This window comes from Solanum stenotomum, chromosome 7 (assembly GCF_019186545.1).
Source record: "Solanum stenotomum isolate F172 chromosome 7, ASM1918654v1, whole genome shotgun sequence".
NCBI classification, from domain to species: domain Eukaryota; kingdom Viridiplantae; phylum Streptophyta; class Magnoliopsida; order Solanales; family Solanaceae; genus Solanum; species Solanum stenotomum.
The window spans coordinates 45,089,082-45,157,109 of NC_064288.1; the positions used below are offsets into that span (position 1 = coordinate 45,089,082).

Genomic DNA, 68,028 nt, shown 5'->3' on the forward strand with positions numbered 1-68,028 from the left:
ACGTGCATTAAGAAACTAAATAAGTTTACTATTCTATCATTATTTACTGTTTTTCTGAAGTCAAGTTTTCAATCAATGAACATGAATTTATTTATTTTTATTATTTAATTTGACCAATGGAGATGAAATATTTACTTAATTTTTCTATGTTAGTCAAATATATATTTTCAAGACCAATGACTCACAAGGGTAAAATAGGAGCAATAGTGTTATTTATGCATTGATTTTGTGAAATGACAAATATTAAATATTATCTATTTTTAATAAGAATAACATATAAATAAAACGGAAGAAATATATATATCTAAATCGGTCCCGCATAAAATGACTTGTCTCAAGAAGATGTCTTTAATTTCTCCACGTAACACATGGTTGATAATATAAGCATAGCCGCACAGGGGCAGTTCTGACAAGGAGTACAAATATTTATATTGTAGACTCTTATTAATAAGTAGTAAAATATATTATTGAATAATCATTGTAAATGATATCAACACTTGTCCTCTACAATTTTTTTTAGTGTCACTACATCTTTTTATTTCTAAGTCTTTAGTAAAATGGATCTAAAATCTGTATTGTGTGTCAAGATAGAAATAAAGGCCAACAAGGATGTGTTTCATGATGTTTTTACAAATAAACCACATCACGTCTCTACTATGTCTCCTTTGCATGTACAAGGTTTTGATCTTCTTGAAGGTGACATTGGAACTGTTGGATCCAAAATTTGTTGGACATATACCCTTGGTAAGCTGAATATTTAAAAATGTCCTAATAAGCCCCACCCCACCCTTGCCCTCCCCTTCCCTACTCATTTCATCCTCATAATTTTGTTTTAGATATATACAGATGTTTTTAAAATAATATTATTTTACTTTCATATCTAACACAAAAAATAGATAAGAAATCACTATCAAACGGAGTAGCAGGTGCAGTCTATAAGTGTAGTGCGTTTATAGAGATTTATCATCCACAACCTACTTGAAATTTTTGGTTCTTTTTATGAACTTGATGTCAATAAATCTGAGAATCTAAAAATTCATTTCGGCCAATTGAATCTTCTCGAACACTCTTCGCTCCTAACTCATTTACGCTTTTGGTATATATTGACTAAAAATGTCATCCGGCTCCTCATCTAATTTCAACGGATAAGAGAATGTCTTTAACCTGCCTTTTTTCTGAAATTTTCTACGATAGTTTTTTCAACTATTTTAGCGATTATGATTGAGATAAATCTCTTTAGATGGTCTTTTAACATGTCAACTCTATGTTGTTTCTCATTTCCAACTCTTTTTTTTGTATGGCAGATGGGGAAAAGAAGATTTCTAAACAAATACTTGAAGCTATAGATCATGAAAAAAAGGTGCTCGTACTCAGAGAATTTGAAGGAGATGTAACAGATAAATATAATAGTTTTAAAGCAACTCTTCATATAGAAACAAAAGACGAAATCGATTTGGTTAGCTGGACATTGGAGTATGAAAGGCCAAATGAGAATGTCCCTGAACTTATAAGTTTGTTGGACTTCGTTGTTGGTATGACAAAAGCTATTGATGATCACCATGCCAATTGATGGGATCTATGTTGCTCGGACTATTAAAAAATGTCATCAGGTGTGTGTCGAATCCTTTAAAAATAGTGCATTTTTTAAGGATCTGACACAAGTATGACAATATTTTTGAAGAATCCGAGCAACTTAGGATGGGATCATATATATTCATGTGAGCTTTACATAAATACCATATGCTTTGTTTGTTGTTTGTCCATGTTGATTGTGTACTTTTTTTTATGTTTGTTGTGTCTTTCTCATGTAAGTGATATGTTGGCAACTATGTTAACCTGTGTGTTGTGTAATAAGACATAGGTATGAAGTTTATATATATTGATCTTCGCCTCCTCCTAATTTATATAGTGGTTTTTTTTTTTAATTTTCTTTAAAAGATCAAGTATATTTTTTAACCATCGGAAATAGTTTAAATATACTTCTTCTATTGTAATTTGATATTTATATTTATTTTTATTTAAATACAAAAACATGTGTAAACGCTTAAAATCAAATGACCTAACGTCACTTAGAAATAGTCAATTCCTTTAGGACCCACTTTGTTTAACCTGACCTGATCTATTTGTCATGTAGTTTCATGTAGTACCATTTTTCGGTCTCTTTTAAAAAGGTCTTTTTATGAAATAATTTAATTTTAAATTTTTTTAATAATAAAATGATTTATAACTATACTAATATTTAAAAATTATTTTAGACCACAAGCTTTAAAAAGATTTTTTTTTTCAAAATAAAACAGTACTTATTTAACTTATTAGCCATGTAGAAAAAAAACGAATCTTACTTTTAAATTTTTTTTTAGATGTCATGTTGTCAATTCATAAGCGTCCGTGAATTTGAAAAATTGATATTGTAAAACATTTTTTTAAAAGTAAATTATATTTAAATCTTTTTTTCTCATCCGTCTTTTTAATTATAAAATTCAGATTTATGAACGCTTGTAAGTTGACAACACAACTTTAATTTATTTAATTTTTTAAAGAAAAACTGTATTATTAATTTTCATAAAAACAATTACAAATTAATCACGTTTACCTTTCTATCTATTCTTTTATTATCTACACAAAATGTAATTCAAAGGAATTAAGGAATGGTAATTCAAAGGAATTAGAAACAATGCACAAAAAAAAGGAAGAATTTTAGTTTTTTTAGTATATTCAATGCATGAATCTGAGGCAAGACTCACTTTATTAATTTTATACTAGACAAATGTGTTCGTGCTAGTACGGATTCAATAGCTATTTTTTTTAATTTTAATTTATCTGATATAGATAGAATTAGAAAGTTGATTAAATTTTAATAATATTTTTAGATATTTTAAATTGTTAATTACTTTTTGTTTGCACAAATTTAATGTGAAGAGGTCCATTAAGATGTCCATAATTAAGGTATTTTTCATTATCGATTGTTGATTTTGACTCAAAGTAGTTACAAGATATAAACAAATATTACCGACATTCAAAATAATAAAACTATAACTAAAGAATATGAATTTAAACTAAAAGTCATAGCTAAAACGGATCCCATAATTTTAAAAAAATTATACACTAATTAAATTACATTCATTTTTAGAACGAACTAAATAAAATAAAATAGGACAAACAAATTGAAATTAATAAAGGGAGTATAATTTATACATATTTATTTAGTATTTATTTAGAATTGAACATTGTTAAGAGTAGTTCCTTATCATAAAAGTATAATAGAAAACAATTACTAGTTTTTGTCCTAAATTTCTAAAAATATATTTATTTTGAAACGGTCTATTTTTTAGCCAAAATAATACTTATTTTAGAAAGAAAGATAATATAGTACTCCCTCTAGTTCATAATGAAATTTTCTTTTATAATCCAAATGAGTGAATTGTTCAAAGTTTAAAAGAATTGTTAAGATTTTTTTTTAAATATATTTATCTTTCATTTAGTGATATTACTAATTATTTTATGTTTTCTAAGAGAATAGTTCAGAAATAATCCAAAGGATAGTAATTGAAAATAGCCTTTATTATTTATATCCTTGAATATTTTTGTCAAAAAATATATTATTCCTCAACAATTCACTTAATATAAACTGAAGAGAGAATATATATTTGTTAGATGACAGAGAGAGAATTTATAAAATTTTTATTATTTTTTATTAAATAACTACATGAACTACGATCAAGTTTACTAGTCGAAAAATGATATTATTTAAAATGACCAAATTGACCTCATTCAAATTAAATTTACTTCAGGCACACATGTTGACCACCTCGTGTGTGCTTACTGTATGTTGTAGACTCTTATTAATAAGTAGTAAAGTAATAAGTAAAATTAACCAGAAAAAAAAGCAATACTTTTATTTGGATTTGTTTTTTGTTTAATTTTTTTTTATGTATATTTCCTATTAAATTTGTTTACTAATTTTTCTTCTTCAGTATGTCTCACAATATATTTGTCTTTAATTTTTTATACTATAAAATATTTTACATTTTTATAATTAAATTTATATAAGAAAAGATATATGTGACCGCATAAAATACGAATAGATTGACTTGTTAAAGAATGAATTGGAGAAGATTGAGGAAATATGATATCTTCTCAGGATCTAAGATAAATAAAAATATAGATTTGCCTAATTGACAAAAAGATAATAATTTTATATTACTTTTTTTGGCTATGAAAGTCAGCATAAATAAGATTTATTACTCTAATTCATATTTTTGAACAAGCAATATTCTTTTAGTCTACTCTTGGTGTTTCCACTTTAAGCATGGATAATGAGAACTCATAATATATTACTTTAATAAATAATTAAATATGTAAAATTGTCTCCCAACCTTNGTTAAATATGTAAAATTCTCCCAACCTTAGCTTATAAAATCATGATATGGCACTAGATTAGAAGCAATGTCAAAGGTATGATAATATAAGGCGATCAATTGAACACTACATTAAAAAAAATAGATTACATATAATAAACATTATTTTTACATATTTCTTAAATATTGAACACTAAAAAAATCTTAAGGATGCTCAAGGGATAATTACATACACATTCTTTTGGTACCTGCCTTTTCGCGTAAGATATGCTAATTTTTAATTTATTAATGACATGATATCGTAAATAAATCTAAATTTTGAATGAATGAAAATCTTAATTTAAATAAATAAATAAATTGTAAAATCATAAATACAAAATTGAGTCAATATACCTATATATCAAAAACAAATTATTTATTTTTTAAAATTTAAATATTAACTTAACAAAAATTTTAATCTTGTCACTGACTAGAAGTAAACTAAAAATCTTGAAAGTTATCTCCCATATGATAAATCAAACTAGAAACTTATTTAAGATATCATGCTCAATTATTTGATAAATAAATTATGAAAATGTAACGACCTGTTTCCATCGATATATAAAAGTCAATGGGGAAATAATTGGGGCCAAGTAACTTGGAATTTCTCAACCTAGTCCAGATTTGGACGAAATCAGAGTCGTTAAGGTGTAGGAAAATTTGGTAACAATCAAGTGACTTATTTATGATTTTGATTACATGAGTGGTTAGATAAATCGTTAAGGAATTTGTACGACTTTACAGAATTGAATTCGGGTGAGTAGAACTCTCGGAATCGGTCTTAGCGTGAACGGTATTTTCTGAGCATCGTTGGTTAAAGGTGTGTTGTGAAATGAGTGTTTTGGAATTATTAAAATAGCTTGCTGGTTCCGTGCAAGCCGCTGGGGCGGGATTTCTGCCACTGTAGCGGGGTGAGGACCATTGTGGCGGGTTCAACGCGACTTAAGGTCGTAAATAAACCCCAAAACGTCTTTATTCTGCACTTTTTGGTTTTTAGAGCTAAGGAACGAACCCCATGCGATTCATGACAGGTTTCCACCATTTTTGAGGCTAAAGGTAAAGTTTTTACTTCCTGAATCCATTTTTCGATCCGTAGAACTTAGTTTCTTGGGTAATTATCGATGGGGAAGGGTTTTGATCTGTGATTTATGGTGGAAGAAACCCTAATATGGGTATGGAGATCAAGGGTTTGGCCTAGGGTTGATGATGTTGATTATAATCCGGGTAATTATGTCTCGTTTATTGATCCTTGCGTTAATTGTATGTTTTTAGACCACGAACAAGCGTGAAGAATCCGAAAAGGGAAGATTCAAGTGCCTTTGGGGATTCAAGCTTGGATTCGAGGTAGGTGATGATTGTGATTTCATTTGGTGTGATATATGTTTGTAATTGGTCATTATAATGCATGTATGTATGCGAATGTTGCATTATTGATCACCCTAATTGTAAATGAGGATAATTGAATAATTGTATGCCATGAATCACCTCTTGTTATATGATTGTGAGAATATACATTATGATTGTGGTTTGTTGATTGATCGGTTGCCACGTTCCGGCATAAATATTGGATCGATTGCCACGTTTCGACATAAACATTGGATCGGTTGCCACGTTCCGACATAAATATGGGATCGATTGCCACGTTCTGACATAAACATTGGATCGAGTACCACGTTCCGGTATGCTAACAGTTTGGGTGTGGGTTCCATGAGAGGACCATTGAATTGGGTTCCGTGAGAGGACCATTGAATTGTGTTCCGTGAGAGGACTATTGAATTGTGTTGTGTATCTACTTGTGATGATTACGTTCATATCTAATGATGATTGATATTGGAAGAGTGTATGTTTCTCTAAATTGATAACCAATATGTATTATTGAGAACGTGGAATGCTACATTGATCCTGAAAAGATGACTAATATTGTATATGTTTGGTATATGCCTGTTTTATAATGTTGTGGTTACTTGCATGTGTTTCACTTATTGGGATAACCGAGTGATCCTACTAGTACACTGTGGTTGTGTATTGATACTGCACTTGCTTGTTCTTTGTTGAGTACAGGGCATCTTTAGGCGGCTATTGATAGACCTCAGCTAAGTGACTATTAAGTGTGGCCGGATTCAATGGTGAATCAGTTCTTTCAGGCTGCCATGGATCTTTCTTGTTTAAGTCCACTCTTTTTGGACTCAAACTATTTGTTTAAAGTGTTGTTTAGTTTCAGGGTTGTACCCTTTGTTCTTAGACTTGTCATTAGTAGAGTTTTGGTACAATGATTTTCAGGTTCTATGGATTGTTCTTCCGTATTAGTTTGGTTAGTTGTTTGTTAAAACCTTGGAGTTTATGAGGACTCCATTTTTATTGTCATTTAAACTTGTTTCCGTATCTTTAAATGCCTTAGTTTTCATAAATTTTTTAGTTTGGGTTATAGTAATAGTTCTTCCACTGGAGGGTTAGCGTGGGTGTCAATCACGACGGTCTGGGTCGTGACAAAATTGGTATCAGAGCCCTAGATTCGTTGATCTAATTGTACCAAAAGGAGTCTAGTAGATTCTTGCGGAACGGTACAATGACATCCACACTTTTCTTCGAGAGGCTATATGACTTTAAAAAAAACTCACTTCTTTCTATTCATTGGTGCTATGACTTGAATCCAATTGGTATTTGGGTGATACAAATTGGTATCTTTCCTTCTTCACTCTATGGTCCGAACTAGAGTAACAAAATTGGTAACATCACCACTAGCAAGAGAGGATGCGTATAGACTAACGTCAGTTGAATAGGATCACCATTCAGAACAAGTATCTATTGCCTCGGATAGATGACCTTTTTGACCAATTGCACGGTGCATTGGTTTTCTCTAAAATTGATTTAAGGTCTGGTTATCATCAGTTAAAAAATTGTGGCGGTTAAGAATTGGGTTCGACTAAGTTCTATGATTGAAATTAACAGTTTTGTGGGGCTCGTTAGCTGCTATTGTCGCTTGTGATATGAGTTGAGTCCAATTGATATCTTAACGAAGTGAACTAGACGTCGTAGTCCCGGCTGAAGGGACACAAGCAAGTTAATTGGAACTGAGAAAGTTCCAATTGGTATCTGGCCTTAGGAGCCATATAAGGCATAAATGATCAGCAACGGTCGTCTATGGAATGAACTAATTAAAGAATGTGGACTTGTCTGCAAGTTGTAACTGCTTGAGTGTCGTGAAACTTGTTGTGAAAAGAAAGTCATCACGAGATTAGGTGCAAGGTCTAGATAAATTACGATGTGGTTCGTAAGCGAGAAATCTAGACGTGCGTTGCGACCAACTGATAACCATGTGAGAGTCTGGGTGTATCCTGGGGATATGTGTGTGGTAGTGTTAAAACGATATAAAAGAATTCTAAAGTACGTACTTCATTGGGTTGACCGGGGGTAAACAATGATTGTCCTAGCTAAAGGGGTTTTCTTAAATGCCTAGTTATAGCTGAGGAACCTATGGCAAATATAAAAAAGAGAGGAACTCCATAAATTGTTGGCAGAGGTTCTGTTTCCGTCAGGATAGCTGGGGCGGGATTTTCCCCGCCACGGCGAAATCGCCAGTGTGGGATTTTTCCCACCAGAGCGGGACAGGACGAGACAAAATCTCAGCCTTGTCTCCTCTGTTTTCCCCTAGTTACAATTATGGACCCCGAAGGGTACCTGAACTAACCCCTGCAATCTAATTAGTGTTCATCAATCAAATATAAGTTATAAAGTATGTTAAAATTATGGAGAACCTGGCATATGAAAAGGAATTCAACGAGGCCGTGGAGGTCGGGGAAATAGTAATGCAGGTAGAGGAGTAGTGCAACCAGTTGAGGAGGTTGCCCGATAAGACAGGGCTCAATTATATGCTTTTCCAAGCAAGATCGAGTTTGAGGTGTGTGATGTAGTGGTCATAAGAGCTATTATTGTCTGTGCCCGGATGGCTATGTTTTGTTTCATCTGGGTTCTACTTATTCGTATATGTTAGTTCAATTGTCTTGGGATTTGATGTGGTTTGTGATATACTTGATGCCCATATCTATGTTTCTACCCCAGTTGAAGAGTCAGTCATAGTCACCCATGTGTATCGTGTTGTCTTGTTGTGGTTATGGATTTTCAGATTTGGGTTGATTTGGTTATGCTGGATATGACTAACGTGATATCATCTTAGGCATGGCTTGGTTGTCCCCCTATTATATCGGGCTTAATTGTAATACTAAGTCGGTAACTCTAGAGATCTCTGGTAGAGAAAGACTAGAGTGGGAAGGGGTGTTCAAGCCTAAGTCAGCTAAGTTGATATCTTTCGTATGGGGTAGGAAACTGGTGGGGCGGGATTGTTTGGTGTAATTGGCTCATATTCGGGATATTGAGGTCGAATCCCCCTCTATTGAGTCTATTTCTGTGGTGTCAGAATTGAGAGAACTTAAAACTCAAATCCAAGGGTTTCTTGATAAAGGTTTCATCCGTCCTAGTGCTTTCCCATGGGGTGCTCTTGTCTTGTTTGTTAAGAAGAAGAAGAAGGGTGGTATGAGGACTGGTGATTTTATCTTAAGCCATAAAAGAATGGATTGATACCGAAATGACAAACTTATTTATAACAAAGTTCCATTGAGTATACTTGGGCGAAGGAAATTGAAGATGTTAGAAAGAATGTGCGTATAAAAATTGGGTTAGTCCTTTGAATTTGATGAGTATACCTGAGTTTGAAGTGTCGTGTTAATGAAAGGTTGGCTTTGTAGTGATAGTCAGGGCAGACTGAGCATAATGGTAATAAGAGTTCATGGTGGATTGTGATGGGATGTGATGGGATGCAAATATATAATGAGATTATTGATTAAGCGAATTTTGTATAGTAATTACAACCTGCGAGTACCTAAGGTTGTAGTTTTCTAATATTTGGTAAGTAACGTGGTTGTAAGGAAAGTTTTAAGAGATGGTGGGACACCTCTCGAATAGAATTTAAAAAAGCTAAGGTCATGATGAAGAAAAATAATGGGATGTAGTACAGCCTTTAGAGAGAGGAGAGAGCAAGAATATTTTACTTCATTCTTAAGGCTAAAGAGGTACCTTCAGAGGGGTAGATAATTGGGTTCAGAGATGCATGATTTCATTCGTTTTGTTGTGGCTATGGTAATAGTGTCACGAATCCATCAGGTTGGTCAAAAACTATCGAAAAAGACTTGAGTAAGAAGTGTGCGGACATTAGCTTGAGTGTGATGACAAGTGCTTGGGTTTGTTTTTGAGTCTAGTAATGAGTATGATTGAAATTTTAGCGAAATATATAGTAAGATCAATGGAGATGCGATCAATGATAAACAGAGATCCATGAATTCATAAAAATCTTCAAGGTACAAGCTAATGTCGATAGAGAAAGGGATTGTGTTATATGGTGGAAATTACAATTCAGATTTTTCATTGTGAGTCTACATTCGTGGTGATGTATTTTGTCAAGGTATGAATTGGCAAGTTGAGAAATGATCAATTGTATCCAGTATTAAGCATTTGAAATGACTTACACCTAGGGTGAATCGTAAGTTTACTACTATTAATTGTTAAGTACCTAAGAAAGGTTTCATTTTTTTAAAGTGTTGGTTTCTAATAAGGTAAAAAGTCAGAGTGTTTATGATGGTTGTTAGTGTTGTGAGTATGATTCACTAGCTATGCTCTAGTGTGTTTTCACTTTTATGGGTGAATTCGTAGTGGTGGATCAAGGGTACCAAATCTTGCGATGTTCTCTTGGTTGAGTGGGAAAATTGGAAAGATTTGGTTATTTCAAATGACATAATTGGTGTTGTCTTGGAGTTGTTAAAGTATTTTAGTGGTTATACATGTACCACCTTGCTTATGAGAATTTATAGAAAAGCTACCATGTGTATTTGTGGTTGTCCGGTAATCTTAATATTCCTCTAGTCGTCGAGGTCATGTATCAATTATGTGTGGTTGAATGTGGGGATCATTGGGTCCAATTCTATTGCTCTTAAAAGGTAATCTACAATTACTAAATCTAGCATTTCGATAGTGTTGTTGGAGGGGTTGTATGTTTGGACATATCCCTCGATGAGTACTTGATTTCTAAGGATCAAATTTGTTATAACTTAAGCTCATGGGAATTTATGTTGTGGGATGGAGATATTGTTAAGAACTGTGATTGTTTGGGTATTATGAGTATGTGTTGGTTGATTTAGGTTCACTTCTATTTGTAGCGAGTGTTGACTTGGAATTTTATCATGCTAAATGATTCGTCTGAATGATTGTGTCAAGGTCCTTGATAACATGTTGTAGACGTATGTACGATCCACTTTTGGTGGTTGTTGGGAATCACTTTTGTTGTAGTTAAATTTACATACAACAATATTTATCACTCGAATATTGAGATGACTTCATTGAGGCATTGTATGGGAGGATGTGTAGGTGTGAAACCTTTGAGAGTTGATTTGGTGAAAAATGTTTAGGGTAAGGTAAGAAGTATTCAATCTAAGCTTCTAGCAGCCCATAGTCGACAGAAAAAGTATGTGGGACAAATATCTCCAGTTATTCGACGATTCAGATACTACTTTATTCTTGCTTTAGCCCTTTTCTCCTAGTTTGTCACTCAGAGACGAGTGATAAGTAAATTGGTATCTATTGTAATGACATGTTTTCGTCGTTATAGAAAAGTCAATGGGGAAAGAATTGGGGCCAGAAAACTTTTGAGTAGTAACTTGGAATTTCCCAACCTAGTCCAAATTTAGACGAAATCAGAGTCGTTAAGGTGTTGGGAAATCTGGTAACAATCGTGTGACTTATTTATGATTTTGATTACATGAGTGGTTAGATAAGTCGATAAGGAATCTGTACGACTTTACGGAATTGAATTCGGGTGAATAGAACTCCCAGAATCGATCTAAGCGTGAACGGTATTTTTTTAGCGTCGTTGGTTAAAAGTGTGTTGTGAAATGGGGGTTTTGAAAATATTAAAATAGCTCACTAGTTCCAGGCAAGCCGCTGGGGCGGGATTTCTGCCGCCAAGGCGGGGCCGTTGTAGCGGGGTGAGGACCGTTGTGGCGGGTCTGACGCGACTTAAGGTCGTAAATAAACCCCAAAACGTCTTTATTCTGCACTTTTCGGTTTTTAGAACTAAGGAACGAACCCCAGGTGATTCTTGACGGTTTTCCACCATTCTTAAGGCTAAAGGTAAGGTTTTTACTCCCCGAATCCATTTTTCGATCCGTAGAACTTAGTTTCTTGGGTAATTATCGATTGAGGGAGGGTTTTGATCTGTGATTTATGGTGGAAGAAACCCTAATATGGGTATGGGGATCAAGGGTTTGGCCTAGGGTTGATGATATTGATTATAATCCGAGTAATTAGGCCTCGTTTATTGATCCTTGCGTTAATTGTATGATTTTAGACCACAAACAAGTGAAAAGAATTCGAAAAGGGAAGATTCAAGTGCCTTGGGGGATTCAAGCTTGGATTCGAGGTAGGTGATGGTTGTGATTTCATTTGGTGTGATATATGTTTGTAATTGGTCATTATAATGCATGTATCTATGTGAATGTTGCATTATTGATCACCCTAATCATAAATGAGAATAATAGAATAATTGTATGTCATGAATCACCTTTTGTTGTATGATTGTGAGAATATACATTGTGATTGTAATTGTGGTTTGTTGATTGGATCGATTGTCACGTTCCGGCATAAATATTGAATCGGTTGCCATGTTCCGGCATAATCATGGGAGCAGTTGCCATGTTTCGGTATAAATATGGGATCAGTTGCCACGTTTCAACATAAACATTGGATCGGGTACCACGTTCTGATATGCTAACAGTTTGGGTGTGGGTTCCATGAGAGGACCATTGAATTGGGTTCCGTGAGAGGACCATTGAATTGTGTTGTGTATCTACTTGTGATGATTACGTTCATATCTAATGATGATTGATATTGGAAGATTGTATGTTGCTCTAATTTGATAACCAATGTGTATTATTGAGAACGTAGAATGCTACATTGATCTTGAAAAGATGACTAATATTGTATATGTTTGGTATATGCCTGCTTTATAATGTTGTGGTTACTTGCATGTGTTTCACTTATTGGGATAGCCACGTGATCCTACCAGTATATTGTGCAACTGTACTGATATTGCACTTGCTTGTTCTTTGTTGAGTACATGGCATCTTTAGGCGGCTATTGATAGACCTCAGCTAAGTGATTATTGAGCGTGACTGGATTCAAGGGTGAGCCAGTTCTTTCAGGTTGTCATGGATCTCCGTTGTTTAAGTCCACTCTTTTCAGACTCAGACTATTTATTTAAGGTGTTGTTTAGTTTCGGGGTTGTACTCCTTGTTCTTAGACTTGTCGTTAGTAGAGTTTTGGTACAATGACTTTCAGGTTCTAGGGATTCTTCCGCATTAGTTTGGTTAGTTGTTTGTTCAAATAGAGTTTATGGGACTCCATTTTTATTGTCATTTAAACCTGCTTCCGTATCTTTAAATGTCTTAGTTTTCATAAAATTTGTTAGTTTGGGTAGTAGTAATGGTTCTCGCACTGGAGGGTTAGATCACAACGGTCTGGATCGTGACAGAAAAAGTATTTTCGAAAAATGTTAAAAGTATAGTTACCGGGTCACCCCTTCGTTTGCGTGTCAAAATAAATATAGAGTGGAGAAAAAAATGTCATTATCACCCCATATAATATCTGCATCCTCAAGTATAGTTTTGTATGGTTTCATTGTCATCGAGATCCTGCACTCCGTGTATTTTAATTTGTTTATCTGATTTTGATTTGATACTCACGGGATATGTTGCGTTGTTGATTTTGATTTAGCATAAATTTTAAGAATATAGAGAATATTTTTAAATCTTGTGATCTTAAACTAAAGATATGTGGAATGTATTAAAATGTTTTTTAATCTTTTGATATTAACATATTCTGTGAAGGGTTTGAATTAAAAAATTGTCAAAAGAAAAAGATAATCTTTTTAAAACAAACTACAAAAAGTAAGACGAAAAAATTAAAATAGATGCGTAATGAAGTTGCTAATTAATTGATTATTCTTAATCACACATGACAACTTCTTCTTACTTCTGATATTAACATTTCCTTTGAAGAGTTAGAATTAAAAAATTATCAAAAGAAAAAGATAATCTTCTTAAAACAGACTACAAAATGCAAGACAAAAAATATAAAATGGATGTGACGAAGTAAAATGTGATTTTTTTTAGCTAATCAAATATTAGACGGGACTAAGTAAAATGTGAGTTTTTTTTCAAACTGCTCCAATCTATTAGATCAAACAAAAACAAGTTTGGGAAAAGACTTATATATGTCATTGAATTTTGAGAAAATGTTTATCTATGTCATTCATTTAAAGTTTGGGTCATCTATGCCATTTCAGTTAATAAATGACATGGATGAGTATTTTTTCAAACAAAAATGACATATATGAGTTAAACTTTTAACGGATGGTATAAATGAGTCTTTTCTCAAAGTTCGATTATATATTTGAGCCTTTTCTCTGAAAAAAGTATGTAGATTTTTATGTCCGAGAACAAGTGTAAGCTTCAATTATATACATTTAGTTTGTTTGCAAAATTCTTTTGGAGTAATAAGGAAGATAGCAAAAGTAAACACTGGTTGAAATGGGTGGATGTGTGTCTTCCTAAAAGTGAAGGGGGTCTAGGATTCAGGTCCATGTTTGATGTATCAAAAGCTATGTGTGCAAAGCTTTGGTGGAAGTTTAGAACATAGAATACAATGTGGTCTAATTTCATGTGGACTAAGTATTGTAGAAAGCAAATTCTGGCACTTATTCAATCGAAAGGACGATCCCAAATATGGAAGCACATGCTGGAAAATAGAGACATACTGGAAAAACACATGTGGTGGGAACCTAGAGGAGGCAACTCTACATGCATGCTATCCAATGAAAGATACTGTGGAATTTTTGAAGGAGGGAGGATGGGATTATGCGTTAATGAGAGATTTTGTTCCTGAATATGTAGTGGATCATGTTCAAGCCAATTTAAATTCTGCTTATCTCAGTAATCATAATGACAAAGTGTGGTGGACAAAAACCAGTAAAGGTATTTTCACAATTAAATCGGCATGGGGACTTTTAAGGCACAAGAAAGACATAAATGAAGACTTGATAAAGTTGTGGATAAAAGGAATTCCTTTCAAAATCTCATTCCTGGTTTGGAGAATTTGGTTTAGAAAGATTCATGTGGCATCTCTAATGCATAGATGGAATTCAGATATTTCAAAAGAGTGTAGATGTTGTGCTATTCCTGTAGAAGAGACTGTAGAGCATCTCTTTCTTGATGGAGAAGTTGCTACAAGAATATGGAATTACTTTAGATCTGCATCTGGAATTTTGGATCCTGTGTTACATTTGAAACAATCTATAAGGTTGTGGTGGGATGTAGAAGGAAATTATAGAGTGAAATTGGTGTGTCAGGCTATCCCTATGGTTTTTTTGTGGAAAAGAAGGATTATTATCTTGCATAGAGGTGTATTTTCAGAAGCTAGAGTTATTTGGGGCATAACAGATACAGTTTTAAAATTTATTCATGCTAGATTTAATGTGAACTGTAGCAGCAATTCATGGAGCCTTTGAAAGGTTATTATTACTATGGTGAAATGGAGAAGAGGCTCAAATACTTTACTGCTATTTCATAAAGTTCTATTCTGCAATGTTTAAATGAGATTTATGTGGAATAGCAACTCAAAATAAGTGTATGAATTGGATCAATTAATCAGATCTCAAATTACCTGCAAGCTTGTTGGATTCTGAACTTGAAGCTCGTCCATTGGGGGAAGTGCTTGGATTGTGTCTCCATTCATAGGATTGAATCGACATTCTTGGAGTTTCGATCGATAATGAAGTGATGGAAGGCTTCTTGAAGTTTCCTTTTTTCCTGATGAATGAGTTTTTGTCCATTTGTCTTTGATGCAATTTTTTTTTTTTTTCAATAAATCTAAGTTGTCACTATAACATAAATCCACAACTTATTGGAGAAAATAATTGTAATAATCTATGTTTGGCACAAAATTGTAGAGGGGTTGACCATCCCCCAAAATGCAACTATATAAGGACTTTTATTTCTGATTCTTTATCCATCAAATATTTCCAACAATACTACTATTTCTATCAAATAAATATAATAAGTGAAAAAAAATGGATTTGAAAGGAAAATTGATATCACAAACAGAGATCAAAGGTTGTAAGGATTTGTTTCATGAAATGTTTAAGAACAAACCACACCATTTACCAAATGTTGTACCACAAATTATTCAAGCTATCAATTGCAATTTTACTGTCGGTAATATTTTATAATCACTTCTTTTAATTGATCAGAAAATAATTTTATTGTCGATAATATTTTATAATCACTTCTTTTAATTGTTCAGAGAAAATATTCACGCTTTTTGTCACATCATTATCGAAGGGTTCAAGGCTATGATCAAACGGCATGTTTAGAGGGGAACTAAGATAGAAAATAACAAAGGCATATATTAAATATATAGAAATCGTATTATGTTTAGGATGATCTAGAGATAATCTTTGTGTGAGGTACGTACTTGTTTGCAATAAATTTTAAATATTTGAAAATAAATTAATCATAAATAAAATATGAAGAAATGAGAATAGTATTGAAGTACAATTTTGTTCCTCCATAGATTATTCTCTCTCTTAAGATTTCTTGAATCAAGGGTCGTTAGTTTTAATAATATTTTTAAACTTTGAACAATTCACTTATTTGGATTATAAAAAAAAATAATATGGACTAGAGGGAGTACTATACCACTATCTTTTTTTCTAAAATAAGTATTATTTTGACGAAAAAATAGACCATTTCAAAATAAGTGTTATTTTAAAAATTTAGGACAAAAAGTAGTAATTGTTTTCCATTATACTTTTTTGTAACTTTTTAATTCTAATTTTTCACATGACATGCTTAAGAAGTTAATATCATAAAATCAAAAGATATTTAGTATATTTGACACATTTTTAGTTTGAAATCACAAAATTCGAATTTTTTTTTGCTTTTTTAAAACTCTATGTCAAAATAAAATATGACAAATAAAGTATAAAGTAAAATGAAAAAAAAAATCTTATTTTTTTCTTTTAGTGGATGTAAAATAAATAAAAAATAATATTTATTTTAAGACGGCGAAATAAAAAATTTTCTATCGTTTCTAATTTCTATGTCACCCAGATCTTGTATCAAATTTATTATCTGAAAAACATCATCAGTGACATCATGACAGCTGCTTCTTAAGTATGTACTGCTCAATGTAAGTAAATATCTGAATATTTTTGGGGAATATTATTTGAGTGTTTGACTATGAAAAAATTATTTAAAAAATTTAAAGTCTCAAGTAAAAATAATAAGATACTCATGTCATTGTTTTATTAAATTTTACTGAAACACAATTTTTATTTTTAACTAATTTTTTGTTTAAATAATAAAATGTTCATTTGATTATTTTATTAAATTTTGTTGAAACACAATTTTTATTTCAAATTATTTTAAAAAACAATAAATATTCATTTTAGCTATTTTATTAATTTTATTAAAATGCTATTTTGTAAATATATATGTGCAAAAGTACTACGGTATATAGTAGCATACACATTAAATGGGGAAAAAATCATCGATAATAAAAGGAAAGGAAGAAAATAAAATCAAGTTAATCGTCTAGGATTAGTAACATTAATCCTCAAGTGTTCTTCTTTAATATCTTACTATTTATTAAAAAAATTAATTTAAAATAAATATTGTATTTCAACAAAATTTAATGAAAAATTATTTAAATTAGTTCAGTGACTTCTAAGTAAAATATTCATAGTTGAGTGATTTTGAAGTTATAAAAGAAAATTGACTGACTTTCTAATTATTAGAAGAATCCTTAGTTGAGTGACTTTGTGTGAGAAGAATTCTTAGTTGAGTGACTATCTGTGAAAAAAATTATTAGTTAAGTGATCATCTGAGATATTAACTCTCCAATTAATTGCTCATTATCTTCTTCTTCATCAGCAACTACTACTCGAGTATGAACTCCTCCCTTGAGGAAGGCCCTAGTTGTGGCAATTCAACGATGATTCATGTCTTGCTCGTGCCGTAAAAATGTCGTATCACTTTTAGTATAGAATAAATGGGCGAAAACTCGATGTAGTCATGCAGAAACTTCATTCTATTCCGGCCAGAGGCGGAGCCAGGATTTGATGTTTGTGGGTTCTAAATTTTAAAACAGAACAACATATTGGTCTAATATAACAATCCTTAAATTACAAACAAATATATATATGGCCAAACACATATGCAGACCCTTAAACTTGTCCCTAAATTTCGTTTTGGCACTCCAATTCAACCTTTTTCCATTTTAACCCTTCAACTCCAATTTTTATGTTCCATTTTGGCACTTCTTTCCAAAGAACCAACAAAGTGAGATGTGTGTACTTCACATGCCATTATTGTGTTAAAAAATAATGGATGAACATTGTTTTTTTTTAAAATATATTTTTTTTAGAGTTTCTGTACTTTATTGTGTGAAAAAATAATCTGCGAAAGTGTGTTGGTTTTTTTTTTAAAAACAATTAGTTAATTTAAATACCATCACATATTTTTTTGTTCATATCTAGTCTACTTGGACTAATTCAAATATCAGCTTTCTAATTTTTCATTCAACTAATTAAATACGAGTGAAAAAAAACTCATGCTCATTGCTAATTAATAACACTACCAAAAAATGTTGAAACTCGATAGACTTCGTTGGGTTGTCATTGATTTTTTTAAGAAAGAAATCGACGCACTTTCGTCGGTTATTTTTCACGCAAAAATATAGGAAAACTCTTAAAAAAAAATTGTTACTTTTTTTATTAAAAAAAACAATGATAATCCATCAGTTTTAATTTTTTACAATAATTAATGGATGATCGTTGATTTTTAAAATGCAAAATTGCAGTTGAATAACATATATAGAAATAAAGAAATCATAAAATTAGTATTTTGTGTTAAATGGTACATAAAAGAAATAGAGTTGAAGGGTAATCTTTTATTTTTTTTAAAAAAAATACTATTTTTTGTCTTTCACTCTCTTAGAGAATGTGTGATGCACACTCTCTGCCACATCACTTAGAAGTGCCAAAATGGAACATAAAAATTGGAGTTGAAGGGTTAAAATGGAACAAGGTTGAGTTGGAGTGGAGAATGTGTGATGCACACTCTCTGCCACATCACTTAGAAGTGCCAAATTAGAACATAAAAATTGGAGTTGAAGGGTTAAAATGGAACAAGGTTGAGTTGGAGTGTCAAAATGAAATTTAGGGACAAGTTTAAGATATATATATATAACCACAAACATATAAGCATATCATTACAATTGCACTCGACAAGTTATGTTTTGAAAACAGAAATGATGCATCATTTGGTACACTTTCAAATATTTCATTTATTAATATGAATATTTGAGTTATTTATTTCAAAGTTCTAAAATATTATTTGGTAAAAGGTAGATAAGTGTAATATTTTAGTATAATTTTTGAACATTTTTTTCTAAAATCTCAAATGTTATTTTAAGTAAAATTAAAATTATTAAATTCACCATTAATAATTTTGGACCTAAAGGGAAGGTTTTACTTGCTTCACCATTGAGCCACTCTTGCCTAGAAAGTTGAAGTTCCGAGAAGCAAACAATAACTTAATTAATATAACAAATTATTAATACGTAGAACAGTCTTAAAATCAAAGATTAAAAACAAGATCTTTGAATAAATTGTTATACAATGTAAAGACAAATTAAAAAAAAAAAAGAGAAAAGGGAGAGCTGAGAAGGAACTAAGGAGTAAATAGTACTTACCGGGGCAGAGGTCTGCACTTTGGCAACAAGCAGTAGCAATGAAGTCGGTAGTAAAAATTAGAACCCTAACTTTTAAAAAAATTAAATTTTGGATTTAACATTTTATTGAATGCTTCAAAAGAAATCAATAGTGAGATGTTGTTTTAGAGTATAACACTATATTTTTGTTACTTACAATTATCTATTTTGCAATTAATAGTCAGATATTGTTTTGGAGTATGACACTACTTTATTATTATTATTAATTATCAATTTTCTGTCTTATTGTTTGAAAAAAAAGTCAGAAAAATCTATATAGGAAAAATTGAATTAAAGGGAGGTAAAAGATAGGCACAAAGCATATTTTTTAATCGAAAATAAAAAAATCCGGAAAAATTGAATTAAAAAAATTGAATAGGTTCTATTGGGACTCGAACCCCGTCCAAAGAAATGAGAGTTGGTCGCGCGCTTACTACTTACCACTGCGCCACTCACCTTTGTTTGCTATGGGTTCGCATGCGCTATTTACATATATTTGTACATGATATTTTAGCACATATATAGGGTCTACGTAAAAGTTAGTGGATTCGTTCGAACTCCCATTTAACACTGTAGCTTCGCCCCTGATTCTGACTATTACTTTCCAGCGGGTAATTTATTCATGAGTTAGAGAGATAAGAACTTCGATTTACAGACCTGATATAGAAATCGGGCACTATCTATATAAACTTTGTGTATATATTTGGTTTTCTAATACAATAATTCAATTGTCATAGTCATCATATTCATGATTACAAAATCACGAAACCACGTCTAAACAAATCTAAGTTGTCACCATTATTATTATTATTATTTATATAAATAAATACTCAACTTGGAGATAATAATTGTAATAATTTATGCACCAAAGCGCAACTATATAAAGACTTCCATTTCTGATTCATTATTCATCAATTTTTTCCAATTAAATACTTTTATTTCTATATTATATAATCATTTATTTTATAAAATAAAATTGGTTTGAAAGGAAAGTTGATTTCAGAAATAGAGATAAAAGGTTGTAAGGATTTATTTCATGAAATGTTTTGTGAAAAACCACACCATCTTCCAAATGTCGTACCACAAACTATTCAAGCTGTTGATTTACATGAAGGAGATTGGGGTACTGTTAGCTCCGTTGTTAACTAAAATTATACTATTGATAACATTTTTTAATCACTTATTTTAATTTAATCGTATGTTCACCATTATTTATTCTGATCCATGACTATTTATGGCAATTTCTCTATTTACAAATCAGTATATAGGAAAATTATTTTCTTCTTCCCAATTAGCCTAATCATTAAGTAAGCATTAGTCCAATAGTCCTATGGAAGGTTTACTTCAAAATATTTGATTTTATTTTTTTTTTGAAAAAAAAGGAGTCATTTTTACTTATTTTTCCCCTGGATTTACTCTTATTATTCTAATTACGGACTTATTAATTAGGACAAATTACTTAAATACACAACACTTCTTTACCTATTCTCAATATTTCTCTACTATTTTACTAAAATACAAAAATTCCTTATTTTCCCCCAATTCAACTTAACTGGATACTTTATTAGTTTGAAGCAAAATCAGATCTTTCCCATTCCCTATATTTCGCCCCCAATCTCTCCCATTACAATTTCAGTTATCAAATTCAAATAATTTTGAATTTGAAAAGAATCCTATCACTTTTAAACCGGATTCAGAGTTCAAAATAGGGTTTCTCATCATCTTCATTGTAATTTCCGCCATTTTTTTTCTTTTATTTTGTATCAATCGTTTTATCCTGCATTATGCATTTAACATCTAAAAAATCTCTAATTTTTTATTCAGAAGATCCGAACAACAAAGGTTTTAGTTCTAAAAGGTTGTCTATTCCGATAAACATAACAAATTCAAGTTCTAGCAAGAAAAAATCGAAGAATAAAGTACATGCAACTACTTCAAAAGATTCGAAAACCCTCCAAAAAAGGGGTAGAAAGGTTGCCCCACCCATTGTTCGACCAACATTACCAAATGTAAGCATAAATTTTTCCCATTTTTTATCATATATCTTACCCCTATTTTTTTTTTAAATCCGATGATAAATAATTTTTATTTTTTTATTAAGTGTCATCTGTGAATCGCGATTTTGTTTGGTAACTGTTATTGTATAAAAAGTTAAGAGAACTGTATCTAAGTTAAGTAACTAAATCACATTTTTTTTGTAGGTTAGATTTTGATCACTGTATATAAGGAACAATTCAATTTGTGTACATTTATGTTTTCGTATGAAGTAGTTGTTATTTACTATCAAATGAAATGAATATTATTGTATATAAGAAAATTGCTTAATTCAACAATTTTGCATCTAGTTTGGTTTTTGTACTGTGAATCATAGTTAATGATAAGTTTCCAAGTGATACCTAAAAGAACCTATATTTGTATCACATTGAATTATACAGTATAATTGATTTTGTGTACATATTATGTCTTCTTGTTTTTTAGTATCATATACTTTTTTTATGATTCACAAAAATCATTTATGTAATTGGAGAATGTCAGTTATGTAATTAAACATATTCCAATGAACTGCTTAAAGTTTGGTCCTACCTACAACTCCAATTTTATTGAAGATTTAGTACTGTCAATAAAGGACCAAGGTATTGAGTTATTCAAGGATACCATATTTGCCCCATACCTTAATATCCGTAAATGCAACTATCAAGGTCAGATTACCAAGTGTTTATATATGTTAGAGATTGAGCAGGGCAATCTAGCTAATGAAATTCACATTCGTCATGCCAAAGGGAATGTCTTGAAATTTAGTATCATAGAGTTTGCAATTATTACTGATTTGAGATGTAAAGGAAATGTCAAAGATTTTAATTATCCAGCTTCAAAAACCAATAGGCTTGTGCAAAGATATTTTCGTAGTCCAAATTATAATGTGAATAAAGGTAGCCTGGTAGATCGTTTTATGCAAGGTGGTTGGGACAACAATGATGATGCCCTTCAGATGGCTATCTTGTTTTTCATTCACACATTTTTGTATTCCCAACTTGGTGATGCACCAATTCCTATTGAAGATTTCTACATGGTAGAAGATGGTAGCTATGAATAGTACCCGTGGGAACAAGTGGCTTTTACAAAGTTAATGAAATCTTTTAGACAAGAGTATACACCCACCAAAAAAATGTATCGTTTGAATGGACTCCCATACGCATTGAATGTCTGGATATATGAATGTGCGTCTGTACTAAATAACGAGATAGTCGTTAAAGAAGGAAACGATATACCAATGATGTGCAATTGGCAAGTTGTTGCTCCAAAGCCCAAATTTGAGATGTTCATGGATACCATCTTTACCGAGGTAATTACTACATAACAAAATTTTTACTTCATTTTTTAAAGTTTGCGATACACTATTAATTTGATTTTAATGTTGTTTTACTATTTGTTTGTATAGATTGACTGTTCTAACATACAACCAACTCCTGAGGAAATCAGATCACTTGATTTATCGGATAACAACCATGTACCTTCAACTCGACCAGATTCACCAATTGTTAATAACGAGGAGGTGCAACCGGAGGAGGTTCTTGGTTTTGAAAACTTCTCATCAAAACCTCCGGAGCAATTGTTGAGGAGATCAACTCGAGTACCTAGCTCAGGATCTACCCCACCCCGCAAAAGAATAAAGATTGTACATCCACATAAATATAATTTGTCCCACCTCACACAACCATATGAGCAACCAAAGCAGTCATTTCAATCTCCAAGTTCAGAACCAAAACAAGTTGATAATGTATCTGGTGTTCCTCATAATACATTCCCTGGAAGAACAACTTTTGACAGTGCAGGAATGGAGGATTTGAAGATGTACATGAAGGGTTATGTAAGTAAACATTATATTTAAATAACTGTTTATTCATTATTAAATCCATTTTATATGCTTAATTTAAGTATAGGTTGACAACAAATTTGGAGCTCTTGAAAATAAAATTGAAGCACTTGAGGAGTTAATAAAAAGCAATCAGTCTGAATTGTTGAAAACGGTTGGCGCGAAAGATAACAAAACTGAAAAGGTTGTATTTTAATTTTCTGATTTCCTTCTCAACTTTATGGTATACTGATTATTTGGATCATGAAGGATATTGGAGGCGTTTCATCGTCACACATGATGGATGATTCTGTAGAGAAAGGTGGTGTTGATTCTATCGCGCCCCGTTTTTCTCAAAACGGGTTTTGGTGCACAACCTAACAACTCTTTTGGGCTTTGGGTGGTTGAAGAGTCGCCACCTAACGAATTAAGGCGCGTTAGGGCACCTATCTAACCTAACTAAGTCTAACTAAGGTCAACGAACCAGAGATCAGGGTAAGGGTTCAAGTTACCTCGAGGGGAAGGTGTTAGGCATCCCTCGAGGTCCACAAATGTGGGTCCCGGCCGTATCTCATGCAATATGTGGGGTTACAAGTAGCAAATAAGGTCACTTCATTTATTGGTTTATTAACTAAGTTATCTAGACTAAGTGATAAAGTAAGGAACCAAATTCTCAATTTAATTAAAGAAGTTTGAAATAGTCAACTAATCAAATAAGAGAAATTATACTAATTAACATGCTAAAAATAGGTTAAACTAATCTATGAATTTATTACGGGGGCAAAAATCATCATATTCTAAAGATATCGTAATTCTAGCTATCCCCAAACACATAACATTATAAGACAAAATGAATTTATTTAGCATGCAACTATATACATGGATTACAATCAATGATACATACAAACTAGTAAAGCCACCAAATTCACGAATTCAATTTAATAAAAGAGGAAAGAGACTAATTTGATTGCTTCCAATAGAATACTTAAAGTAACATAAATAAAAGGAGAAACATAATTGAATATTAGAAGATTCTGAATTGAGAAACTAACCTTGTTGCTTCCAAACTAAATGCTTAATATATATCGCTCAACATAGAAATTTAAATAAAGCAATAATACATAAAGTTAAAGTTGAGAGAGAGAGAGAGAGACGGGATCAGATATGACAAGGCTAAAAATGGGCCCAATGCGATGTTACTCCCTCTATTCTATTTTTATGATCAACCTTCTTAAACGTCTTAAGACAAGACGAAAAGAGTTCTTAAAGAGGTTATTCGGGAGAACTAAATAAAATATTTTGATATTTTAGAAGTCATGTAAAAGTTTAAAATGTTTATACTTGATTTTTTTTAATTTAGTGAAACTTTGTTGATAATTTAACATAAAATATAAAAATTGTCAAGTCTTTGAGATTTTTAAAAAGGGTGACATATAAAATGAGAATAAGAAAGAAGTAACAATGAGTTTTATTCTTATAAAGTGGTAATGTGCTTCATATGAGAAGTCAGCTATAGCCTGTCTTGTTTCATCATCTCCCAAGGCGTACCTGATGCCCCCTTTCGAGGAGACGATTCAACTTGAACTCGTCTTCATGCGTTGAATTCACCACTCGTTGTGATTGCATTCCAACCGACGTCACTCCATTAGGATGTACATGTAATAATATTTAAAGAGGTGAGAGTAGGTATGTTCTTAAAGCTTAACTAATCAAATAAAAATTATAAATTGATAAGAGTACTAAAAAAAAACTCTTAATTACAGTAAGCACATGAAAAAAGAGGAGAACTTTTCATCTCTTTTCTTGGACCACATGATTTGACATAAATTTGCATTTTCATTCCCTCTTTTTATGATTAAACTAATTGACCTTGACTTAACATAGTCTAAATCCCATCACAACGTACTTACAAACACCAAAGCAAATACAACCATTTAATAGTGAGCAATTGATGCAACCAGTGAGTTTAAGCTTGACAGTAATTAATAAATTAACACATATCTCCCTAACAATTTACTATACTTAAAAGGATTACTAAGAAGAAATCATATCAAGTCCTTAAAAGGATAGTGCACTACACACAAGATGAGAAATGATACTTAGAATCAAATTGAAAAAAATGAGCTAAATACGGTGAAAAAAATAAATTCTTTCTCACCTAGATCACATTAATATAACATTTCTACTAAGAATGAATAAACTACATGGTAACAAATAGTAATGAGTTACTGTAATGTAACTTTAAATAAATTCTTGCACTTATAAGAACATTTTCATTACAAATTACTTGCAATGTAATTCACACTATTGTCGAGATCTATCCTACAGAGTTGAGTAAATGTGATTAGGATCGGTGACTACGAAACTACAAAAAAAATCCTCATAAGAATTAATGATATATAGCACGAGATTCTAAATTTAAAACATGATGTATTTTTAATAATATCTTAATCCAAACTGAACACAAATTGTAAATAATAAGATATTCATTATCGTCAATTGTTCATTAGAATAATAAATGAGCAAACAAAAAGTAGCATGAAAATAAACAAAATCGATAACAACATGATATTGACAAAAAATGATTAAAGCATAGTATATGAAGTATTGATGGAACAAGAAAAGGATAAAGATTTGACCTTTATATAGATGAACTTGAGCTTATCTTAACGGAGCTCAAGCAACTAGAAAGCTCTTGATCGGAGACTTTGAATGGAACAAACAACTAAGCATTCCGACAAACTTCGTCCTCCCAAGATGAAGGCTTTTGGTGGTTTGAGGGAACCGATGGTACATGGATTTTCCATGGTTTTGGTGGAGATATAGTATGGTTAAAAATGTTGAAGTTTTCTTCCTTTTCTTTCAAGTATGGCCTAAAAAGTGATCTATATCCATCCCCCTCTTGGTTGATACTAGGCTACCTTTTATGGAGGAAAAAAAAGAGACGTTGGAAGAAGGGAAGTAAAAAAAAAAGGAAAAGGCTGATCTCAAGGAAGTATTTTGGGTGAGGAAATAATATTCTTCCCATAAAAGAGTAAATTTTATGATTTGTAGGAGGATTCTATGGTTATGAAAAGTTTTTAACTAAAATTTTAAATTTTAAAATATGTACCAAATATGGATAATTGAATTTAAATAAAAATCTACCAAAAATATATAAGTGGGTAACTATCAAATTACTAAGTAAAAGAAATATTATTAAATCAATAGTTATATTATTGTAAAAAATAAACTACCAACATTTACGATAATATGAACAATAACATTGAAAAAATCACAAGTGTTTATAACTAAAAATTAAATAAACAAATGCACATATATAAGGAGGGGATAATAATAATAATTTTGTAAATTATACATACTAAAGTATATGTAGTTAATTGGGTAAAACTAAATATAAAACTTTACAAGAAACAAGTATTAAAATACATATTTAATCGAATAAAAATTCAAGAAAATGATTATAGGTCAGTCAAAATTGGGTGTCAACAGATTCACAACCCAAGTCTGATAAATTCGATCAACAAACCATTTCACCCATACAAATGGATTTTGCAACTGTTTATGATGTTGAACCTGCTGTGGATGTTGAAAAAGAAAAGGTTTCTGATCACACTGTTCAAAAGGTGTGTAAGTATATGCTACTTAAATAAATACAACATGCATTATTATGTGTTTCAATCCCTTAAATAGTTTAATAATATATCATGGTTGATGGTTGATACTTTAATTTATGAAATATATGCTGCTAATTTGTGTATCACTGACTGTACTTTACACTTTACACATTAATAATGTATATGATACTGTACTTCTCAACTTTATGGTATACTGATTATTTGGATCATGAAGGATATTGGAGGCGTTTCATCATCACACATGATGGATGATTCTGTAGAGAAAGGTGGTGTTGATTTACAACCCAAGTCTGATACATTCGATCAACAAACCATTTCACCTATACAAATGGATTTTACAACTGTTGATGATGTCGATGAACCTGCTGTGGAGGTTGGAAAAGAAAAGGTTTCTAAAGACACTGTTCAAAAGGTGTGTATGTATCTGATACTTAATTTAATTAAACATACATTATTATGTGTTTCAATCCTTTAAATAGTTTAAGAATATAGCATGTTTAATGGTTGATACTTTAATTTATGAAATATACGTTGCTAATTTGTGTATCACTAAATGTACTGTACACATTAATAATGTATATGATACTATATCTATATTTTTTGTATCATGCACATTACTATTCTAACATTGCTAGATACTTTAATTTGTATTATACTTTAATTGTTTTATCTTGCACATATAAATTTACAAACACAGAAGTATGATACATCCATTAAGGAACAAGTAATGCAAGAGTCAAGTGTGCTTCTACCCACAACACTCTATAATGATCCTTCGGTAAATGTGATTATTCATGATAAGAAAGTAGTAAGTGAAAAGTGTTTTTATTATTATACATTAATTATTTTTGAAAAAAACATAATAGTATCTCATATTCTCTTTATTAGGATGATGGTGCAGAAACAATTCAACAAGAATTTGAAAAACATGCTTCAAATTTAGCAGTTGTTAATACATCGGTATAGTTGTAATTTGTTACTGGAAAATGCAAACAGTTCCCTGATATGGCATTATTTTTTTTTATGAAAATTGTAATATTTTTGTTATTTACTTGACATCATATAAGATTCTACCACATCGGCCTCCATTTCGTCCGCAACCGAATTAGCTGTAGATGCACTTGTATATGGACTTCCAAACCAGCCAATTAATGTCAAACCTCTGAGTGTACTCCACCTTACCGAAAGTGATGATTTTCTATCTGACAGCCAGATACCCACCCAACCTCCAGGAGATGAGCCTGCACCGAATACAAATACAAAAGCTCCAGTTCAGCGTAACAGAATGCCTTTAAAGGTTTTGCAGTCTCCCTATGTGAATTCTTTTGGATCAAGTGATAAGGGCAAGGAGAAAATAGACGATGACATCCGCCCATACACTCCATTTGAAGATTGTCGTATCACATATCAACTCTCGTCAGGTTTAATGCAAGAGTTCTTAGAGTGGATACAAAAGGGACTCCTCAGAACACATGCAAATAAGTAAGTTTTTCTTATTAATGTATCTTTATAATAATTTTTTAAAACTAATATTATATTCATTTCGACTTTAATCATTCTTATAGAAAACCTTTTGAGGACAAATATAGAGGCAAATCTGCTCTATTTGGTTTTGACCATATGGATTTTGTTGTCGCATGTCCTGCTGACAAGAACTGGTTTTATACTATGTCATATCCAATGAAATGCTGGACTGATCAGGTATGTTAAGCATTCAAATTATGTATATGATACAAATGTAACATGTTTAATTTAAAATAAAGTATCAGATTATTTATTTTTCTTTTTCTTCTATGTATCATTTTTGTTTCAGATTGTGTTGATTATATGATATGTTTTTTTTCTTTATTTTACAGCACATAGATGTAATTTTTTACTATCTACGTAAGAAGTCAAAATTAAGAAGCATGGATCAGTACTTATACACTACGGTCAACTGTTTGTTCAAGTCATATATTGACATTGTATACAAGAGGTATCATTGTTCTCCTGCAGATGATACTTTTAGTACACAGGAACATATTGATCGTGGTGTTACGGTATCTTCTTATGAAAGGTCTATCAAAGACATCATAAGTGGGTTTTCGATCCCAGCTGCTTTACCATGGCATCTACTAGATGAGGTTTATATTTTGGTTAATTGTGGCGAAGATTTTCATTGGGTGTTGACTGTGGTTGTTTTAAAGGAAAGGTTAATGCGAGTGTATGACTCGTCTATGGGATCAAGGAAAAAAGTTTATGCAGAAGAGATAAAGAAGTTGTCTGTAATGCTTCCAAACTATCTTCATGATAGTGGGTTCTTTGATAAAACGGGGAGAACTGATTGGGCATCAATGGAGGCGTACAAAGACAAGGAAACTGGTGAACTGTTGGGTCCACAACAGTTGTTTGAGGTGGAATATGCTCAAGACATTATGCAACAACAAAGCAATAGCCTGTTAGTATTGTAAAATAATTTGTTTACTTACATATTTAATTCACTTTTTTAATGTATCTACTTTTTGTTTGCAGTGATTGTGGAATGTATGTAGCTGCTTTTGCTGAATATTTGAGTGATGAAATCAACATTCCATCTATAAGTTTTCGAAGTGACTATCTTCGCAATGGATATGCAACACTGTTATGGAAGTATGGTATAGACAAGTTCAAGGCGGGATATGTTAGCGATAACAATGATCCTACAAGGCTGAAGAGTTTCTACATTATACCAGCAGAAGGTGGACTGATTAATATAGAATAGTTATGTTTTAGTATTGTGTTGAAGATACGATTAATTAGTATTTTGTAATATTCCTTCCCTTTCCAACACTGTTTTTCTAAGTAATTATTAATTTGAAGACTGTTTTTGTCAAAAATTGTATTCCAATTTTAATTATTTTTCCAATTTATGTATCTTATACACCAATATTGCCGCTACAATATAACTATCAGATACATAATATATGATACTATATATTCCATAATTGGGTCCACAACTAATTTTCAATTTATTAGTATCTATTAAAACATGTGGTAGCCTTGATGCAAATCACAAATTATGATAACATATTATTTTCAAATACACAATATCCATTCAATTATTATGTATATGATACACATTTACTATCAAATAATATGTTACAATTGGTACAGAAACAATTAAGTTTCAATATATTTAGTATCATGTTGAATCTTGTAACATTGCTTTAAATAAGAAAAAATCAACAAATTTTTATATAAAGATATAAAGGTAATATCTTATTGTGTATCAGATACAAAATATCCAAATAATTAGTACTTATATGATACACATTTTAGTATCAAATAACAAATTTGTGTATATGTTACAATTGGTACAAAAGAATTAAGTAACTATATATGTAGTATTATTTAACAGGTTGAATATCGTAACATTGATTTGAATCATAAAAAACAACAATATTTTATTATCAGATACAAAATATATTTTGAACTAGAACGTATATGATACTAAATAACTTATCACATAACTTAGTTGTTAGATACCACAACACATGATACAATCTGTTATGCACTAGGTATAAAACAGCTTATCGCAATATATTTAGTATCAAACAACAGTTTGTCTCTTGTAACATTTAGATAAAGTTAAAATCACACCAAATGATAATATCTTATTAGCATATTCAAAATATCCAGAAAATTAGTACACATGAAGCAGGAAAATCCTTACAAAAGTAATCATCAAGAATCTTTTGGAAAGAAAGTACATGTTCTTATATTGTGGCATTCTTGTCCACAACATCCACAACAATTCGTTTTTGTGCTTAGCTTTTTGTCAGGATTTTCTTCCTCTTTTTTCTTGGTCTACCAGGCATTTTTTTGTATCTTGGTGGCAAGACTACTTCTTTCAAAACACATTCCGGAGCTGTCCAATCATTTTTGTCTGGCATTGGTTCCATTGGAGCTGCATAAGTATTTGTTAATGCATCATGTTTATAGTAATCAGAGCAGTAGGGGTGTACATCTTTAATATTCTTCTTCTTCAAAACGGCCATTGCGTGCGCACAAGGTATCTCATCATCCACATGAACAAGTTTTTCTCTCAAGACAAACAATGTATCTTATCCCACCTTCATACACTGAAAAAATAAACTCAGAAGATGCAACAACCTGCAATTGTTTACAAATTAGAGATATATCACATGTTTTTTCATTTGGTATACACAACAATATAATTAGAAGTAAAGTTAGATGCATAATACTTGTAAAACAAATATGTACCTTCATTGTTGCACATTTTGAAGCGTTTATAATCAATATTTCTTCAAATCTCCTCCCTAATGTTTCCTTTGTATAAGATGCTATTTCTCCATTTTTGCAATTCCAAGAACCAAATAGAATTCTAGCTTCTTCCAGAAAGTCTATAACAGGTAGTTATCGTGCATCAACAAGGCAACCATTGATACATTCAGCTATATTTGAAGTCATCATTCTTCCCCGGTTCACTGTTGCATGTGACCTAGACCACCTCTCATACCTAGCATCTTGAAGATACTCCTTTACTCTGCCATCTATTTTTTCCAATTTAGCCATCAATATTTCAAAATCCCCTTTTTCATAAGCCTTTGCCATTGAATAAAACAAATCACTTAGTATGGACCTGCTTCTCCTAAAGTTTGAACAACCATTTTTCCAGAGGTGCCATATGCATGCAAAATGAGGAATATTTGGAAAAACAATACTTACACCCTTCTTTATGCTTTCATTTTTGTCAGATACAACACACATTTTATCTCTCTCACCAAATGCATTTTTAAACTGTTGAAAGAACCATGTCCATGAACAATCATTTTTCGTGTCAACAATTCCATAAGCTAAAGGCAATATGCAACCTAACATAGAAACACAAAACATTAATTTCCAAAACTCAAACCCTCTCATCATTGGCTTTAATGATATGAAGTTATTTAGTATCATATACGTTCTAGTTCAAAATATATTTAATGATATGAAGTTATTTAGTACCATATACGTTCTAGTTCAAAATTATTCTAGATATTGCAAAGTATTAAAATTACTTCAAAAAATAAATAAATTCATAAACAACATAATATACATGTCCCATCGAGTGTATTTGCCGATACAAATGTCCCTCGGTAAGCTCCGCTAAGATGTGAAGCATCAACAACAACAACAAGCCTACATAATTCAAACCTTCTCATCATTTGCCTTAATGATATGAATAGATACATAAATTCATTTTTTCCAACTTGTGCATCCTTATATATGAATTGGGATACACAGTTTCCAACATATATATGTATCTTGACATCTGTTTATATCCATCAGCAGGCTTACCCCTGATCATTTCCAATGCTCGCTCTTTAGACCTCCATGATTGCTGGTAAGAAATTTCAACTCCATAGAGTGCCCTAATATCAGCAATTATATCGTTGGGAGTATGTTTCCTTTTATGATTCCCCAATATTGGAGCTGTCACACCACTAACAAACCCAACAGTAGCTTGTATCTTACTTAATACTTTATCCCTCAATGGACATGTATGTTCACTATTAAAGTATCTAACTTTGAATATGTTTGAATTTTTCCTAACAGAGGCCTTCAATTTGCAACAACATTCATTTGAATAACAAACTAATATGTAGCTGCAATTACACCATATATATTTGTTACTTGATCAGGTTTAATGTACTAATACATAAATAAAAACAGAAGAAAAACACAAAATATATTATTATACCAAAAAGTTTAATGAGTACACATTCAATCATGTTCAGATGCAAATTTGATACCCAATTCAAAATTCACTCAATATGATAATTTATTGTATCCATTGATTGTAATTTTCAAACTAATCATTTTTCATCTACCATTTTCAATTTATACATAAATAACCATAAGAAATTCAAAACGAACATGATACGTAACACCTACGACGGCACGTAACACATGTTATCAGTGTATCATGGTAAACATATAACAAACACTATAAAAAAAAATGAAGAAAATTATCAGATAATTTTATCACATACCTTTTGTTATCAGATCTTTTAACCTTAAAATTGAAGTTATTCTTTATTTTGTATTTTTCCATTACAGCCTTTAGAGTTGTCTTATCCTTGTACATTTATTTCACTTCAACAACGGAAATAGTTGTATCTGATACATAATTCTTCACCTCCATTTCTGGTATGTAATATGAATCGCCAATTTTTTATTCAACAATTGTTAGAGCTTTTGCGTCGCTTTTTCCACCCTCAACACACACGATTGCACCTGTTGTTACATCAAAATTTTGAATCTCTTCATCACTTTTATCGGAGGTATCAATGCATAGAGGATACATACAGAATCCCACCTCATGTTTCTTAATCTCTATGTACAAATTCACCCCATATCATTCCTAATACACAATGGAGACGAATTTCCTTCAACAACGTATCTGACCTCGATGTTTTTTTTCAATTTATCAATACCCAATTCAGCTGTAATTGCTGAAATAAGATTCACAAACGAAATATTTTTACAAATCACTATACCATCACTTATGTATCGTTCGTATCTAACATCGCTTTCCCATGATCCAGAATGCCTTAACAAGATTGAAATATTCATGTCGAATCTTCACAAAATAGCGTTCCAAATTTGTTTGAATAAAACTTTTACTGTTTTTTCGAAGAACAGGGAGAACGTTTCATAATTTGAAATTAAAAAAATATAATTCAGTTAGAGGATTATGAACGATTGATTGGTTGAAGGAAGAAACGTAAGCGTGATTTATGGGAGTCAATTATAATTTCTGTTTTAATTATAATTTCAGTTTTTAATCCCTTATTTAACGCATTAAACTGACAACAACAACTTAATAATTTAAGTATCAGCCCGTTATTAATTTAAGTATCCGCGCTGCTATATTATGTATCCGAAAAACACTAAAAAAGGGATTTTTGATAATTAATGAAAAAGTACAGAAAGGAAGTAATTTATTTCTTATACTATGTCATTTGCCTAATTTTTACTATTAATTATTAAGACCTGTCAAATACGGCTCCTATTGGGCCTTTTTTAAAAATAAAATAAAATATATTTTGTTACCTCTTGGCTGAAACTTTATGATTTAGGCTGAATATTTTTTTCAAATTTATTTAACTTAAAATAATGGAGTTTAAACAAAACTTTTACAAATTAGGACCGAAACAAATAAGAAATACTCAAAAATAATCTGTCATTACTTCTATAGATAAATCAAAAGAATAAACAACTAGAACTCGATTATTTTGAATAAAAAAAATTATTTGGCTAAAACATTAGGCTCTATAGCTAGCAAATGTGTTTTAAAATAAATTTGACCCGAAAGAAAGAAGAAATACATACTCATTTGGCTAAAACATTAGGCTGGTTATATAAGTGTATATACTATATACTTATTCTTTACATTTGCTTTTGAGCTAATATTTTATTTGTGTCCTTAAAGATAGAACCTATCAATAAAGATGCACTCAAATTTAGTGAAGTGCATAACCTGATTATTTGATCGAGCTTCAAAATTCAGATATAAGTAAGCATTTAAAAATGTATAAAGTCTTTTAACTATTTAACATTTAAAAAAATTATACATTATGAATAAAAACTACATCTAAATACAATTACTAATAAAAACATTATTTATTTTTAACCAAATGATCAATAATTCATTTTTGCAAGAACTTTTTGTTTAAATTATTTATACTTATGCATTTTTCCTATTAAATTTGTTAACTAATTTTTTTTCTTCTGTACGTCTCACAATATATTTGTTTTAAATTTTTAATACTATAAAATATTTTACATTTTTATAATTAAATTTACATAAGAAAAGATATATGTGACCGCGTAAAATGCGAATAAATTGACTAATAAAGAATGAATTAGAGTAGATTTAGGAAATATGATATCTTCTCAGGATCTAAGATAAATAAAAATATAGATTTGCCTAATTGACAAGAAGATAATAATTTTAGAATATTTTTTTTAGCTATGAAAGTCAGAGCATAAATAAGATATGTTACTTTAATTCATTATTTTGAACCAGCAATATTCTTTTAATCTACTCTTGATGTTTCCACTTTAAGCATGGATAATGAGAACTCATAATATATTACTTTAATATATAATTAAATATGTAAAATTGTCTCCCAACCTTAGTAGCTTATAAAAACATGATCTAGGACTAGATTAGAAGCAATATCAAAGGTATGATAATACAGTAAAATCTCATTAAATTAATACTCGGTTAATTAATAATTTCTCTAAGATAATAATTTTCTCCTGTCTAGACTTGGGCCAATAGAAAAAATCACTTATTTCAATAAGATAATATATTTTCAGAAGGCTCCTATATATGGTCCCATTAATATTTATAAATTAATAATTCTTTAAAAGTACAAATATATCTATTTTTTTAGTGAAATATGATTCTATTATGTTCTGTTTTTTGTTATGATTTAAATTTAGTTGAAGCTCATCTCTAACTTTTCTTATTATATCCAAAAGTTTCGGTGTTGTCTTTTCTAATTGCACCATAAAATTCTGAAGAGATCTAGATGCAAGTATTTCCTTATGCATAACTGATTCCAAAGGTATTGTATCATCTTCAACTTTATCATCAACATTGTTTTTCCAATGATATCCACAATTTGTTCTAAGCTCTGGACCTCTGAACATGTTTCATTTTCACCCATTCATAAATACAAAATTGAGTCAATATACCTATATATCAAAAACAAGTTATTTATTTTTTAAAATTTAAATATTAACTTAACAAAAAATTTAATTTTGTCACTGACCAGAAGTAAACTAAAAATCTTCAAAGTTGTCTCCCAGATGATAAATCAAACTAGAAACTTATTTAAGATATCATGCTCAATTATTTGATAAATAAATTATGAAAAAGTGTTTTCGAAAAATGTTAAAAGTATAGTTATCGGTGTTTGCAACAAATTTTAAAGTGACAAAAAATAAATTGCAATAACAATAAAATAAGAAGGAACATAACTTTTATTGAAAAAATTGCGAGTACAATTTTGTTTTTCCCTTGATTCTACTCTCCTAAGATTTATCCATGATTCGAGGGCCGTTAGTGAAGTATTTCTCGAACTAGGATGATTTAGATTTGACCTCTATATGAATATTCCATCAATTTGCGGAATATATTTAAGGGAATTTAGTACCCTTTATATAGGCATGAACTAGGTTTTAGAGTTGAGTAGCCTCCAAGAATTCTAATTGAAACTGAAGACACCTTATAGAGTACCAATTCGAATTAAACATGTCTTGTAGAGTCCTACAAATGCCCCTTGCTTCAAGACTTGTCGGAGTGTAGACTCGATGAAACTCAAAGACGAGACTTGAAGTACTCATTCTTCCACCTTTGCAGCTTCAGTTTTTCAGATTTGATTTATGACAAAAGAGATTAAGGGCAGATTTGGCCCCACTGGGCGTGCCAATTTGTTTGCAACAAATTTTAAAGTGATAGAATATAAATTGCAATCACAATAAAATAAGAAGAAACATAACTTTATTGATGAAAATTGCGGGTATAATTCTGTTCCTCCCTTGATTCTACCCTCCTAAGATTTATCCATGATTTGAGGGTCGTTAGTGACGTATTTCTCGAACTAGGATGATTTAGATTTGACCTCTATATGAATATTCCATCAATTTGCGGAATATTCGAGATGCCTTTTAAGGAAATTTAGTACTCTTTATATAGGCATGAACTGGGGTTTAGGGTTAAGTAGTCTCCAAGAATTCTAATTGAAACTGAACACACCTCCTAGAGTCCCAATTCGAATTGAACACATCTTGTAGAGTCCCACAAAATTTCAATGTCTACAACCGGGTCACCTCTTCGTTTGCGTGACAACATAAAAATAAAGTGGAGAAATAAATGTCATTATCACCCCATATAATATCATCCTCAAGTATAGTTTTGTATGGTTTCATTGTCATCGAGATCTTGCATTCCATTTGTTTATCTGATTTTGATTTGATTCTCAATGGATATGTTGCGTTGTTGATTTTGATTTAGCATAAATTTTATGAATGTAGAGATTATATTTTAATCTTGTGATCTAAACTAAAGATATGTGGAATGTATCAAAATATTTTTTAATCTTATGATATTAACATGTCCCGTAAAGAGTTAGAATTAACAAATTATAAAAAAAAAATATTATCTTTTTAAAACGGACTACAAAAAGTAAGAGGAAAAAATTAAAATGGATGTGTGATGAACTTGCTAATTAATTAATTATTCTTCATCACACATGATAACTTCTTCTTACTTATGATATTAACATGTCCTCCGAAGAGTTAAGAATTAAAAAATTATCAAAAGAGAAGGATAATCTTTTTAAAACAGACTACAAAAAGTAAGATGAAGAAATTAAAATGGATGTAACGAAGCATCGATAACATCATGACAACTTCTTCTTAATATGAGCTAATCAAATATTAGATGGGACTAAGTAAAATGTAACTTTTTTCAAACTGTTCCCGTCTATTATATCAAACAAAAACAAGTTTGGGAAAATGCTTAAATATGCCATCGAATTTTGAGAAAATGTTCATCTATATATGTCACCCATTTAAAGTTTGGGTCATCTATGTCATTTTAGTTAACAAATAATGACATGAATGACAAGATGAGTCTTTTCTCAAACGAAAATGACATATATGAACTAAAGTTTTAAGGGATGGTATAAATGAGCCTTTTCTCAAAGTTCGATGACATATTTGAGTCTTTTCCCTTGAAAAAAGTATGTAGATTTTTATGTCCGAGAACAAGTGTAAGCTTCAATTATATACATTTAGTTTGTTAATAATATACTAATTAAATTGTCATGGCCAACATATTTTATTGCTAAATCAAGAAATCACACGTTTCAATAAATCTAAGTTGTCACTATAATATAAATCCACAACTTATTAGAGAAAATAATTGTAATAATCTATGTTGGCGCACAAAATTGTAGAGGGGTTGACCATCTCCCAAAGTGCAACGATCATTTCTGATTTTTTATCCATCAATTTGTTCCAACAATACTATTATTTCTATACTGCAAAATCAAATAAGTTATCACAAAAAAAAATGAGTTTGAAAGGAAAATTGATATCACAAACAGAGATCAAAGGTTGTAAGGATTTGTTTCATGAAATGTTTAAGAACAAACCACACCATTTACCAAATGTTGCACCACAAACTATTCAAGCTACCGATTTGCATGAAGGAAACTGGGGTACCATTGATGCAGTCATCAACTGCAATTTTACTGTCCGTAATATTTAATAATCTCTTCTTTTAATTGATCAAAGAATAATTTTACTGTCGATAATATTTTATAATTACTTCTTTTAATTGATCAGAGAATATATTCACGCTTTTTGTCACATCATTCTCAAGGGGCTCAAGGCTATTTGATCAAACGGCATGTTTAGAGGGGAACTAAGATAGAAAATAACAAAGGCATATATAAAATATATATAAAATGTATTAAGTTTAGGATGATCTAGAGATAATCTTTGTGTGAGGTACGCAGTTGTTTGCAACAAATTTGAAAATAAATTAATCATAAATAAAATATGAAGAAATGAGAATATTATTGAAGTAGAATTTTGTTCCTCCCTAGATTATTCTCTCTTAAGATTTCTTGAATCAAGGGTCGTTAGTGGCATATTTTTCAAACCAGGATGAACTGATCTCCGTAATTCAAGGGTGTTAGTGACGTATTTCTTGAGTTAGGATGATGGACTTTATCTCTATGAAATGATTTGTTAATCTTCTTGAAGTATTTGATTATCAAGAAGGCTTTGACTTATCTTGATCTCTTTATGAATATCAATATATGGTATATTAGAGATCTTGATATTTAGAAATACCTAAGAGTTTATGGGATATTTTGAGATGCCTCTTCAAAGGAATATATTACCCTTTAGTTAGCATATTTGGAAAACCCTAACTATAACAGAACCCGCATGATAGAATCCTACAAAATTTCAATGTCTATTACTCGACTATGTTCACTTAAAAATCCTTTTTTTTTTGTGCACAAAATGTAGAGGGGCAAGAGAAGGTTGTGAAGGTGTCTATTGAAGACATAGATGAGGAAAAAAGGTTAGTGACATACAAGATATTTGAAGGTAATTTAATGGAGCAATACAAGGCTTTCAAAGTAACTCTTCATATTGAAAATGAAGAAGAAAACAACTTGGTTATATGGACTATCCAATATGAGAAACAGAATGAAGACGTTCCAGAACCTTTTTCTTATTTGCAAATGGCCGTTAATTTGACTAAAGATGTCGATGCTCATCATGTCAACCAGTAATATCTTATATTGCTCAGACTCTTTAAAAAATATAGATGGGTGTGTGTATTTTGAGAGAATTCAATATGAGTACAACATCATTTTTAGAGAGTCTGTACAACATGTACATAGGTGATATCTATGGTTTGTTGAGAATAAAGAGAGTTTCATGTTCTCTATGGAAGTGGTGCTTGCTCAAGTTTAAGAATTTTTAAGTGGTTGTGTTTGTTCATTTTTGTATTTCTCATAAAGATGTACTTTGCTTTGTTGTGTTCTCATGAAATATTGTATAGCTTTTTATTTTATTTTCTTCAAGAACAAACTTTATTTGTTTGGTTTGATTTTGTGAATTAAGTCTTCAGTCCTCTTTCTTCCTCCATTTTTGGATACATTTTATGTCATCATTATTACTAGCATTTTTATAAATTTCAATGGGAAATCCATTTGAAACATTGCCAGTAACAATAAATTACTAATTTCATTGGGAAATCCGCTTCTTTTGTTGACAATGTTAGATAAAAAATTAGAAATAATATTATATTAGGAAGATATAAGATCTTGGAATTGCAGAAGCGTTCCTTAATAAGATATTTTGTATATTTAAGAGTTGAATTTGAAATTTTTTATTTATATATTAAGTCTTACACTCTCTCGGTCCATTTAAAAATAAAAATAAAAATAGTATTGTATTTAAGGGTGTTCAAAATCAGCTATTGCTATTACTAGCTTACATTTTTCGACTAGTAAACTTGATTGTGATTCATGGAGTTATTTTATATAAAAAATTGAAAAATTATAAATTCTCTCTGTCACATACATATATTCGCTCTTCAATTTATATTAAGCGAATTATTGAAGTATAATATATATTTTGAAAAAATATTCTAGGATATAAATAAAAGGCTACTTTCTATTACTATTTTTTTTATCATTTCTAAACTATTCTCCTACAAAATACAAAATAGTCAGTAACATCATTAAATGAAACATAAATATATAAAAAAATTAATAATATTTTTAAAAACTTTGAACAATTCACTTATTTGGATTATAAAAAAAAAATCCAATATGGACTAGAGGGAGTACTATACCACTATCTTTTTTTCTAAAATAAGTATTATTTTGACGAAAAAATAAACCATTTCAAAAAAGTGTTATTTTAAAAATTTAGGACAAAAAGTAGTAATTGTTTTCCATTATACTTTTTGGTAACTTTTTAATTCTAATGTTTCACATGACATGCTTAAGAAGTTAATATCATAAAATAAAAAGATATTTAGCATATTTGACACATTTTTAGTTTGAAATCACAAAATTTAAATTTTTTTTTGCTTTTTTAAAACTCTATGTCAAAATAAAATATGACAAATAAAGTATAAAGTAAAATGAAAAAAAATATATCTTATATTTTTCTTTTAGTGGATGTAAAATAAATAAAAAATAATATTTATTTTGAGACGGCGAAATAATAAATTTTCTATGGTTTCTAATTTCTATGTCACCCAGATCTTGTATCAAATTTATTATCTGAAAAACATCATTAGCGACATCATGACAACTGCTTCTTAAGTATGAACTGCTCAATGTAAGTAAATATCTGAATATTTTTTGGGGAATATTATTTGAGTGTTTGACTATGAAAAATTTATTTAAAAAATTTAATGTCTCAAGTAAAAATAATAAGATACTCTATGTCATTGTTTTATTAAATTTTACTGAAACACAATTTTTATTTTTAACTAATTTTTTGTTTAAATAATAAGATGTTCATTTGATTATTTTATTATATTTTATTGAAACACAATTTTTATTTCAAACTATTTTAAAAAACAATAAATATTCATTTTAGTTATTTTATTAATTTATTAAAATGTTATTTTGTAAATATATATATGTGCAAAAGTACTACGGTATATAGTAGCATGCACATTAAATGGATCATCGACAATAAAAGGAAAGGAAGAAAAAAAAAATCAAGTTAATCGTCTAGGATTAGTAACATTAATCCTCAAGTGTTCTTCTTTAATATCTTACTATTTATTAAAAATAAAATTTAAAATAAAAATTGAATTTTAACAAAATTTAATGAAAAATTATTTAAATTAGTTCAGTGACTTCTATGTAAAATATAATAGTGGAGTGACTTTATAGGTAAAATATTCATAGTTGGGAGATTTTGAAGTTATAAAAGAAAATTGATTGACTTTCTAATTATTAGAAGAATCCTTAGTTGAGTGACTTTGTGTGAGAAAAATTCTTAGTTGAGTGACTATCTGTGCAAAGAATTATTAGTTGAGTGATCATCTGAGATATTAACTCTCCAATTAATTGCTCATTATCTTCTTCTTCGTTAGCAACTACTACTCGGGTATGAACTCCTCCCTTGAAGAAGGCCCCAATTGCGGCAATTCAACGATGATTCATGCCTTGCTCGTGCCGTAAAAATGTCGTATGCAAATGAATTCACTTTTAGTATAGAATAAATGTGCGAAAACCCGATGTAGTCATGCAAAAACTTCATTCTATTCCGACTATTACTTTCCAGCGGATAATTTATTCATGAGTTAAAAAGATAAGAACTTCGATTTGCAGGCCCGATATAGAAATCGGGCACTATCTATATAATCTTTGTGTATATATTTGCTTTTCTAATACAATAATTCAATTTTCATTAGTCATCATATTCATGATTACAAAATCACGAAACCACGTCTCAACAAATCTAAGTTGTCACCATTATTATTATTATTATTATTATTATTATTTATATAAATAAATACTCAACTTAGAGATAATAATTGTAATAATTTATGCCCCAAAGTGCAACTATATAAAGACTTCCATTTCTGATTCATTATTCATCAGTTTTTTCCAATTAAATACTTTTATTCTATATTATATAATCATTTATTTTATAAAAAAAAATGGGTTTGAAAGGAAAGTTGATTTCAGAAACAGAGATAAAAGGTTGTAAGGATTTATTTCATGAAATGTTTTGTGAAAAACCACACCATCTTCCAAATGTTGTACCACAAACTATTCAAGCTGTTGATTTACATGAAGGAGATTGGGGTACTGTTGGCTCCGTTGTTAACTGGAATTATACTATCGGTAACATTTTTTAATCACTTATTTTAATTTAACCGTATGTTCACCATTATTTATTCTGGTCCATGACTATTTATGACAATTTCTCTATTTACAAATCAGTATATAGGAAAATTATTTTCTTCTTCCCAATTAGTCTAATCATTAAGTAAGCAATTAGTCCAATAGTCCTATGGAAGGTTTACTTCAAAATATTTGATTTTTTTTTTTTTTTTGAAAAAAAAGGAGTCATTTTTACTTTTTTTTTTCCTGGATTTACTCTTATATTCTAATTACGGACATATTAATTACTAAGACCTGTCAAATACGGCTCCTATTGGGCCTTTTTTAGGAATAAAATAAAATATATTTTGTTACCTCTTGGCTGAAACCTTATGATTTAGGCTGAATATTTTTGTCAAATTTATTTAACTAAAAATAATGGAGTTTAAGCAAAACTTTTACAAATTTGGACCGAAAACAAATAAGACATACACAAAAATAATCTGTCATTACTTCTATAGATAAATCAAAAGAAATAAACAACTAGAACTCGATTATTTTAAATAAAAAAAATTATTTGGCAAAAACATTAGGCTCTAGCTAGCAAATGTGTTTTAAAATAAATTTGACCCGAAAGACAGAACAAATACATGGTTACAATGAATAGCTATTGCATCTAAACAAAAAAAATAAATTAAACTCTATTATTTTAGATAAAAATCCAAAAATGATTTAGATATACACTGAATAAAACGTTCAAATAAAGGATGGTTCGAATATATTCCTTGTAGGGTATTATTCGCCATATAAGTAAAAAGATGGAGAAATCTAAAAAATATACAGTCCAATATACTTATATATATTTCGGCTTGTAATAATTTTTATTTTTACTTCGATTGTGTTGATTAATAAATGGAAAAAAAAGGTTTACTACACAATATATAATCTTTTGTCCTATGGAAGGTTTACTTCAAAATATTTGATTTTTTTTTTGAAAAAAAAGGACTCATTTTTACTTATTTTTTTCCTGGATTTACTCTTATTATTCTAATTACGGACTTATTAATTATTAAGACCTGTCAAATACGGCTCCTATTGGGACTTTTTTTTAAATAAAATAAAATATATTTTGTTACCTCTTGGCTGAAACTTTATGATTTAGGCTGAATATTTTTTTCAAATTTATTTAACTAAAAATAATGGAGTTTAAACAAAACTTTTACAAATTTGGACCGAAAACAAATAAGAAATACAAAAAAATAATCTGTCATTACTTCTATAGATAAATCAAAAGAAATAAACAACTAGAACTCGGTTATTTTGAATAAAAAAAATTATTTGGCTAAAACATTAGGCTCTAGCTAGCAAATGTGTTTTAAAATAAATTTGACCCGAATGAAAGAAGAAATACATGGTTACAATGAATAGCTATTCCATCTAAACAAAAAATAAAATTAAACTCTATTATTTTAGATAAAAATCCAAAAATAATTTAGATATACACTGAATAAATCGTTCAAATAAAGGATGGTTCGAATATATTCCTTGTAGGGTATTATTCGCCATATAAGTAAAAAGATGGAAAAATCTAAAAAAATATGCCGTCTAACATATTTATTTATATTTCGGCCTGTAATAATATTTATTTATATGGAAAAATATAAAAAAACCAACATAAAATCTTTTGTCATGTAACCTAATATAATATTATAAAAAGTTATATGGGGGGGGGNGATAATCCAATTAATGGTAATTATATATACACAACACAATATATCAACCTTATATAAATATGTATAATAGTGTATAAATGGTGTATATGACTACGTGGTGTAAATGTTTTTTTATAGACATAACCTAATTTTACTTCTTTTTTTTCTTCACAAAAATAGAGGGGGATGAGAAGGTTGTAAAGGTGATTATTGACGAGATAAACAAGGAAAAAAGGTTAGTGACATTCAAGGCATTTGAAGGTCATTTGATAGAGGAATACAAGGCCTTCAAAGCAACTATTCATATTGAGAATGAAGGAGATAACAACTTGGTTATATGGACTATTGAATATGAAAAGCAAAATGAAGACATTCCAGAACCCTTCTCTTATTTGCAATTAGCCACTAATCTAACCAAAGATGTTGACACCCATCATGTCAACCAATAATATTCTATGTTATTTAGACTCTTCAAATATATGGACGAGTGTGTAGATTCTTCAATAGTATGGTATTGAAGAATCCAAGTAATATGTTGTGAATAATGGATTTCCATGTTCTCTTTGAAAGAGGTGGTTGCTTGTTGATGTTTGTGTTTCCCATAAAGATGTAATTTGCTTTGTTATATTTTCATGAAATAAATTGTACTATTTCGTTTCTTGAAGAACAAAATTTATTTATTTGATTTGACTTTGTGATTAAAGTAAGTTGAATATTTAGTCCTCTCTGTTTTGGTAAGATTTTATGTCATCTTCAAAAATAGCTAAGAGTAGAAATATAATATGGTTCTTTGCTATAGTTTATTTAATAATGATTCGTAGCTACACGTTAGAAGGAGGAGATATACAAGAGACATTGAGAGAGGGAAGAGAGAGGCGAATGATATCAGGGAAAGACACACAATTTATTTGAATATCTGATTGATATTGTATCACGAATATAATTAATATAATTGATTTGTATAAAATAAAACTGGCTACTAGAAGGAGGAGAGAGACGTGTGAGATTGGGAGAGGTAGAGGGAGAGGGAGAAGAGAGGAGAGCGAGATTTGGGAGAGAGAGGTGTGAGAGATACAATTGATTTGTATATCTGATCGATAATTGTATATCAGACAGATAATAGTATCACGAATACAATTGATTTATATCAATGAATATATTTGTATCAAAGACTTATTGTATACAATTTGTTGATGCAAATCAATTGTATCAAATATATTAACGAATACAATTTGTATCGAGGAATACAATTGTATCGTTGTTGTAATTCATAAAAAAAAATTGTATTCATTTGTCGCCTTGTGTATTATGTTTATATGTCACCATGTGTATTTGTGTTACCATTTGTATTTGTATTATTGACGTATTACCATTTGTATATGTATTACAGAGAGAGAAAGGAAATGACTAGAGAGAGAGATGAGAGACGGTAGAGAGAGAAGAGAGAGGCGAGGGAGATAGGAGATAGAAATTTGCTATAAAATTTTAACTATAGTTATGAATCATAATTCTTTTAGACTAGGTATAGTTGTGTATAGTAAAATATATCNTAATTTTAAAAAAAGAATACGTTTGGAAAGTTTATAGATTGTTTAAACATTTTTAAATTTTAAATTTAAATTGAAAATAACTAACTAATACAAAATTAAATTATTTAAAAAACTCAAATTCACAAATTCTATGGTGATGACATGTGTCACTTTTTTCCTATCCTATTATATATTTAAAATATTGAAATTTTGTGGTGTTGACATGTGTCATTTTTTCTTCTCCTTTTATATATAGATAGATTTATATGTCACCATGTGTATTTGTGTTACCATTTGTATTTGTATTATTGATGTATTACCATTTGTATATGTATTACAGAGAGAGAAAGGAAATGACGAGAGAGAGAGATGAGAGGATAGAGAGAGAGGAGAGAGGCGAGGGAGATAGGAGATAGAAATTTGTTATAAAATTTTAACTATAGTTATGAATCATAATTCTTTTAGACTAGATATAGTTGTGTATAGTAAAATATATCACATATTTGCCTTCTTTATGTAATTTTTTCTTATTATTTCTATAATTTCATAAATTTCAATTGGAAAACCCTTTGAAAGATCATCCTTAACCTTTTATCCCCAAAAAGAACAACTATGAAACCAAGTAAAGTTAATTAAGGTCTCACATATAATTTGTGTTGGCCTTATTCCAACAATATTTTCAACTAAGATCTCTCCAAACGATCTTTATATGAATATTTAAAGCCGATGAACGAATATCGATATTGATAGAGCGAGAAATTCAAGTATTCAATAATGAGAATTTGATGATGTACCATATGATATAGTTTGTCAACTTCATAGGGATGGATTTTTAGGGTTTGATAGCTAATCTCTTAACTCGTGATAAATAATTGACTAAATATCATTTAAGAGTAATGCCCAACGTTACCTCTGGGTCAATTTCATCACGGCTAGCATCCTTTTATGATTCTTTCTTCGTATGTCCAAGCCTTGGTCCATTGTTGAGATTATGTTCGATTCATTTTGCTTCTTTAAGATTGATCACTTCTGACGTTAATTTTATTAATCTTGCTCCCTTCCACATGTCATCATTCAATACGATCAAGTGTCACATCTATTTTATCCCTATACTACCCTCACTGAATGGTATACTTGTGATGAATTGCAGTTTAGCCAACAATTGTATCGAGTGAGTCTCATTCACTGATAATGACATAGGTGAGCCAATTTAATATTATCATTTATCGTAAAATCTTCTCCTCTTCAAATTATTTGAAGGGAATGTCTTTGAGATAGGGTCTTTGAAATCCTTATTCCTAATAGTATATATATATATATATTCTTTCAAATCTGGTTATATAAATGTANTATATATTCCTTCAAATCTGGTTATATAAATGTATATACTTATTATTTACATTTGTTTGTGTCCTTAAAGATAGAACTATCAATAAAGATGCACTCAAATTTAGTGAAGTGCATAACCTGATTATTTGATCGAGCTTCAAAATTCAGATATAATAAGCATTTAAAAATGTATAAAGTCTTTTAACTATTTAACATTTAAAAAAATTATACATTATGAATAAAAACTACATCTAAATACAATTACTAATAAAAACATTATTTATTTTTAACCAAATGATCAATAATTCATTTTTGCAAGAACTTTTTGTTTAAATTATTTATACTTCTGTATTTTTCCTATTAAATTTGTTAACTAATTTTTCTTCTTCTGTACGTCTCACAATAAATTTGTTTTTAATTTTTTATATTATAAAATATTCTTACATTTTTATAATTAAATTTACATAAGAAAAGATATATGTGACCATGTAAAACGCGAATAAATTGACTAGATAAAGAATGAATTAGAGAAGATCGAGGAAATATGATATCTTCTCAGGATCTAAGATAAATAACAATATAGATTTGCCTAATTAACAAGAAGATAATAATTTTAGATTATTTTTTTGGCTATGAAAGTCAGAGCATAAATAAGATTTATTACTCTCAGTCTCTCATTCATTTTTTTGAACAAGCAATATTCTTTTAGTCTACTCTTGATGTTTCCACTTTAAGCATTGATGATGAGAACTCATAATTTATTACTTTAATATATAATTAAATATGTAAAATTATCTCCTAACATTAGCTTATAAAAACATGATCTAGGACTAGATTAGAAGCAATGTCAGGTATGACAATATAAGGTGATCAATTGAACACTCTAGAAACTTATTTAAGATATGAAAAAATGTTTTCAAAAAATGTTAAAAGTATAGTTACCGGGTCACCTCTTCGTTTGCGTGACAACATATAAATAAAGTGGAGAAATAAATGTCATTATCACCCCATATAATATTATCCTCAAGTATAGTTTTGTATGGTTTCATTGTCATCAAGATCCTGCACTCCGTTTATTTTAATTTGTTTATCTGATTCTGATTTGATACTCAGGAGATATGTTGCATTGTTAATTTTGATTTAGCAAAAATTTTAAGAATATAGAGAATATTTTTTAATCTTGTGATCTTAAACTAAAGATATGTGAAATGTATTAAAATGTTTTTTAGTCTTTTGATATTAACATGTGAAGGGTTTGAATTAAAAAAATTATCAAAAGAAATAAATCTTTTTTAAAACAGACTACAAAAAGTAAGACAAAAAATTAAAATGGATATATGATGAAGTTGCTAATTAATTAATTATTCTTCATCACACATGACAACTTCTTCTTACTTATGATATTAACATTTCCTTTGAAGAGTTAGAATTAAAAAAATTATCAAAAGATAATCTTCTTAAAACCAGACTACAAAATGTATGAGGAAAAAATTAAAATGGATGTGACGAAGTAAAATGTGATTTTTTTTTTTAGCTAATCAAATATTAGACGGGACCAAGTAAAATGTGATTATTTTTTTCAAACTGCTCCCATCTATTATATCAAACAAAAACAAGTTTGGGAAAAGACTTAAATATGTCATCGAATTTTGAGAAAATGCTTATCTATGTCATTCATTTAAAGTTTGGGTTATCTATGCCATTTCAATTAATAAATGACATGGATGAGTATTTTCTCAAACGAAAAGACATATATGAGTTAAACTTTTAACAGATGGTATAAATAAGTCTTTTCTCAAAGTTCAATGATATATTTGAGCCTTTTCCCTGAAAAAAGTATGTAAATTTTTATGTCCGAGAACAAGTGTAAGCTTCAATTATATACATTTAGTTTGTTAATAACATACTAATTAAATTGTCATGGCCATCATATTTTATTGCCAAATCAAGAAATCACACGNTGTGTTTGTTCATTTTTGTATTTCTCATAAAGATGTACTTTGCTTTGTTGTGTTCTCATGAAATATTGTATAGCTTTTTATTTTATTTTCTTCAAGAACAAACTTTATTTGTTTGGTTTGATTTTGTGAATTAAGTCTTCAGTCCTCTTTCTTCCTCCATTTTTGGATACATTTTATGTCATCATTATTACTAGCATTTTTATAAATTTCAATGGGAAATCCATTTGAAACATTGCCAGTAACAATAAATTACTAATTTCATTGGGAAATCCGCTTCTTTTGTTGACAATGTTGGATCAGAAATTAGAAATAATATTATATTAGGAAGATATAAGATTTTAATCATCATATGTTTCAAGTTCGAGTATTACATGACACGATTCTGAATAAATCTTTACAAATAGGTTCGAATACTAGATGGTTATATTTATATATTAAGATTTCAATCCAATGAATGTAAAATTCACTTCTTTTTGTTGACAATTTGTACAAAGTAAAAGCCATTAGATTAGAGCTAAGGACATCAGGGAATTTGGTCACTCAGCAATAGTTCAGCATGCAAAAGATTTGGCAAAGCCCTTTTTCCTAACTAACTTATGTTCTAAGACTAGTAATTCCATAATCCAAACAACAATAATAATTAAAAGAATACCCCAAAAAGAAATTAAAACAAGAAGAAAAACAGGCCCAAGTTTTCTGCAAGAAATACAAATTAACACAAATGCAGGTTTAGAGCCAACAGAAACAGTGCCTAAAACGGCGATAGTACATACAAATCACCTACGAAATTGAGGATTGGAGAAAAAGGGATAAAAGAAAAGCCATTTGAGCTTAGCATACTTCCATGTATGTTAGCTCCTAATAATAGACACCAACGACAGTGAAACAAGAAAATATTTTTTGTACAAAAATTTGGAACAAGGAAAAAATGTCAACAGGAAGAGGATAGGAGGATACACTCTGTGTTTCAAATGTTTACCCAGATGAAGTCGTCACTTCGGAATACTGACAAGCCAAGAATATCATAAAACAATGGGAAGAGATCAAGGATACACTGATATAAAACTTGATTTTGATGAATGAAACAGTAAAGTATGAAAACCTTACTCATTCCCCAAATTAATTGAACCATCCTTCATTAGCTTCACACTGAGACTATTGAATCTCCCTCTTGAATAATGTCGAGATGCCTTCCTCCAATCTGTCCCAGTTTTCATCATGGCTGCAAATTCTTCAAAGCTGATGCGCCCATCCTGCATTTATAGAAACAGAAGATGAGGGAACTACCATCCCAAGATAAGTACATGTTAGTAGCAGAGGCTTTTTTTGTCTGCTGCTTGTTCACCTTGTCCGTATCGACCTCCTGGAAAATGTCATTTGCCATATTGGTGCAGTCATCTGCTCCATCCTCCATCAAGGCATCCCGAAGCTCATCAGGCTCAATGTAACCATTTCCATCCTTGTCAAAATAGGAGAAAGCTTTGTGCAAATGTTCATCGTTAGCCATCCTTTGAAGATGGAGTGAAACGGCTATAAATTCCCCATAATCCAGGGTCCCTTTGCCATTAGTATCAATCTGTAGGAAACAAAGTAAATTCCATGTTCACTGCTTTCAAACTTAGTTTTCCATTTCTTTATTTTTGGGTTGGGGGATGGAAGTGGAGAATATTATGGAGGGCATTCTGTGAAATATATTCAAGTAACTTGACCATTGAGGATGCTTCAATGATATAATGTGCAATGAACTACATGAGAAAACAAAAAATAATAATAGGACTGCATGCTTATTCTGACCAGCGACATCGACTAACTAGCAGATATTAAAGAGTGCCAAAGAAGAGACTGCAAGAGAGTTATTTGCATTTTGAACCCCCAAGTAGGCACTATATTTTCATAGTGCAACCTATCCAATTATTTTTTTATAATTTACCACCTAATCTATTTATCTCTTTGCAAAATTACAAGTGTTCATTTTGTAAAAGCCTTAAAGGTAAATAGGATATAGGCATAGCAAGATGTGCTTTGTTTCTAAATTCAGTCACATAAAAAAGCACTTGATTAGTGATAATTCACATCCTGTTCAACTTCAAACAGTTCCAATAACTGAGGGTTTCCCTATTTATTTTTCCTTTTTAATCTTTAACTTGCAAAGAGGAATGTATCAATTCATCATTGACTAGAATAAAAATCTAAACTTCAACATAAGCGCATGCATGTTCCTACAGTGATGCGCTCCCATAGTGCAGAAGCATGACTTCATGCGATGGGGTTGGTCTCAACTAAACAAAGCTCTGTTTTTCTAGCTTTAACAAAAAATAGGACAAAGCTTAGTAGGAGGACGAGGTAAATTTGAGGTATGCTCAGACCTTTGCATTTAAAACTCAAAAAATTTATATATTCCTTCTTTAATTTGAGTATGAAATTCCGTGCAGGAGTAGAGAAGCACAGGGCTAGTAAAGGGTTTTAGTTTTTCAGTAAGATCTGAAGCTGCAGGATTTTAAAAAATTTATTGAAGAATTGGTGAAGAGAACTAGATGAAAACTACAATGGAAAGCAGAGAGAGATTTGTGTTATTAGTGGAGTACAATGAATACTCTTTTTACCCTATAAAGTTTAAGAATGTAATTCCTTCATCCTTTACCAAATGAACTCTTATGTGGTTTTGTAAAGAAACTAAGGAGTCGTTTGATAGAGTGTATTGGAGAAAACAATGCATGCATTAGCTTTGTGTATTACTAGTACCTTTTTTGGTACACTTTCTCAACATATGTATTTTATTTTATTTTTAAACTGGTAAGGTTGTATTCTTCAGCATTAAGGGCATGCTGGCCACCACCAAAAAGTGTCAATTACAAACTTCCTATCAAATCTACAATCTGATCTGTATCTACTATACACAACTGTTTACACCAAAAAAGTAGAGATACTATACAATTCCATTTGACCTTGTGTATGGAATTGGATCTATTGTCAAAACATCTACTGTTCTCAACATATGTATTACTAATGCTTGTATAGTAATACATTCTATTGTGTATTGAGGAGTGTATAACTAATACCATGGATTTCTATGCATTAGTAATGCAATGGATTCTTAATGCATGCAATAGCATGCTTAAAGACAAATTGTCCCTCAAAAAAATTTCCACATCCTTTCCACTATATTTGTGGAGGGTATTTTTGTGAACAAATATTTTTTTAAAAAAATTATGCAATGCATGATATTTTTAGTACACCAAACCAAACACTGCATAATAGAAATCTCAGCATAACTAATACAAGCATTACTAATGCAAACATTACTAATACACTATATTTTGCATTATTCTTATATACTCTACCAAACGACCACTAATAGATTAGAGGGTAAAATGTAAGAAATAGGAGGGTAAGGTACAAATAAAAAATGGTGTATGTTAGGAGTGCAAAATGCAAAGAACTCGCTTGCAGACACAAATTAAACACAGTAGAAGTATAGAAAAATGGAGGATTCTTCATATTCAATCAGATATAAACATTTCGAGGAGAGAAGGTAAGAATTCATCGAGTATGAGCATAATCTCTCAGAACTTACTTTTCCCCTANCCCCAGTTCCAACTCGATACTTTACTTCAGCTGTTCCCAAGTCAGTAGAAAATATCCTAGTTATGGAAACTTCACTTATTTATGAATTTTAAAATTTCATGTGAGATACCAACCGATGCAGATGGTATCACCATCTATACCAGAAAACACATTCTCCTATGATATTAACAGATACTAAGAAGCATCTGATATATGTCAACCTCAGGAAAAAGTGGGAAATTCAGGACAAATTTTACATCAAGAAATAAGCAGGTGGACTCACGGCTTCAATAAGCATCTGTACTTCAGATTCTGCCAGCTGGGAGTTGAGCTTTAGTCCTACTTTAAGTTCTTCGACTGAAACAATGCCATCATTATTAGTATCTATCTTGTTAAACATTTCTTTGAGATCTTCAACTTCTTCATTAGACAAGAAATCAGCAATCACCTGCATTTGGACATACACCTTTTAATGGTCCAAGAAGTGCAAAAGCTACATAAAGATAAAAAGAGCATCAGATAAATGAACCCACCCTCAGAGCTTTCCTCTTAAACCTATTCATCATCGAAAACTGCTTAAGCCTCGACCTCACAACATCTCCAAGGGGGACATTTGGAGCCTTCTTAGCATTTTGAAGCCAAGGGTGCTCTACAAGAAGAAAACTTGTTCAATTCATAAAAACCAAGAGGCATAAGATAGGCTTTCTGTTGTAATGACAGGTGATTGATATAAACCAAAGAAATCACCAAGCATCCAAAATAAATCTTAATACAAGAAAGACCTTAGTAGGTCTTGCTTAGGAAATATGAATTGCCACCATTTCTTCTTCTTCTTCTTCTTTTTTTTGGGTGATAAGGAGTAAAGTATTATTGAAACAGTACCAAGAAGGATACAAGAATCAAAACAGAACCTGACCAGACAATCTGCTACTCTTTTCTAGTTAACTCGAGAAAATTCATGTACTGATCTAGATTAACTAACATATTGCTATCACAACAGAATTACAGATTATGTAGACACTTATTTTTAACTCTAGAAAAGTGATCTATATACCCTTCAAAACAAGCCATTGTTCCTTGCCAGTCAGATGGCCCAGAAGATGCAGAGTGGGATAGTCTTCCAAATCTGTTTAAGCCCACTAGGAACCCATTGAACTTGCCAGCTTTCTAACAGATCCCTAACAGACATCACCCATGAGATGCCACAAATGTTTAGAAAAAGTTCCCAACATTAACTAGAGAATCTGCCATAGCGAAGTAAGGGGTCGTTTGGTAGAGTGTATAGAAATAATGCTAAATAAAGTGTATTGGTAATGCTTGCATTAGCAATGCATGTATTAGTTATGATTGCATTAGCAATGCATGTATTAGTTATGCTTGCATTAATTGTACATAGATTATTTGTATGCGTTGTTTGGTTTGATGCATTAAAAATAGAATGCATTGCATTAAAAAAATTATATACAGAGATGCCCTTCACTATTATGGAAAAGATATAAAAAAAAGGTATTGAAGGGCAATTGGGTCTTTAATTGAGTTAATTCATGCATTAAAACCATTGCATTGCTAATACCTAGAAATCCATTGTATTAGCAATACACACCTTAATACACGATAGAATGTACGAAGGAAATCTCTTGGGAGAAGTTTTTCCCAAGTTGGATCATCCAGGATGCAAAAGATATGTTTAAACTATGTATTCCGTTGATGCAATAATAAAAGGGGTTCTGTTTCGGAGAAATAAAAAGATCGGAAAAGAGTACCAAACAAGGTACTAGTAATTCACAAAGCTAATGCATGCATTATTATTTTTAATACACTCTACCAAAAGACCCCCAAGTGTTCTCAACTGTTTTCTGCTGTTCTTCACAAAAATAGCATCTGTTACACATAGTAAAGCCTCTCTTCTATAGATTATTTTGAGTTGCACATGTCCCCTAGGTTGCAATCCATCCATGCTACCTTAACAGGAGCTTTAGTCTTCCAAATCATCTTCCAAGGTCAATATTATCCCAGTGAACTGTTTCCCTTATCAGCATGCTGTAACAACTTTTAACAGAGAACTTCTTATTTTTGCTGGCTGTTCAAATCAAACAGTACACTTAACCTTGAGAAAGCTGAATAGACTTTTTCCTTTTGTCAACTAATCCATCAAAGATCATATTTTTCTCTGTTCTACTGGATCTACATGGCTGCTAAGTAGCTTGGACTCTCCAAAAATGTTGCCGCACCCGTGTCAGATCCTTCAAAACTACACTGTTTTTGGAGGATCCGACACGCACCTGTCGACATTTTTGAAGAGTCCGAGCAACATAGCATGGCTGTACCCATGCCTTTTCCTTTTCTTAATCCTTCATCATCCCAAATCTTACAGGTTTATTGTGGTTCAATGTACCATTTCCTTTATTTTGTCCAACCATTGTCATGGAGGACCCATGAGTCCATGACTTCCACAACAAATTTCCTTTAAGCATTGCAGCTCCACAAAGCTCAAGAATGCTAGGATGTCCGATTTAATAAAAGCTCATGATGGCAAGTGGAAGTTTGAGCTTATTGAGAAGTTTAATCCTTCTATGGCTATCAGAGTCCTACCACTCTTTCCAACATGGCCATAGAACCAATCACATGACATCCAACAAAGAATGGGAATTCACATATTGATCTGATTAGAATTGGGGTATGGCTGTAAGGAGAAGCTAAATTGCACTAAATTTACTTCAAGCTCAGGAATTTTGAAGGATTTGACCACTTAATGGAGCTTGCAAGTCTCTTCAAAGGTTGGACTATTGCCTAGGTTTTTCCATAAGGATAACGACATGTAAGGGGTTGGTTGTACTATACACCTCATCATTGCTACCAATACATATATACATCTTGCGCTTCAGAACAACCAAGATATACAAAAAATCAACGCCACTTGATTTGCCAGCCGTTTCATCTGCCTTTATCTTGTGTGGTACTTGGAAGCCAATACACAAATCTCACAAACAAAAATTTAGCAAGAAAAAGGAATGAAACCATTAGAAAGTTTTGATAAGTTCTAGTGCCTATAACGCTAGGAAGACTCATTATATGATCACAAATCATACAACTAAACATTACAAAAGTAAAGGCACCTAGAAAATGATTAATCAACATACACATTCAACATTACTCAATATTGAGGTTTGTGTTAAATGTGAACATGTGATGATACTAGATTCCCAAAAGAAAAACATTGATCTAACAATTTCTAATGAAGATTATAAAGGAGGGTTCATGTAAAATTAAAAGAAAACAGTTGTATTCATCAGTACTATCCTGAATGGGCCAATTTACATCTATATTCTCATACATATATACAGCTCGCCCAAGATGTAGAGAGAAGGTAACAGCACCCTCTTTCGCATCTGAATGATGCTTACTAGTTTTAGGTACAATTTCAGAGGGTAAAATTACTTAGAAGAAGTGTGCTATTATCTCAACCGGTTGATCATTAGCGTGTTGATGCCATCATTGGATTTTGTTATTAGGTGTCATTGTATGCTTTCAATAGTTTTAGCTACAGTTAGAGAGCAAATCACGGAATAGAAGTGTTGTACGATTTTCTAAACTACTTTATCATTTGCCTGTTGATGCAGTTGCAGGAATTTTTACTAGGCGTGATCTTATGCCTCACATACCGACCCTTCTACAGTCATCTATTCAGCCTGTCTAACTAACACTCCCTCCGTTCTAGTTTATGTGACTCACATTCCTTTGAAATTTGTTACAAAAAGTACGACACAATTCTAAACTTGGGAAGAATTAAGTTACCGTTTCCATTTTACCGTACTGAGAAGCTTTAAGACCCACAAAAATGTTATGGCATGTTTAAGGTCACAAGTTTCAAAAGTTTTATAGCCATATTTAGACCATAAATTTCAAAAGTCATCATTTCTTTCTTAAAATCTGTAACGATTCCAACTATGTCAGATATATTGGAATGGGTAGAGTATATAAAACGCATGAATGTCTTACAGCATGTGCAAAGCACATGGGAGAGCTGATTCTTGCCTAATTAGGCTATACACTAGTTCTATAATCTATTTATATTCAATAAAGGCAAGGATCAAGGATTTTCCCACAAATAATTAATAAGCATCTGCGAAACATAGCATACCAAGTACTTGCTTTGCAGTCAGTCGAAGCTTTGGATCTGCCTCTAACATTTGCCTGACAAGATTTTTAGCACCTTCTGAAATACTTGGCCAGGGTTCCCGCTTGAAATCTATTGCCCCACGTAAAATGGCTTGGGCAACACCTTGTTCAGATTCTGTATGAACAGATTCACTTCAATAAAATGACAGAGTGGTATCTGAGAATGCTACATATGAAGCATGGGGGACAGAAAGGAAGAATCAAATCTGCAGGAAGAGAGTTTACCGGCCCAAAAGGGAGGAACCCCACATAACAAAATATATAAAATGACTCCTGCACTCCATATATCTATTTCTGGTCCATAGTTTCGTTTGAGCACCTCAGGAGCCATATAATATGGACTTCCAACTATTTCAGAGAACTTCTCACCTAAAAAATAAAATCAAACGTTAAATATTAGCAATATGTGAAGTTAAGATAAGCAACAATAACAATTGAATAGGTCAGAAATAGTGCAAAGACGAGCCCAAAGTACCAAACAATAAGGAAACCGAGCAGTTATTTGTACCACAAGGTTAAGAGTCCAAGACCGTGTGCCTTGCTGATTGGATCTGAATTTGTTATCTAGTTATCTAAGCTATTTCTTTTTTCCTACTTCCCTACAAAGGGAAGTACAGAGAAACAAGCATCTGGTTAGATATTCATTAGATATCAAAATTAGCTTCACCCTTTTCCTTTTTAAGTAAGCATCTGAGTTAGCATTTTTTTATATGACAAGGGAAACCCGCAGCCGCTATCCTTTGGGTGCGCACAAGGTAAAACTCCCACTCCTATGCAATAGCTCGCAAACCACACAGGAAATGTAACCCGCACTAGGCAAGCCCGGTGCGACGAGCTCAACCCAGAAGGCAAACCTTATGCTTTCGATGGCAAGGGGTTTCGAACTTGAGACCTCCAACATGGAAGTCCTAAGCCCAAACCCCTGGGCCACCCCGAAGGGTCATCTGAGTTAGCATTATTATGCAACTAAGAACCCCTGCAGATGTTTGTCAAGTCAAACAAAACTATACTAAACTATTTGAATGAAACCCAAAGGCTGAAGATGAATGTGAGTAATAGTAAGGATGTCCTTTACAAAGGAAGAACTGTCTACTTTTGTAGGGGAGAAAAAAATATGAAACCTCGATCCTATATTTAGCTAGTACCTGATCTCTTATTTCCCAAATATTAAACGAAAAGGAAAGAAAAATCTATAAAATATACATGGAAATAGACAACTAAGACTTTTCAAATCTAAGGAAGAAGAAGAAATAGCGTCTAAACTAATTTGGTCGTCGGCAAGTCTCTTTCTATGTGAATCATCCTACATTGACTTCTAAATGACGGATGGTAAGTACAACAGAATGATCACAGGGTCTCAAATGACCTTTTCTTATTTAATCCTTTTATCTTTTTCATTGAATGTCCTTAAAGGGACATCATTTTATTCTATATTCGGCCGATACCTTCTGTCAGATTTAAATCATTTCTAATCTTGTGTAATCTTATATAATCACACATCCTTATTAACCCGTACTTTGTAACTTTCCATCTAGCAAGCATGTTAAGCTAAGAGGCTCAACTTTCTCTCCCATGTAAGATTACTGGACTGACAATTGTACTATAGAACTTGCCTTTTAACTTTTACAGATTCCTATTGCACAATTTCCCATAACCTACCTCCATTTAAGTCATCCTATTCTAACTCTCACGTGCTACATCTTCATCTATTGGCCTATGCCTAGATATCCAAATTGTTTGTATCTTGGCACCAAAATTCCTGTCTAATACCACTTCTTAAGGGGCGAAACTTGAAGTTTGTCTAATCCAAACTACAGTTAGACAGTAAGTTTGGTCTTACACTGGAAGTACTAGAATATAGTCATCTACAAGACCCTTCCACCAATCAATTGATCATGAAACAGCTCACCAACAGTTTGCAAAATCAGCTCAAATGCAATTCTCTCATGTAGGTTAAGTCAAACCCTTGTCACAAGTTCAACTTGCAACTTGACCATGATATTAGCACTCCAATTAGTAAATCGTTACTCCTTTGTCTTTTGCAATTAACAAAAGAATTATCAACCGGAACTAAATGAAGAAGTAGAGAATATCTCATCACACTGAGATTCAAACTCTTAAGTCTAAACACACGAACTGTAATACACAATGAAGTGCAATGATCCCAACATGATACGATTAATTTCAAGGCTAAAGTGCATCAGGGGGCTGTTGGAAGAAACAATATTCTTTCACAAGAATAAATACGGAGAGGCATACATTAGTCCCTTCTTTGTTCAGTAAAATATTTATCCCCTCTGCTTAATCCTATATCAAAACAGACTTCCTCCTCTATAGAGCCAGTGAGTTCAATGAGTATTAGACAAAGTGAATCTACCATTTTTCCCGCTAGTAAGTAGTACTAATAGAGCTAGCTCATCACATAAGTTGTGCTAATAGAGTTAGGGTATAAAAAGAACGAGATGATGCTAGTTTTTCTCCAGTATCAACTGAATATAACTTCTTTCAAGCCTATCAGCAATCTTTGTTTGTTCTACACAGTAAACCGTTGGAATTTTATATATAAGATAGGATCCACCAAATTATATCTGAGGTCACATAGAAGTAATAAGGCCTACACAGAAATGACCCCTTTATCAGGAACCAATACCTGAACTCACCTGCACATTTCGTCTTCCTATAAAAGTATGTAACATCAGTAGATAACTTAAACTATTTATATATTGTGACCAGAAACCCCTGTAAATCTAGTCCAACTCCATTTGTGCTCACAGGTTCCAACCCGTGATATGCGCCTAAACCACACCTCATGCATTTCCCTACCACTGAACCATAGCCCTATGGACACATGAGGAGATAACTTACTACCATTCCCAGCCTGGGAGCACATCAGTAGACAACATTATACCATTGCCCTGGTAAATTGTCCTAATTGCAGATATAATCTTTATTCTTTTGGTTCTAACCCAGAGAACTCTCCTGATTATGGCATATTTACACAGGAAAATTTTACAATCTATCTAAGTTGTATAAATCTACATTCCCTAACATCATAAAACAAAGAACATAAAAACAATCTGGGCAAACAGCAAGAAATTGTTAGATAAACTACATGCATTTGCTTGTGTTAACATGCATTTGCTTGTGTTATTGTAGACCAATAAAAGTTTTCCTTTTTACCTGGCTTGAAGAAGATTGACAAGCCAAAATCAATTGCTTTAAGAGGTGAATTTTCCTTCTTATTAGCAAACAAAAAGTTCTCGGGCTTCAAATCCCTATGAATCACTCCATGTTTGTGACAAAGCTGCACAACCTCCACAATCGTCCGTGTAACAGCAGCAGCTGCTCGTTCAGTATAATGCCCCCTAGCAACGATCCTATCAAACAGCTCACCACCTTCACATAGTTCCATCACCAAATGAACCGCATTTTCATCCTCACAGGCTTCCTTAAAACTCACAATACTTGAATTCTGTGGCAAATGCTTCATAATTGCCACTTCTCTCCTTACATCCTCCACATCCACTGCTGTTCGTAACTTCCGTTTCGAAATCGACTTACAAGCCAAAAGTTCCCTACTGCTACGATCTATACAAAGGTAAGTTATCCCGAATTCTCCCCTTCCTAACTCTCTATCTACCAAATACCTTTCCTCAACATTCTCCTTTTTAACATCAGTTAACACAGTGATCGGTTTCTGCTTGTTTCCAGCACTGTACTTATCTTTCCTTCCGTGATCATTTCCGGAGTAGTTAGAGGACTTCACATCTTCTCTAGCAACCGCTGCCGGAGATCTGCAACAGTTCCCCATTGCAAACCCTAACACTAACAACTTCTAGCCTTATTTTCGCATGATTTGGAAGTTTGAAACCCTAGAACTCTGCCGGAGTAAGCAGAGCTGAGCTGCCGGAGTGAGCAAAACTGAGCTGCCGGAGATGGAAAAAGGAAGAAAAAAGAGGGACTGAGAATGCAATCAGTGGACTGGTGTGTACGATAACGTTTCAGACGCTTTTGTAATGTGAAAGCTTTTTTCGTTTTTAAAAAAATATATATCTTTGGAAAATTTATAGAAAAGTCCTTTTACTTTGCTGATATCACTAACATCCTCCTCTTACTTTAAGTAATTACTTTTATTCCTTGCTTAATTTGTTTATTATTTTTACACATTTTCATGATTATTAGTGATTGCTCCCAAACCATATCAATAATGAATTAAGGAATCATATTGATCCTGCAACTAAACTTTGATAGTGGCATAGCAAGAATAGTATCAGTATAAATAACGCATACTGATAGGCATCATCGATTATTCGAATCTACCATATAATATCATGTAAATATTCAGAAGAAAACATGCAATATGAAAATCACCAAATCAATGTTTAACCACCCACTCTTACTATCTCGGGTCTAATAGTCATGACTCATAGCTTTATTTTTAATCTTTCTACCTCATTCTGCTATCAACTCTACCATTAAACACTTAGCCTTACTTTCACTCTAAGGCTTTAGTCTACCTTCTATGCCACTGTAAAGTTTTTCAAGCCTACTTTGTATGTCAAATACCACACGTACCCCACTCCAACCACTCTGGCCTTGGCCGTTTTGACTATACATTTTTTTTATCAGAAATGTTCTAAATCAATTTAACAAACATATACAGTCCCAGCAAATAAATTATGCACAAAACCTCTGATCATCAACCTAACTTAGCAACCACATGGCGCATGTCAAAATGATCGACATATCTCATACCTACTTTCAATTTACCTTTCAAGTAACCCGGACCATTCAGGAATCCTTAAGACATCTATCACGGTGTTTAACGTGCAAATCTAATCAACACAAGAACTATCATAGCATTAAACATAACAACTCAACCACTCATGGACCACCATGATAAATACATCACAATGAAATAATCTGCTTCACTCAGGGAACCAACAAACAGAACACAAACAAGCATGTATCATGCATGCTATTCGGACCAATCATATAGTAACATATACCAAGTATGGTACTCGAGCCAACCGATAATAGAATTCATACCAGGTGTGGTACCCAAGTAAACCATAAATTTTTTGTACTAAGCATTGTGATAAGAATCGAATTATCTGAATAAACAAAAAAATAATGTGGAAGCGAAATTATAAAGATAAAGACATAAATTGGAAGATATGTGAAATTCGAGAATAAAATTTTCAAATCTTGAAAAGGGCTAAGAACCTTAATTGCTCTCAATATTCAAAATTAGCGGCTTAAAACTAATTATGATACTTATAAACTCAATTCAAGAACTTAGATCAAAAGTGATCTAGATCCCTATTTCGAAGAAACTAAAGACAACTATTAGTATTAGATTAAGCACCTTCTTTAATTTACTTTAATAGAAATCAAAGATATTAAGTTAACGAATTAATCTTACCTCTATAGAATCATTCTTATAAGGTTGTAATATAAATTCATAGTCACCACACGCAAATGTGTAAAGAAGAGAAACATCTCAAATAATATTAATCATGTTTTTTCTAAAATAATAAAATTCACCCCTATATATAGGGAAAACCTATCCCAAATATAATGAGATTCAAATCCCATTTTTATGGAAATAATAACTAGGAAACGTTTAAACTATGAAACTTTAAAATAGAGAACTTTTAAATTAGGAAACTTTGGCTTTAAACGTTCAACTTTTTGGGTTCTCTTTTAAGGCTTCATGTAGCTCAATCTTCTTTCTTTTGGGATTGAATTTGGACAATTCTTTCGTGATAAATATATTCTTGATTTTTCATTGAAGCTCATCGATTTTAATGGTGGTATATCAACTCAGATGCTATCATTCCCCTCTTCTTGGAAATAATTCATCCTCGAATTTGAATCTCGCAAAATCAAGAAGATATGCATTAGCAAGCAACGTCCATTAATCGAAAGCAACAACTGTGAGAACAAAATAAGATAGTGACCATGTGTCCACTTAAACCCAATTAATCATGCATGTATAAATACCTTCTTACAAAGAATGTGGACATCATCATTCCAATATAAATTTTTCCTACTTATATAAGCACAACAAAATTCTCATCTAGATACCATTGTGAATGATATATGCAACTCCAATAGTCATTATTAGCACGGTTGCCAGCTACTACAAACACATCACCAATCACCACACATTTTTCAGCCACTATCATCAACTACTAACATCAACCATTTTCACCATCACAACTATCAATACCATCATTATTAGCCACTAACAACAACTATTATCACCACTATTACCACTACAAACTATCTTCATTATCACTTGCAAGTACAAAAATTTCATTTTCAGAATCAAATAATAATTTTATTTTATTAATTATTTTCTAATATTTAATTAATTTTTATTTAAATTGAATATTTATTATGTACATATAACAAAATTATGTATATTCAGATGTTGAAATACAAATAGACTTAAGCATTCAGTATTCAGATCAAAAGACAACATCTTTCTTATCCATAACCCATCTAATGTAACAAAGATAATAGAAGGAGGCAACTAAAGTTATGAAATTAAATAAATCGAGAGGGCTATATAATATCGTTGAACGTAGGTGTGATAGCCATATTATATCCAAGATGGTTTTTATTAAAGGGAAAAGGGCGTGATATACCCCTCAACTTTGTCATTTGGAGTTGATATGCCCCTCGTTATGAAAGTGTCTCATATATACCCTTACCGTTATACAAACGGCTCACATATACCCCTACCGTTACAAAATTAGCTCACATAGACCCTTCATTTAACGGAAGTGAAAAAATTAGTTTTAAATTTATTATTTTTAATTTTCTTAAAAATCATTTAGGGGTATATATGATTCTTCTAGCAAAGTTCAAGGTATATTTTAATCTTTTTCATACATAAATTATTTTTTGACTTCTTTTATTATAATTATTTGAGTTTCTTATTCTTATTTTATTTTTTTTCTTTCATTCCTTAGTGTAAAAAAAAATTTAACTATTTTCTTGTGGCTATATTATAATTTAAAACTATTTTTTTTTGTCTATATTGTAATTTAATTTTTGTATTTGAAGAAAAAAATTTGGTCTTCTAAATAAGTTTTACAAGAATATTAGTGAAACATAAATAAATTTGACCATCAAAATAATAAATCTAAATTAGTCATTAAAACAAAAAAAAGCAAAAAAAAAAAAATATGTTTGAGGAGAATTAAATATACTCATATGAGATTATATATATATATTTTTAAAAAAAAAAAAAAATTAAACTAAAATTAATTTTTTTCATTTCTGTTAGAGGAAAAGGGTATATGTGAGCCATTTGTATATAAGTAGGTATATATGAGCCACTTTCATAACGATGAGTATATCAGCTCTAATGACGAAGTTGAGGGGTATATTAGACCTTTTCCCTTTATTAAATAACCTCTTCCATCTCAAAATATTTATGGCACTTATTAAAAACTCAAAATATTTATTATTTTAAAAGCTTAAAATAAATTATGTACTATTAGTTTTCTATTTTATTCTTGATAGTAATTGTTATTGAAAGCTACAAATATCTCGATTATAAAAACAGAATAAATATTTAATAAAAATAAATTAAATCTTAAGATATAAATAAGAATAAAATAGTTAAATACCCTATTTAATTAGTAATATATTTTTAAGGGATATGTAAATAAATAAATAAAAAAGGTAATAGAGACCAGGGGAACTTTGGCCTTTGAGTCTGTGTTTTGATCAATTAGATTTTCTCTCTCTATATATATAATCCGTGAATGATACAAAACATATTTATACATATTACTTGAAAACTATACGTAAAGTCATTAAAAAGGTCAATTAATCATTGGAAATGACCTGATAAAATTGATTAAAGTATATTTAACCATTTAAACATTGTGACACCATTCACGAATAAACTTATGTGAAGAGGAGATACGTAAATTATTAAAAACAATTAAACTATCATACTATGATATAATTAATATTTGTCATGTGATAATTGTTTCATATATTAAAATAAGGACAGTGCCTCCTTGGATTTCCATGTTGGGATGCGGGGTTTGTGGAATTTTATGGGGAGTATTTTTTTTTCACATGAAAATCATTCTTCTTAGGGAAAATTACGCGACTAAATAAATATATACTAGTTAATTGTTTGACATAATTACAGTTTGAAGAAATTACTTTTTGCCACTAACATATAATCATATTCATGTGGGTCACATTCAGAATTTGGATAATTTGGCTCCTAATTGTATAAATTCAGAATTTGTATAATTCAGTTCCTAATTGTATAAATCCAGAATTTGTATATGCTTACCCTAACTTGTATATAATTATCATGTTAGATACATTTGTTGATATATTTGATTTGTATAAGTTCTAAAAAAAATTCTAAATGTATAAATACATCTTTATATACTTAATTACTTACCATGTTTGTATATTGACAGGTGAATTATACAAACGGAAATATACATAGCAAACGATACTATAGCTATGAAGAGTAATTAGGCAAACTATAGTTAAAAAGACTTATTATATTTAGTCTTTTTGCTATTTATGAAATTTCGTCTTTTTCTTATTGGCTTTTATTCAAGAATAGCTCCCCTTTTGATCTTGTAAATAAGAATTAATTATATTTTACTGTAGTTCATAAAGTTACTTTACATTATTTAACTAAGGGTTTTAATATTTAATTGAATTGAAACAATTTCATGGTAATTTTAAATGATAGGACTTAGATCTATTGAGTTTTTTTTTCCTTTTTTTCCAAGCAAAGCTGTGCAGATTTATTTTATTCAAAAAAAATAATTATTGTTTTGTTGCAGATTTTGTTTCTTCACAATTTTTTAAAAAAAATTAATGTTACTCTATTGCATGACAAACTAAAAGAAAGATCTATCAAACTAATTTGACCTTTATTAAAACTTTGATACAATTATAAGTAAAAAATTGGTATTCAGTTATTGTGAAAGTTCAAAGCGTTAAAATTTGAAAATTGAATTTTCACAACCTTCGTTTCAAGTGGGTACTATTGCAAAAGCTTTGTTACACATTGAGGTGTTTAAAATAAGAAATTTTGAGTGATTTGATGTAGTTTTTTTTAGGTGTTTTTAAATGAATATGGTACTTAGATTCAAGAAAGAAGATGAAGTTACTTTTTCTATATATAATATTGTATATTAGTGTATAAATATTTCTTATAATATTATATATTGAGTGTATAATATCGTATATTAAATTTTTTAAATATTTTTGTAAAAAATAAAAGATGAAAAACTTATATATTATTATATACCAGATGTATAATATTGTATACCAAATTGTATTTTGAGGTAAAGATTAGTAATGTAAAAATTTTGAACTATATTTTTATAATGTAAGTTAGAAATTGTATATTTATGATTATATTTTTCCAATAATTAATGCACCATGCATTAAATATTATCCATATATACATTTTCTTCTTAAACATAACATTTAATTGCTACGAATTCGCAAAATAGTAGACTTGAATTTCTGCAACTTTGAAAGTATTAAGCGACAATGATAAATTATCTACAAATACAATTAAAGGATGTGGTGTAGCGAATATGATTGTTTCTCCCTTAATCAGAAGTTTCGAGTTCAAACCATGAGTATGAAAAAATCCTTGTTATGAAACGCTTTCTCTGAATGAATGGACCCTACGTGACGTGAATTCGAATATAGTCGGGCTCCAATGAGGATACCGAACCTCAGGTGGGAAAAAAAGAAGGATAAATTATTGACAAAGATTGTACTTGAATCATAATAGATAGGATTCCTCTTTTTTTTTTTTAAATCTAAATATCTTGAATTTAAATTTTGAATATGAAAAAAGTAATCTTATTAAAAAGTATTTTCTTCTTGAATGAGCTTTATACCGTGCGAATTCAAATTATTAGTTATGTTCTAAATACAAATATCGGACATTAAGTTGAAATTAAGGAGGACAATGTCATGTGTTATTTCTTTTATTTGCAAAAGTATGGTACTAAAGTATCGGAAGGTGTCTGTCTCTTTGTGTTTAATTAATAGTTAGGTCTTTAAGTGGGTCACATTTGACATTATTCTAATTAAATAACCCATCCAATTTCCATATTCTTCCTTTTGTATTTGTATTTATATATGTGTGTTGCTTCATCTTAAGGAAATATTGATTGGGAAGCTTTTAATCATTGTTTCAAACTTATGATTGTTTAAGTGGAAATTAGGTTGAAGTTGAACAAGCAAAACACATGTTTTCACCTCTTGTTTATCTTGTCCCAAATGTTTTGTCTATTCTGGTCAAAAAGAAGTTGTGTAATGCCTACTCAAGAGACAAAAAGAAAGGTAACCTTGGATATCAATTATATATGGAGTATTAAATATTTTTTCCTTTTTTAGTGGAGTAGTAAGTACTCCTCTATTCTTAATCAGAGATCGCAAGTTTGAATTTTTTTGAGTACGGAGTCGCCTTTATTAGAGAGCGTTTTACCCTCAATGTGGGACTTTTTGATGTGAATCTAAATTTAATCGAGCCTGAAATCAGGCGGAAAATAAAAAAAATTCCTATAATAAAAATACATTTTAAGTTATAACACACCAAAGTATGAACTAGTACAACTTTAGAATATTAGAATGACTCACTATTTCCCTCAAATGTAATAATTAGATATCATTAAGAGTGAGAAAGTCCTTACTCTTTTTCCTCTTTTCCCCTTTATCTAAGGTAAAAAAGTATCCTTTCAAATTTCAGTATATAATTATATATGTGTGTGAGAAACAAATCTGTTTTCTAAACCCAAAAGATATTCTAATTATATTCTCACATTCTTCACTAACATTTCTCTCGTAACCATCCAAAATATTTCAATTTTTTGGAATAATAATTCAAAATTGTAATTCATACTTTTATGCACTTGTCACAATTTTATATACCAGCATACATCATAAACAGAGAAATTGTTTATGAGGCACAATTGCATTCTATAGAAAGTTCTACTGATGCCTAATTGAACTTGTTTAAGTAGTACACCCTCTATTTCATATTAACTGAATTTGTGAGGTATTGCCTACATATTAAGAAAAATATTTAAGTACATAATTTAAATCATATGTTTTTGCCATTGTCTTTTGTAAAATCAAAAATATAATTTGTAAGTAGTGTAATTCATCTCCGAGAAAATTGTAACGACTTGTTTCCGTTGTTATAAAAAAGCCAATGGGAAAAGAATTTGGGCCAAAAAACTTTTGAGTAGTGACTTGGAAATTTCTGAGCTCGGAACCAAAATAAGCCACAAAAACATAAAAGTGACCAAAATAAGCCACCACTTTTGTAAGTAACTAAAATAGGCTTAGTGGAAGAAAAAATTCCACTTTATCTGATATTCTAAACGTTTTCCGTTAGTCTCATAACGTGTATGTTTTAATATATAACGGAACTATTTCCTACACTTTATAAAATGGAACTATTTCTTACACTTTATAAAGTGTAAGATAAACTTACACTTTGTAAAGTGGAACTTTTTCTTCCACTTTATAAAGTGGAAGAAAAT

General features: G+C 30.8%; 4 protein-coding genes and 2 pseudogenes across 4 annotated transcripts; 4 read left to right on the forward strand and 2 right to left on the reverse strand.

Annotated features, from left to right (window-relative positions):
* Window positions 1-464: 464 nt before the first annotated feature.
* LOC125871174 (kirola-like) lies at window positions 465-1,898 on the forward strand. Its single transcript, XM_049551770.1, has 2 exons — window positions 465-744; window positions 1,305-1,898. The coding sequence occupies exons 1-2, from the start codon at window positions 558-560 to the stop codon at window positions 1,568-1,570; spliced, it is 453 nt and encodes a 150-aa protein (XP_049407727.1). The 5' UTR covers window positions 465-557; the 3' UTR covers window positions 1,571-1,898.
* A 12,415-nt stretch (window positions 1,899-14,313) lies between these two features.
* Window positions 14,314-29,502, forward strand: LOC125869943 (uncharacterized; annotated as a pseudogene).
* Window positions 29,503-30,464: 962 nt separating this feature from the next.
* LOC125871169 (uncharacterized) lies at window positions 30,465-31,355 on the reverse strand (annotated as a pseudogene).
* A 6,520-nt stretch (window positions 31,356-37,875) lies between these two features.
* On the forward strand, window positions 37,876-39,112 carry LOC125871175 (kirola-like). The gene is made up of 2 exons (XM_049551771.1): window positions 37,876-38,062; window positions 38,844-39,112. The coding sequence occupies exons 1-2, from the start codon at window positions 37,876-37,878 to the stop codon at window positions 39,110-39,112; spliced, it is 456 nt and encodes a 151-aa protein (XP_049407728.1).
* Window positions 39,113-41,974: 2,862 nt separating this feature from the next.
* On the forward strand, window positions 41,975-44,573 carry LOC125871173 (MLP-like protein 28). Its single transcript, XM_049551769.1, has 2 exons — window positions 41,975-42,202; window positions 44,074-44,573. The coding sequence occupies exons 1-2, from the start codon at window positions 42,016-42,018 to the stop codon at window positions 44,340-44,342; spliced, it is 456 nt and encodes a 151-aa protein (XP_049407726.1). The 5' UTR covers window positions 41,975-42,015; the 3' UTR covers window positions 44,343-44,573.
* Window positions 44,574-49,391: 4,818 nt separating this feature from the next.
* On the reverse strand, window positions 49,392-60,470 carry LOC125871165 (calcium-dependent protein kinase 13). Its single transcript, XM_049551760.1, has 7 exons — window positions 59,636-60,470; window positions 56,681-56,824; window positions 56,418-56,570; window positions 52,810-52,925; window positions 52,560-52,724; window positions 50,058-50,288; window positions 49,392-49,965 (listed from the first exon to the last, which is right to left on the reverse strand). Exons 1-7 carry the CDS (start codon window positions 60,264-60,266, stop codon window positions 49,816-49,818), a joined length of 1,590 nt encoding a protein of 529 aa, XP_049407717.1. The 5' UTR covers window positions 60,267-60,470; the 3' UTR covers window positions 49,392-49,815.
* Between the last annotated feature and the right edge of the window lie 7,558 nt (window positions 60,471-68,028).

Coding starts and splice junctions, on each gene's coding strand:
- LOC125871174 (XM_049551770.1), top strand. CDS start 558: ATGGATCTAAAATCTGTATTGTGTGTCAAGATAGAAATAAAGGCCAAC. Junction 745..1,304: donor TTGTTGGACATATACCCTTG/GTAAGCTGAATA, acceptor TTTGTATGGCAG/ATGGGGAAAAGAAGATTTCT.
- LOC125871175 (XM_049551771.1), top strand. CDS start 37,876: ATGAGTTTGAAAGGAAAATTGATATCACAAACAGAGATCAAAGGTTGT. Junction 38,063..38,843: donor CAACTGCAATTTTACTGTCC/GTAATATTTAAT, acceptor CACAAAATGTAG/AGGGGCAAGAGAAGGTTGTG.
- LOC125871173 (XM_049551769.1), top strand. CDS start 42,016: ATGGGTTTGAAAGGAAAGTTGATTTCAGAAACAGAGATAAAAGGTTGT. Junction 42,203..44,073: donor TAACTGGAATTATACTATCG/GTAACATTTTTT, acceptor TCACAAAAATAG/AGGGGGATGAGAAGGTTGTA.
- LOC125871165 (XM_049551760.1), bottom strand. CDS start 60,266: ATGGGGAACTGTTGCAGATCTCCGGCAGCGGTTGCTAGAGAAGATGTG. Junction 56,571..56,680: donor GGTTCCTCCCTTTTGGGCCG/GTAAACTCTCTT, acceptor CTGTTCATACAG/AATCTGAACAAGGTGTTGCC. Junction 52,725..52,809: donor TTAAGAGGAAAGCTCTGAGG/GTGGGTTCATTT, acceptor GTCCAAATGCAG/GTGATTGCTGATTTCTTGTC.